The 71,634-nt window shown below is 36.6% G+C and overlaps 2 protein-coding genes across 5 annotated transcripts; both read right to left on the bottom strand.

Moving 5' to 3' along the window:
- Positions 1–24,269: 24,269 nt before the first annotated feature.
- On the bottom strand, positions 24,270–31,423 carry LOC136849735 (lactosylceramide 1,3-N-acetyl-beta-D-glucosaminyltransferase A-like). 4 transcript variants are annotated; one of them, XM_067123112.1, is made up of 5 exons: positions 31,175–31,422; positions 29,935–30,157; positions 27,645–27,787; positions 26,335–26,600; positions 24,270–25,789 (listed from the first exon to the last, which is right to left on the bottom strand). In XM_067123112.1, the coding sequence occupies exons 3-5, from the start codon at positions 27,763–27,765 to the stop codon at positions 25,211–25,213; spliced, it is 966 nt and encodes a 321-aa protein (XP_066979213.1). In that variant the 5' UTR covers positions 27,766–27,787; positions 29,935–30,157; positions 31,175–31,422; the 3' UTR covers positions 24,270–25,210. The 4 variants fall into 4 exon arrangements, with proteins under 4 accessions (XP_066979213.1, XP_066979211.1, XP_066979212.1 ...); XM_067123110.1 differs by having other exon boundaries at positions 26,335–26,637; positions 31,175–31,420; XM_067123111.1 differs by lacking the exon at positions 31,175–31,422 and adding an exon at positions 31,138–31,155 and having other exon boundaries at positions 26,335–26,637.
- Positions 31,424–42,395: 10,972 nt separating this feature from the next.
- On the bottom strand, positions 42,396–60,656 carry LOC136849732 (beta-1,3-galactosyltransferase 1-like). Its single transcript, XM_067123108.1, has 4 exons — positions 60,350–60,656; positions 47,878–47,990; positions 45,067–45,369; positions 42,396–44,576 (listed from the first exon to the last, which is right to left on the bottom strand). Exons 1-4 carry the CDS (start codon positions 60,375–60,377, stop codon positions 44,034–44,036), a joined length of 987 nt encoding a protein of 328 aa, XP_066979209.1. The 5' UTR covers positions 60,378–60,656; the 3' UTR covers positions 42,396–44,033.
- Positions 60,657–71,634: the final 10,978 nt, after the last annotated feature.

Raw genomic sequence — 71,634 nt, 5'->3', positions numbered from 1 at the left:
CATGGTGGATGTTCATTAAATCATTTCTTTTTATTACAGTCATTTTCTCTCGTCCGATATGTCAATTACCCTTCATTTGATCGCACGAGGTCTATTTTTCTTTTTAGTGTGTTCCTCCCCGCGTTCGATTCTCCGACCGGCCAATGAAGAATTAGAGGAATTTATTTCTGGTGATAGAGATTCATTTCTCGCTATAATGTGGTTCGGATTCCACAATAAGCTGTAGGTCCCGTTGCTAGGTAACCAATTGGTTCTTAGCCACATAAAATAAGTCTAATCCTTCGGACCAGCCCTAGGAGAGCTGTTAATCAGCTCAGTGGTCTGGTTAAACTAATGTATAACCCCTAGAGTTTTCCTCCTTCCTTCTCTTATTCTTTTGAAATTAAACTGATACTTGCGCTTATTTGAAAGCCTCCCTCCGAAACTAAGAACACCCATAGCCTACCTCCCGTACCTCCAGTTGCACCTGACAGAACGTGGAAAGTTGCATAGTTGAATATTCCATAGAAGATGCCATCAATACCTCTTGGAAGCATGAAAGTATATCTTATATTAACTATGGGCGAGTTTCGTGGACCTTATTAGGCTGTGATATTATGTTGAATTGGTTACTTCATTATATAAACCAGTAAAGAAGAGATCTGAAAATGTGACCCACCAACTTGGTGATTTGCAGTTGTCCAGTTTTTCTCGGGAACAACTCCTTTATTAAAAAGATCATCCAAAGTGCCCAAATTTGATTTCGCTGGACCCACACGCGAATTCTACGGAGTAAAACAAACGGCAATGAGTTTCAAACGCAAGTGAGAATCCAAAGGACTTCTTCAGGAGATTTTGAGGTCATGCCTTAGAAACTGCGGGGCAGAATCATATTTAGCAGGTCTTCGAACAGCTGAAAAAAATAAATTCTTTAAAGAGCGATTTTGCCCGTAAGAAAAAGTAAGTCAGATAAATGTAGCGGTCAAACATGCGGCTATTGTTCCCTACAAATCACTGCTTTGTTGGAAGTGAAAAGTAATCAGTGAATCTGAACCCTCGCCATAGGTAGATAATGTGATTACTTTGATAAGACCCAATACTGTAGGCTTAAGGTCTTAGTTCTCGTTATCTCGTAAGTATCACGTGCAGTTGGTCTACTTTTTAGTTTTCTGTAAAAGAAAACAATTGAGATGGCTATTTGTCTGTCCGTCCGCACTTTTTCTGTCCGCCTTCAGATCTTAAAACTACTGAGGCTAGAGGGCTGCAAGTTGGTATGTTGATCCATTCACCCTCCAGTCATCAAACATCCCAAATTGCAGACCTGTAGCCTCGGTAGTTGTTGTTTTATTTAAGGTTAAAGTTAGCCATGATCGTGTGTCTGGCACAGCTTTAGGTGCCAACAACACAGGCCACCACCGGGCCGTGACTAAAAGTTTCACGGGCAGCGACTGAGAGTTTCACACATAATTATACGCTGTACAGGAAACTCGATTGTGCCGAAGAAACTTGGGCGCATTTTTTACTTGTTTAAAGATTTGTTTCCTTTTGTGTGTATATTAATCATTGCCCAAACGTTATACCCAGCAGTTTAGATACCTGCTGCCAGTATTACTTGGTAGGTGTATCTGTTACCTTATCATTAATCCTACCAAAATTTCGTTAATTAATCCAAGATGTGCTCTGGCAAGGTAATAACGATAATCTCAGTTTCTTGAGAATATTAATTTCATCACATCACCCAATGCAAATTTACCACACGGACATGCCCACTTGAAAGAGAACTCATACACGATCATACATCATTTGGGAATAGATATTATCTTGAAGATTCTAAAAATTTTCAGGCAAACTGTTTGTATCCATATACATCACCCCTGCACTCCCCTAACCAACCCCCCCCCCCGCTCCTTTTCGCCCGCTTTTGTGTTTTTGTCTTCGCTTTCAGGAGAAATATATTTTGCCGCTCAGAAAACCATCTGGGTCAGCCGTCAAGAAGACATGCCTGCACATAAGTTTTTGTTTTGATCTGTCACCAAGCTTTAATAGGATAGTCCACGTCAGTTTCTCTCCTAAGGGTCGGTTAATGGGATAGCTGAAATACATTTCTGCCAGAAGTTATCCTGATTTTAACTAATTTTTTTTTACGAAATTCCCCAAATCTTTAATGAAATTAAGTCCAATGTAAACACTATGTACATGCATTCCTGTTTCGGATACTTCTCTCTCTCTCTCTCTCTCTCTCTCTCTCTCTCTCTCTCTCTGTTTGTGCACGTGTACGTATCTGTGTTATATTGCTTTTTTAATTATTTCTTGTTTATCATTATGGCTTATACGCTACTTATATATACACATGTGTGTTTGTGTATGTATGTATACGTATTTATTTATTTTTATATTTACATTTATATTTGTATGTGTGCGTCCATTTCAAGAATAGAGTTCAGTATAGAACATCGCTTTTTCGTACATCACGAAATATATGCCACAGGTTAATGAGAGAATTTTCACTTGACATTTCCCCGACTTAGAGAATTCATGGCTTTCACTTGCGTTTATGAAGAGAAGGAGTTTCGGGCCCAAGCTGCGCTCAGACTTGACGTTGCTTGTGGGTGATCATCATATTTCAGATCTAACGGCGGATGAAATATTGCATTTTCATACCCTATGGCTCACTCGCAACACTTCTGAACGCTCACAAGCACAGCATTTGGCACTGCGTAAGGCAGATAGGCATCTCAAAAATATTTACTGGGTCGCCTTTTTTTAAATTAAATTGATACTTGCGCGTTATGTCTGCGGGGAATATTGAGAAGCAGATGTTCTACGGGATAGAATAAAGAGCAGAATGTTAAGAACTTTATTTTAAGAACATTAAATACACATATATTAAAATGACCTGACAGGTGATCAAGGTTGAAATGTGTATTTGCATGTGAGTGAAAGTGGTTCATTCATAATCATGGCACATGACATTACTGCTATTAATTTTGTTGTAACGAGAGAGACAGAGAGAGAGAAAGAGAGACAGAGACAGAGAGAGAGAGAGACAGAAAGAGAGAGGGAGAGGGGTGGGTGTGAGTATGGGTGTGACGAACTTGGTTCATTCATATTCATGTCTAGTTACAAGACTGTAACTAGTTTTTTCTTTTTATGGGGGAGGGGATGGAGGGAACGAGGTAAATGGTAAGAAAGAGAGAGAGAGAGAGAGAGAGAAAGAGGGGGATGGGGCGCTAGTAGATTTCCCAGACAAGGTACGCGTTCCCTCCTCATGACTCAAGCTCAGCTGGTTACAACGCAACGTTCCTTTGCTCACGAGACATTTCTTGGAATGGGAAAATAAAAAAAAAATTCCATTCCTGTAAACGCACACGATGATATACGTGCCTGTCTGCATATCGTTCTCTCTCTCAACTGGTGGGTCTGCCACTGGTATGAAGGAAGAGGGGACGTGAGAAAATGAGGAGTAAAAAAGATCAAGGTCGAATCTCTCTCTCTCTCTCTCTCTCTCTCTCTCCTTTTGTCATTGTATTTCATGAGCCAATGCATGCTGAAGTCTATCCAGGTAACGTTGATAATAGCATACAAACATGCATTCATACATAATGTGCATATGCTTGTGACACTTGCCAAGATCAAATTCACTACATACAGTGGATATCTGTCATATCTCTCTTCTCCCTTCTGCCTCCATACTACGAAATTTTTGCCATCCTCTGTGTTCCCAGAGTTGTTTGACCATCCTTCTAATGCTGAATAGGCATTTGTTAAAGAAGTACAGGCAGAAATTTTAAGTATTTAAATTGAATTTAGATTAGAAAGTACTTTCTCGTCCCCAGCCTCGAGTAATTTTGTAACTATAATCACCTATCTTTCAAGAAGCCTGTCTGTTGATACCTTTGGGGATAGACCCCATGTCTTCCTTCAGTCCTTGGCTTGTGTATGGCATTAGGTAAAAAGAAAAAAAAAAAATTCGCACTCTTCTACTCATCTGACTCCATAGAGTCCAAGGAATCATGGTGCCATTTTCATGTCTCCCTTTCACTGAAAATTTCTTCAGTGAATTCATTGTAATAATGGTGGCATAAGTCCATAAGTACCTCTTACCAATAGAAAAGTCAGTTATATGCATTATGTGCGAAGGACAGTTTATCGGTAAAGTAAACCTTTCCTTTTTCGTAAAAAGACATAAATGGTGACCAATTTTAGTGCTGAAAAGGGAAAAGAAAATATTCCTAAAGAATAACTATTTATCTTTCGAGGTTACGATCGCGTATTTATAAAGTTCTGTGTCAAACATTCTCGTCTTCATGTTTGGCAAGAACTTATAAACTCTACGGGAAGGGAACGCCAAACTTTGCTCCTCGCTATTCATACTTGCATGAGTCACTAATGACAAGACTTTACCACAAAAATATCCTATTAATATCACGGGGGAGTTTATGAAGCTCCCCAAGTCCTTTATTTACATCATCAAAGGGAGGGATATCAAAATGACTCCAAATAACCCATGAATATAGTAGAGTGCCATGATACCGGGTAAATTATCCAGCCAGGTGTGTACGTTGCAAGTTATATGGGACCGTATCTAGACATGGCTGATACAGACTGAGTGTTTCGTCACGTTAGCTTAAAGAGGGATTTAGATTTTCACTGACTATGGTATTTTTGACTTCGCTTACGTAACTGTGTTTAGGATGGCAGACGCTTGCGAGCAGACGGTACAACATATTTCAACTTGAAGTGTTTTCCTCTCAACAGAAGACAGGCTCGCGAGAAGAAACGGCGATCACTGCCACATTCATACTTTAACTGCTGAATGGTGGATAAACTCTCTATGCGGAGAGTTCAACAGTGGCTGCTTTATAGGCTACACTAAAAGACGTTGCTCATCAGCGGTGCACTAAAACCCGTTGCACAAACTGCCCCATTGACCTCTTAAAACTTGCACGCACCGTTTTGCTTCTCGAATTTTGAGGCCTCTCCTTTCCGCCAATTCTTTCATTCCAAGGTCTTCCTCTCTTCCTCTCCTCCAAACCTTTCGAATTGTGAAGTCTTTTTACCACCTTATCGATCCCATTCTGTCCACAAGATTTCAAGACATTTTAAAACACTCGGATCCATTTCACCTGAGCTACCTTCACCTGACAGCTTCCACCTTTTTGCTTTCATCCGCAATCAACGTTCACACTTCACTTTATAATATATATATATATATATATATATATATATATATATATATATATATATATATATATATATATATATATATATATATGGATTCGATGTGAGCAGAATGTGAAGGAATGGTATTTTTAGGCAAGCAGCATAAAAACAAAATAGTAACTATTTGAAAGTAACTACAACACCATTAAAAAATTATGATGATAATAAGTGTTAGCAATTCGCGATGACTATTAGAAGTAGTATGAAGTTCGACACCAATTATAAAAATAGAGTTGTGATGAAATCAATGATACCGAATGAACGAAAGTGAATAACTCTTTGCATTATGTTAGCTTAACTACTTTAAGCAGAGATGGCATTATATCAATCACTCTCACATTTCCTTGAAAGAAAAATAAAATTAAATGGAAATAGATGAACAGAGAGAGAGAGAGAGAGATTAGATTTTGTTAATATTCTCTTTTTTTATCAAGCTGTTCTTCAACAAACGCGGTAGCAAGAGAAAAAGAGAAAGTGATCGAGCACGGAAGGCAGTGGTAAGTTGAGGTTTGCGTTTCATTATTTAATTTTGTGATATTTCTCTGGAATTAGTCATCGATGTTTTTGCTGCTTCACATCAAGCAAAGAAAATATACATCGCAATGAAATGGAACAGAAGGTATAAATTAGTGCAGTATTATCTGGCATCGTTTTCCGAAATCCCCAACCTCATTGTGTGGACTGAATTCATAAATTCGCTGACACTATGCTTTTCATTGATTCACCATTTCGCTGGTAAATGTTTCGTATGCATACATACATACATACATACATACATACATACATACATACATACATACATACATATATGCGTGTGAAACTGTAATAGCGAGAGAATAAAAAATACTCAAGTTACGTGGTGTCAGAATGTGATCAAATTTGGAAATCTTCAGTTGTAGTATTATCACTGGTGGTGGGGCTTGAATTACATTACACAAGATGGGCACGCAAATAATTCGTTTTACAAAAAACTCAGCTTCTCCAGGTAAATTGAAAGAAATGTGTCCTGTGCTTTGAATTTTTTTTTCCAGTGGGGAGTAATCTTGAGCAGCGGAAAATACTGATATTATCTTCGCTGTGTCGAATAACAAAAAATTGGAAGCTAAGTTAAGCTAAAGATAGTCGACAATCATTGTTGAACCAACAGACGAGTGAGCTGTTCGACTCACCTTACGCTACCTTGCACACACATACACACACACACGTACACAAACGCATCCACACACGCGCACATGCGTACACTCTTAACATTTTGTGTATAAAGTTTTTTTTTCATTCTGACACTTGTGTCATGTCATCTATATCTTTGAAAACTTAATTATATACTTTGTAATCCGCATATCGTCATCAAGTTAATGTCCTCTTTTCCGCTTGCATACATCAAACAAATTCCCTATGCAGTTAACCATCTTTTTAACTGAACGTACGTATTTCGGATTACTAACCTTTTTCGTATATAAATACCGTCGAATTAAGAGGGCCTTCTTTGATTAACCCTACTAATTGTAAGTTTTAAACGTTCTGCAAATTAATGTGTTTGTAACATTTGGAAAATTCCCTTCAAGAAAACATACTCTGTGGGAAATGCAAACCTTTCCCAAAATAAGCACATCAACATTATTGTAAATCTATAAAAAATATTTGTAATTTCTTTTTGCCAATTTTTCAGAAGGTAATCTGAAATTTGCGAATTACGTAGACGAAATGTACATGTTAATTTGTGGGATAAAAGTCATGTAGTTGCAATTTGAAACTATTGAAAACCTGCCTTGTGCAATTTGTACAACGAATGAACACTCTGGGCAATTGCATGTTCTAGAATATATAAGAAATTTGCAATGTCCAGATCTCCAAAGCCACCTTGACGACAAGTAAAATAAAAAGAAAAAAGAAAAGAAAATAAACCAACGCTCATAAAAGGGCAGAGGTATTCTGTTGCTATGGGGGATCGATCGCCATGCAGTGTGAAATGTTCTAGAAGGTCGTCTGCAGATGTGTGTCATGCTATGGGAAAAGGAAGAAGTTTGTTACGAAGGCTGGTTCGGTAATACACGTCCCCATAACTATCTCTCTCTCTCTCTCTCTCTCTTGTATTACAGGCATGTGGTTTGGATGATTTACTGCTCTCTCTCTCTCTCTCTCTCTCTCTCTCTCTCTCTCTCTCTCTCTCTCTCTCGTTTACAGGCATGTGGTTAGGATGATTTACTTTCTCTCTTTCTCTCTCTCTCGTTTACAGGTATGTGGTTTAGGTGACTTACTCTCTCTCTCTCTCTCTCTCTCTCTCTCTCTCTCCGAAAAATCACTCGTAACAACTATCAACCTTATATCCCTACAGAGGAGTCAGCATATTCAGAACATTCATAACTACGAACAGACATCAGAAGAAATCCGATCTTCATGGTTTTGTGCTGATGAACAGGAGCTCCTGTGAAAGCAACGTGAGGCGAAGGGAATGTAAAAACAAGTGAAAGAAAACTCTCCAAGAAAGCAACAGGACCAAAAATGAAAGCAATGTTTTGCAAGGAGCGTCTTCCGTCCGAAATGTTTCGACGTGTTGCAAGCCAAGCGCTCCTTGATTGATGTTGCACTCCGCCAGGTACATTTGTCTTCTTGCAAAGCTGTGAAGGTTGAGGGAATGCGTTTCCTCTTCTTCTCGTGATGATTTGCAGTGTGTATATGTATACATACATGCGTACATACATACATACACATACGTATATATATTATTTATATTATATATATTATATATATATATGTATGTATATATATATATATATATATATATATATATATATATATATATATATCTATATATATATATATATGTATATATATGCATATATATAAACACACTATGCACTACCATAATTTTTTTTTGCTCTTGAAGGCCCAGTTGAAGGGGAGGCGACATCTTGAAGGTTAAATAATGATGGCGCCAAAATTCCCTCGCTCAAGCCTCTTTGTGTGTGCGCGTGTGTGTGTGTGTGTGCGCGCGCGTTTGTATGTCTTTGTGTCTGTGTGCCTGTGCATGCATGTGTGCGTGGCTATAATTGTCTGTACGGGAGAGTGATCATTTGGTCGAGTTGGCCCGTCTCCAAACAAGATTACTAGATTCGCTTAATCACCCTGACACTGAATGGTGCCATCCGTTTTATTCCCAGGAAACTACAGTCAATGTCCTTCAACGAGCCTCCTATTGGCATCATCAGTGGTCATGCAGGAGGAGGAGGAGGAGGAGAAAGAGTAGGAGGGTGAGGAGGAACAAGAGAAGGAGGAGGAGGAGGAGAAAGAGTAGGAGGGTGAGGAGGAACAAGAGCAGGAGGAGGAGGAGGAGGAGAAAGAGTAGGAGGATGAGGAGGAACAAGAGGAGGAGGAGGAGGAGTGGTAGAAAGGTAAAAGGAGAAAACTGAGAGGAGGAATACTGAGTGGAAGATGAGTAGGAAGAACAAAATAAAGCAATAACATGGACTTAACTGAGAAAGACGAGAGGTGACAAGGATAACAAGAAAATGCAGGAAATTAAGCAGAAAACAACAGTTACAACGAAGAACGTGAAGCGGGAACGCAACAGCAGGAAGGAGAGGAAGATGGAGAGACGAATAAGAAAGAAAATGAAGGCACTAAAGAGCAACTTTAACATCAAGAGCAAGAACAAGAGAGACTTGGCGATGATCAACATTATGGGAAGAGAAATTAAGTATGATTAGATAACAAAAAATGGAGGAATAACACCAAATCAACAATATGATCAAGATGGATACATTGCAGTTGTTAAGAATAAAAAAAATTAATTGCAAATGAATCCGACAATGTTATTCTCTCTCTCTCTCTCTCTCTCTCTCTCTCTCTCTCTCTCTCTCTCTCTCTCCCTCTAACATATATTGATACTTTCGTTTGCTAACCAAAAATTCTCTCTCTCTCTCTCTCTCTCTCTCTCTCTCTCTCAGCTAACATAATGTTGACACTTTCATTTACTAAACAAACAAATCATTCTCTCACAGCTAACATGGTGTTGACACCTTCATTTACTAAACAAACAAATCATCTCCTCTCTCTCTCTCTCTCTCTCTCTCTCTCTCTCTCTCCTCCCTCTCTCCCTCTAACTCTCTCTGTTGATACATTTTGATATGTTTACTGACCAAACAAATCCCTCTCTCTCTCTCTCTCTCTCTCTCTCTCTCTCTCTCTCTCTCTCAGCTAACATAATGGTGACACCTTCATTTACTAAACAAACAAATCATCTCTCTCTCTCTCATCTAACATAATATTGATACTTTCGTTTACTGACCAAACAAATCCCCTCTCTCTCTCTCTCTCTCTCTCTCTCTCTCTCTCTCTCTCTCTTATCTACCATAATTTTGATACTTTCGTGTAATAAACAAACAAACAAACCATCGCGCTCTTTCTCTCTCTCTCTCTCTCTCTCTCTCTCTCTCTCTCTACCTCATAATTTTGATACTTTTACTTTCGTGTAATAAACAAACAAACAAACCACGCTCTCTCTCTCTCTCTCTCTCTCTGTCTGTGTCGTCTAACATAATGTTGATACTTTCATTTTACTAAACAAAACAAATCATCGCTCGTTCGTTCCTATCTCTCTCTCTCTCTCTCTCTCTCTCTCTCTCTCTCTCTCTCAACCCGATGAATGGTGAGGAGAAAAAATGTGTGAACGACGATGTTTGCCAAGAACCTGGGTAGTCTTTTATAATCACAGCGAACCAAAATACAATCGGAGAGTATCACGAGGGTGGAGCGTGATATTGCACAACCACAAATGCACGGGATGCCGATCGCTTCAAGTCTTTTCTCATATTTTTCCCCCTCCCTTACCTGTTGGTACTGCAGAGTCCTTCTGCTCACGAGTACACGTACACGCCTACGCTCTCTCTCTCCATACACACACACGCACACACACATCATCATCACGAGGTTTAGACTGACGTCAGTGATCCTTGTTTTTCTTCCAATTTTTTTTTTTCTACTTCGTTGCTTAGAACGAAATTATGCTGATCGCTACCCTCCTCTATGATATTATGAGGATAATGAGGTTTTGATGTTATCCCAGGCATGTGAAGGGGAGAGTAAAAGCGCTTGTGATGTTTGGAGAGATTTGGGCTGCGTTCGATTTGTCGTTGACTGTGGAGTGGAAAAGCGTTTTCATGCATTTTTTTTTACGTAAAAGAGCAAGTAGAGAATATAAATAATGAAATGAATTATGGTGGTCATATGTACATGGGATTACAAATATTTAAACCATTTTTCATTCATTCAGATTTTTATATGAGGGTATAACAGTTTTCGCGCATACAAAGAAGTTTACTAGAGATTAGACTGAATTATGTTGTAAACAGTAAAAGGTGCAATGCAAGATTACAATATTGTACTACCACTTTTCTTTAGAAGCGTCGCTTTTGTACTTAGCAAGAAAAACAAAGGCTGTACGAATGTTCATCATAACTTAGTGCAATCAATCAATATTACCGCTTTATATCATGACGCTGCAAGAGAACACGAAACATTAGACTGGGTACATTTTGGGTCCACGCCTTCCCCTACTTGACTGAGAGTCATTGGTATTAGGTTTTAGTCAACCGTAATAAGCATGAGTAGAAAATAGTCGCTTCGCCTTACCTGCGATATAATTGAAATGTTTGGTTAAAATGTTACTAAAGCGGGAAGAATTAGGCTTGAATCAGGTCCGATCCAGACAGCTATCAGAAGACGTAGAGCCCGAGTTATTAATAATGTTATAGGTTTATAGAACCGATTTGCCTCTCTGCATCTTAAAGCTGTTTTATCGCTGCAGTCTCTCTCTCTCTCTCTCTCTCTCTCTCTCTCTCTCTCTCTCTCAGATTGCAGTGTTTCGACGCCTGTCTTTTTCTCTCCCTTTCTCATTTGTTCTCTCTCTCAGGTGGTAGTTTTAATGACCCTCTCTCTCTCTCTCCAGATACTGTTTTAATGAACCCCCTCTCTCTCTCTCAGATGGTACTGTTTTAATGCATTCCCTCTCTCTCTCTCTCTCTCTCTCTCAGATGGTACTGTTTTAATGAACCCCCTCTCTCTCTCTCTCTCTCTCAGATGGTACTGTTTTAGTGGCACCCCCTTCTCTCCTCTCTCTCTCTCTCTCTCTCTCTCTCTCTCTCTCAAACACAGACATACTCGTGCATATTATGTACACGCACGCACCGCTTCTCGTAACCAGTGAGCAATAATGATGTACCGATAATGTAAGAACTAAATTTAGTGGTGAAAGGTGATCTTCACTTGCCATTTCAGGAAGCAAGATCGAGTTTTAGGTTGTTTTGGAATTTGAGGCGAAAAGGGAAGTTGCTCGGCCCTTTTTTTTCTTTTTCTCTCTTTTTTTGTTGCAACGAGTTTGGCAGTTTCCGATGTCTTCCATCTTAAGTTGCTACAGGCAACATCGGGCAAGAAGAAGAAGAAGAAGAAAGAAAGAGAAGAAAAAGAAGAAGAGAAGAGAGAGAGAGAGAGAGAGAGAGAGAGAGAGAGAGAGAGAGAGAGAGGACTAACATTAAAAGTTTGTTTGTATGCTCTGTTTTATTATATATATATATATATATATATATATATATATATATATATATATATATATGTATATCACACACACACACACATATATACATATATATATATATATATATATATATATATATATATATATATATATATATATATATATATATATATATATATATATATATCTCACACATATATATATATAAATGCACTAGTACAATTTTTCTCATAGGCACTTATTAAATACTAATGAACACGTATCGTATAGTATTCTGCAACAACATTTTTCCAATTTTCAGTACCTTATCTTCAGGGCTAAGGTTCTCAGAGAAAAGACGAACATGGGTACTGTGCTCTTCCATTTATTTACCCCTTTGCCGACAGACGTTTCAGCCATTAACTCATAGCTATCATCAGGGCAATCTTACAAGGAAACAACAAAGCTAGCATGATGGCAATGCAGCTTTATACACACACGCACACAATATATATATATATATATATATATATATATATATATATATATATATATATATATATATATATATATATTAAATATATATATATATATATATATATATATAAATGTATTATAAATGTATTATATATATATTTGTCTGTGTAAATCTATGTATAAATATACATAGAAAAATCATAGAAAACCAAAGAAACATTTTACCAATCTTTTTTTCTTTTTTCCCAATACTAGCTAGAATTATGTGACTCCCTAACCGCTTGGCACCAATATTTGTGACCCCTTTTCAAACTAACGCTCTATGCTTTCTCCTGAATCAATTAACATGTCCTCACTTGGATTGCCACTAAATTCTAGTAATAGACAATCCTCGAATGCCACGCCCTGGAAAAACAACAGATACTTAGGGGACAACTCTACCCCTGGGGGTTCCTAGAGACTGCCCTTGGGAGTGTGTCATTGTCAGTTTCAGCAGTGACTTGTTTTTGAACCTCTATCTACGGTGCCCTTGAAGCAAAGGACTGAATTATACATAATCTGTGACTGGTCTTTCTTGGGGGTCTTTCATTTAAGTGCGGGCAAGACCCATTGTTACGTACCTTTGCTGACTGAACGACCAAAATGCATAGTCTCAAAATGAGCAGCCTTAAAAGATTTTTTGGGGGTTTGTTAAAGCTCCTCAAACTTTGACCTGCTAACATGACATCGATTGATCCTTCCTCCTACAAAGGACCAGTTCTCGCTGGAATGCAATCAATTAAGGCAGTTATAATCACTCGCATTGTTACCAGCGTCACTAGTATTATTTCTGTTATTAAACTGTCACCGTTGTTTAATGCTGTCTGTGCCAATAACTGCATTCATCTGGAAATTCCAGTGGACTACAGTTCAGTTAAAGTTCGTATTTCGTTCATTTGTGGTTTGCACGATTCATTCACCTGCTGTTTTCCCGTTATTCAGTGGCCTTCGTGAAATCCGCGATTCCCAGCTCGCATTTCACCATGAAATAAGATTCACCTCTTGCCTAAACCTTGCGAATATCTGTTTATTTCTATAGATTTCATGTTTCCTGTTTCAGTTTGCGTTTGTTTGTGTGTGTGTTTAGTACGTATTTTGATAACATAGTTTTAGACTATTGATAGGGAATTATATATATATATATATATATATATATATATATATACATATATATATATATATATATATATATATACATATATATATATATATATATATATATTTATATATATATATATATTATATATATATATATATATATATATATATATATATATATATATATATATACTATATATATATGTGTATATATATATATATATATCTTCTTTTAACGTGCTTGTTTTCCCATTTGTATGGGGTAAGCACGATGCCTTCTTATATACACAAACACAAACTTTCCGTTACTTTTACGGGTAGCTTCATGTAAGTACGTACGCTCTTGTTGTTGGTCAAACCTCTTGTTACACAATATTCTTCTTACGCATCCTTTAAATGCCTCCGAGGTAAGCTTTTAATTCGTGGATCCAAACACATCTTACAGACTTCGTTCTCAGAACTGTTAGATTCCACGGCATCAGAAAGTTTGATTATTCTTGATCAGTTTACCTAATGTGATGAAGTGTGCATAGCTATTATGTGAGTATATTACGTATATACAAAATATGCACTGGTGTTAATTATAAGGTTCAAAAGTTTTATGTTTATTTGGATATACCTTTCCATACATAAGTTCTGCCGTTGTTCAGTACCACGAGATATTGGGTGGGTAGAGCTCTCGGCTAGCACGCTGTTGGCCCAGCGTTCGACGCTCCGACCGGCCAATGGAGAATTAGAGGAATTTATTTCTCGACATAATGTGGTTCGGATTCCACAATAAGCTGTAGGTCCCGTTGCCAGTTGGTTCTTAGCCACGTAAAATAAATCTAATCCTTCGGGCCAGCCCTAGGAGAACTGTTAATCAGCTCAGTGGTCTGGTTAAACTAAGGTATACTTGACTTCAATAACACAATAATCGAAAAATCAGTCATACTTTTAGTCGTGGCGGCCTGAAAATGGGAACCACCATTAATTACATATGGAGTACAAGTTCATTACGGCTGCTCTGAAATATATATATATATATAAATTAGATATGCCTTTCTTTCACGGGGATGCATTTTCAATTGGGGTTACATTTCCCTTTACGTATTTTGTAATCTTCTCGCAACACACCGAACTTAAAATTGCGACTTTCCTTATAATTCATTCGATGCTTACAGACGCTTCTGTTTAGGATCTTGTGTTCGTATCCACCTGAAGTTTTCTTCGCATACACCTGCCTGCCCGAATTTGTTCTTGACTGACAAATATCTTCTGACACTCGTTCACGCAAGGCAGTTTCGAAGGCGAATTCAGGCAGCGGAGAATTGCAATAAAATTTCGTTTGCGCTCTTCGTCATCAGATGAGCCACTTGAAACTTTTATACTGATATGCATCGAAAAGATTTACTTTCTAAAGTTTCGATATTCCTTTCCTGGTGAAAAAAAAAACGCAAAAGTTTTCTGGACGAAATCAATTTTGACTGTTTTTAGTTTTCTGTAAAAAAAAACTATTAATGCCGGCTTTGTCTGTCCGTCCGCACTTTTTCTGTCCGCCCTCAGATCTTAAAACTGACTGAGGAAATTGGATGTATTATCACCAATCATCAAACATACCAAATTGCAGCCCTCTAGCCTTATTAGTTTTTATTTTATTTAAGGTTAAAGTTAGCCATAATCGTTCTTCTGGCAACTATATAAGACAGGCCACCACCGGGCTGTGGTTAAAGTTTCATGGGCCGCGGCTCATACAGCATTATACCGAGACAACCGAAAGATAGATCTGTTTTCGGTGACCTTGATTATACGCTGCAGAGGCATATTTTACTTGTAATATATGCTCACATTATAAAATTTAAACTAATTTTAGATATACTTCAAACAAAATTTCAAATTTGTTTCGTAAAATCCTCTGATTGGTTGTTCTGTGATTGAGATTTTCAATTTATCATAACATTACCAAGATTTTCTTGATTTGTATCATGTACGGATTAACATAAAATAAATACGCTAATACTGAACTGATGCAACATTTAACTTGCTTGGAATTGTCATTTTTATTTTATTCTTTTGCCTACTTTCTTTTGGATTGAGTGGGCGTTTTACAAATTTCCCAATTCAGAAAAGATAGGCCCTCTCCTCAACTGATAATTATTTATATATATATATATATATATATATATATATATATATATATATATATATATATATATATATATATATATATATATATAATATATAGAATTTGCAGTGTCCACCAAGTTCTTTATATATTCTGCTAACACACAAACAGAGAAACAATGGAGAAATGTAACATCTTTAACTTCGTTGACGCAGGAAAAAATAATAAGCACTGTGCTAACTCCCCTGATTTGGTTTAAATTGGTAGCAACACAACCACAAAGCTAGGACATTTATGAACATATAATTTACAAGGAAACTTTCCCTTTAGCGACAAGTTAGTTAAGTCATACTAGCAACCACGCTTAAGAATTGATGAACAAAATTTGATGAAACTCGGTAGATTTGTTCAGGCATATCACAAGAATAGATGGACAAAATTTGGTGAAACTTAATAGGTATTCAGACATGTCACAAAAATTATACAGAAAAATTGTTGAGACTTAATAGATATATGTGAACATATCTCGAGGATAGATATATAAAACTTAATGGATACGTAAATTAGGTGACCTTTTCTGGGTGATATATTTTTAAGAGAATTCAGAATTACGGATTTATTGCCCTGGATTTCATGATTATGTTAAGTGTGTGTTTTATTATTCTCAAAAAAATCATGAAATTTTTTTATCACTGCTTATGTTCAGATAATTATCAACCTTGGGCTTCAGGGTACATTCTTAAATATTTACTGTAGAGGCATAAAAAAAGGCATTTCTGAAGGAATCGTTTACAGTTCCTTCGAGAGCTCAGATACTAAGATCGAAGAACGGTTGATTCGTTCACCACTGAATTACTGTTTGAGATTATTACTCAGTTACTCTTTATTACCCCGTGGTGGTGGGGTGAGGGGAGGTTGTTTAGTGCCATCAGTGCACCTCACACTAGGGCATTACCCATGTCCCTTCGTCCCTTAGCTGCAAGCGCTTTCATTTCTTTTACTATACCTCCGTTCATATTCCCTTTCTTCCATCGCTTGGCCTTCGGCCTAAATTTTAAATTCCAATTCCAACTCTTCATTACAAAGACTTTTATTCCTTCTCATCACCTTCGTGAGTTTTAAAATCTCCATGTATGATGGACATGAAGAATTATAATAAACTGACGATGATTCACTTTGCATTTTCACTCAGTACAGAAGTTTCTCTTAACGACGAATTTAACGCTCGAGCGAATTCACAAGACGGACCCGAAGCATGTGGAATTTTCCCCCCGAGGATCTTATTGACAAATAGTTTCAGGGCTTTGCTCAATGCTCCTGATCCTGCTGGCTTTCATATCACCGTGAAAATAGTGAAAGAGCGGAATTATGCAACTGCTCTTGCTCCCTGAATTCTCGTGAATTCGAAACAACGATTCTGGCGTCCAATTAGACAGTGCGTTTATTTTTGAAGGGCGACCACTTGCCAAAGTGAGCATTGCGTAAGTTGGTTTGGTAATCGTTAAATAAAAGGCTGCGAAAAAAGAACAATAGTTGTCTACAGTGTAAAGGAGAAAGAGGAGAGGAGAGCAGATGATATTCGTTATAAAAAAACAAAGTAGCCTATACAAGAAATATGTTAGTACCATACAACATAATAAAGTATGGTATTAAGTTCACGATTAATGCGACAGAAACAAAAGAAAGAAAAAGAAAGTGTGCAGTGGCACTAACAGTCAGGATCGGGTTACCCACTCTTAATAGAATAGTAAGAAATTCAACTTTCGTAAATAAATCAGCCTTCGCAGGAGGGGTAAATATATCATGCAGTTAGCAATCTTTCGACGAATTATTATAAAAGCTCAGGTTTTTTTATTATTATTAATCGTGTATTAAGCACGGAACTTACACATGCATTCATCTAGGTGACTATGTATATGCATTTCGATAAGGAAATGCATGCAACACCTGAAGAGTATGCACATCTTATAGAGGCTGGTTTGTCCAGACCCATAATGAGATCCTTCCAAGCTAATGTTACTGTTTAAGTCGAATTACAAGATACTTAAAGATCGGAGAGGTTTAATTTTAATATTCTCACGAACTATTGTGTATACATTTATGTTAGCGTTATACCCAGTGCAGAACTCATATTACCAGCATATTTTATCCATAAACAATTATGCAACCTAATAAACTGGTCTCCTAGGCAAGCGCTATCTATGACAAGTTATTGACTCGCCTTTTTACTGCTGTCACGTCACCTTATCAAATTTGAGTGCAGTTGCTGGTTCACAAGGGGGATACCAACATGCAGTTATCAGTTTTATCATCCAGCTTGGTCTTTGCTTATTTCCTTTACCCTCGTCGAAATAGCAGTTGCCTTAGTAAAAGTAGCAGCAGCAACGAAAAGAGATTTAAAGCTAGGATAAAAATCTCTCTCGTCTTGATTAGATATGTTGCTTTTAACTCCAATAAAGTTTTGTTGAAAGAAAAAAATGAAAACGTAAGTGATTGTGACTACTTGGAGAGAGAGAGAGAGAGAGTTACTTCACTGGTAAAGTAATTTCATGGGAAAAATTAGCATAGTAACACATTCACAGAGAAATTAAGTTGACTTCAAAGGAGAAATGAGGTTCCTCCGAAAAATATGTATGTGAAAGATATTATAAAGCATAGATGATCTACTAAAGAATGTGTATAATGAACTAGCAATTGAAGCCAGTAAGCAATTTACAAAAACACCAACAAAAAAGATATGCAGCATCAAAAAAAAAAAGAGAGAGTGAAAGAATACGATCGGCCGAAAGTGGCGCTTACTTCATTTTTGGAAGTGGACCAACGTTCTTAAGCAAGCACAGGTTCATTAGCGCTCAAGCAATCTGGCCGGGTAGAGTTTTCTTTTATAACTGAATGAAGGGCTCCCGTGGTCGTTTATTACGACAGCATATTGTGTCCTTGACATCTTGCCGAATTTACAGCAGACTTATATCGTTTTTATAGCTATTCTGAGGGGGTTCGTAAAGCCAGACACATGCGATAATGAATTTCACCTTTGTATGTTTCAGTACGCAGCAGCGAAACATACTCGTCTCTCCCTCGCGCGCTGTTCCTTATCGCTTGCATTTTTCATAAGTACTTGCTTGGCTAGCTTACATTTTTCGTAACTGTACTCGTATTGAATTTCAGTGTTTTACACGATGGCACGTTCATACTGTATGTATATCTTGCGTCATCTCAGTCATGAACCTGCATTGGTCTCGTCATCTTACTAAAATATTAAAACTACTTTGGACACGTGGCTCTTAGATTATTGCCCAATTCTTCGGCCGTGGATATTCCAATAAAAAGAGCTGTATTTTTAAGTCGGTTTGTTTATCTTGCTTTGCTGCCTAAATGTGTGTGAGAGCAGACTTAGGCAAAACGTTATTTCTCGATTCTTACGAAAAAGTTATCCCGAGTAGACCTCGTGACACGCAGTTTTGTGAGACTTCCAAATCTGCGCAAGAAACATATTTTTTTATGAGACGGGGGTGGAGGGAATGGCCGCCTGTGGATTGTTTATCTTTATTAAAAGTAGCAGTAGTTTACATTTTTTCCAGACACAAGTCTGAGAGAAACTTGCCTGTTTTTTTAGAAATATTTAATATAAAACTTCATGTTATTATAGTTGTCATAATATACGGAGGTTGAAATGGACTATTTAATACATTATCGTAGGTTATCTTAATGCGGAGACTAAAAATGGCTGTAATCTGGAATTCATAACTTTTTATCCTCCAAAGAGGAAAATCTAATCTTTTAAAATGAAAGCTTCAGTATTAAAAAAGCCCCCATACTTTGTGCAATACTTGAAAAGTAATCTCTCTCTCTCTCTCTCTCTCTCTCTCTCTCTCTCTCTCTCTCTCTCTCTCTCTCTCTCTCTCTCTCTCTCTCAAAATCTGTGTCTGAAATGTCACCTTTTTCCTAGTAGTGTATCTCTCTCTCTCTCTCTCTCTCTCTCTCTCTCTCTCTCTCTCTCTCTCTCTCTCTCTCTCTCTCAAAATTTGTGTCTGAAAGGTCATCTTTTTCTAGTAGTGTATGACTCTCTCTCTCTCTCTCTCTCTCTCTCTCTCTCTCTCTCTCTCTCTCTCTCTCTCTCTCTCTCTCTCTCTCTCTCTTATGCCTCTGCAAGTAGGCTCTCTTTATTTGTGTATTTGTGGATATTGTTCCTTCCATAGACAAACTGCCAACTTAGCTCCTTTTTCTTGTAGCCTTAAGAGTCAGTCATTACAGACGACCTTCAGGCTAGAAAACCCCATTTATTGAAATGGTAAAATCCTATGTTCAAGTCATTTTGTTATATGGCCAGGTTGTCTAGAGAGAGAGAGAGAGAGAGAGAGAGAGAGAGAGAGATATTGAAAGTTTACTTTTATATAGAACACAATTCAGTGTTGTGCTGGTTTGCCAATAGCTACACAACTTCGCAGTAGAGTTCGTTTTCATATTTGAACAATTTTTTTCAGATATTCTAATTAAAACACGATTCCTAACGTCATTTGTCTTTCACAGGGCGGCGACACCAGCACAGGTCCTTCCAGTATCCTTCCAGTGTCTATGCGTTCCCCGACGTAGTTGGTGACCTAATGGATATGCAAATGTCTAGAGAGTAACAGGGCTCGTCAACTACAGAAAACGCGACCTCAGCCCAGGTTAGAAGTTAGCCCTTTTTTTTTTTTAGATTTATAAAGAGATTTCTTTGTATTTGATCACCACCGCCCAACAGCAATGCAATGTTCGACTGTTATTCCTATGATCAAAAAGGGGAACATTATTTTTTCATTTTCTTACATTTAATGCAGCTTACTTATAACACTGCTGGAATTTCTGTTTTTCAGAAAACATGTGATTCCGTCGGAGTTCATAAATTTTTACGCAATATTAATCCATAGTTTCTTGTAAAGAAATAATTTTAGTCGAAGAATAAAATATAAAGGAAGAATAAAGATAAAATTCGGGTGCCTTCATAGTTTTGGCTGGGAAGGTCCGCTGTGCAATTGGACGAAAACTCAGAGATTTTTATTTGTTTTATGTTTTCTTTACTTAGAACAAGACTAACATTATCATTACAAACTACTGTTACAGGATTGTGGATTTCTTTATTTACAAAGTTTCTTTTTTTTTTTACATGTAATCGTCATCCTTGACTCGGCAATTTTTTTTATCGAAGACCCCCTTACTAAGTGAAAGATTTCTCTCTAATGAAAAATGGCAATACATTAAACCACTTGACCATAAATTCATGAAAGAGAGTTTAAGGGTTTAACATTGAGTAAACATTGCATACGAAAACATAAATACATAATATATATATATATATATATATATATATATATATATATATATATATATATATATATATATATATATATATATATAATAAATGTGTGTACATATGTACGTGTGTATGTTTTATTAACGCAACTAAACTACTACCAGCACTATCTGCCGCGTTTCCCAGAAAGTCTTGGCTGTGGAGGGTGCTAACATTTAGATTTTCCAAACGGATTTTTGGATTAGGTTAGCCTACTACTAGGTCCCTAAGTAACTGCAGAGGTCAACAGACAGATTTCAGAGAACTTCAAACCTGAGTCATCTTGAAAGTTCTGATCGGTCGCCAGGCTGCTATAGTTAGCTACGGTAATACTTACCTTCTGCTTGAGAAAATGCATCGTTCTTCTTTTCCCTTTCCGCTGTTTTTAATCACGTCTGAGAACGTACATTTTTAATTAAAGAATTTTGAAGTATGTGCTTCTAAATGTCTGGATTATAAGACACAATAACAGAATAGAAAGAACAAGTACTCACAGTATGTGAGAATCAACATTTAGGAGAGCATTCAATTGATAAATGCAGCATTTACAAACGAGGAAAAACTGAATAAATCCCACCACCAATTTATTGACTGTCTTTTTGCTTGGCTTCACCCAGGGTCACCAAGTGTTTTTCCTTTTTTTTTTTTTTTTGCTTTTACAAAGTTATACTTAACCGTAGCGCTTTTACTAGAGTTTAAGTAAGTGACAAGTTCAGTTCAGTCTTGCCACTTATTTCCTGACGTCGTTGTTGGATACAGCAGTCGCGTCACTTAGCTGGGATGAGCCAAGCTGAGCAGTAAACTGTACATGAGGAGAAGTTAGTAGAGTTGCATGACTTGAGGTCTTGTTTGAAAAATTCTTTAGGTACGATATGCTTTACCATTTGTATGTTTGAACGTTGGTATGGTCCGATATAGAAGAAAAAGTAGTCACGATGAAGCTTTCTTCCTGTGTACGCTTATAAAATATATATAAATATATATATATATATATATATATATATATATATATATATATATATATATATATATAATATATATGCATATACATATAGATATACATATACAGTATATATTTATACACACACATACTGTATATATATATATATATATATATATATATATATATATATATATATATATATATATATATATATATATATATTGTGACGAAGTGTCCAGTGTCTGTTCTTCAAATCAAACCTGGTAACTAAGTGCTTGTCCGGAGTCTAGTGCACCATTTATATATGGTGACCCTGGAGTGTCCAGTGTCTGTTCTTTAAATCAAACCTGGTATCTAAGTGCTTGATATTTGATTACCAAACTTACCATTTATTCAACAATTATAGTTACCTCACAAAAGCCAGACACCTGAACCTCATCACACATACAAGACGACTGATTTCTCTAAAGGCAACAGTGATCCCTTATAAAACTTATCAATCATGAAAGAAAGCAGATTAAGTTCGTTAAACAGGTGTGAGGTAAAATCTATGTCACTCCATTAACATTATAAAAGTTCAAGTATTTCTATTTATTTCATTTCCCTGGTTCGAGCTCACTTCAATTACTTGAAGGAAAACATCTCACTTACCACTCTATCTCTAATTCAAATCAAAATTACTGGTGGGTCAATGAATGAAACTCTGATATAATATTTTAAATACAAAAATTTATTTCTAAATTCAAAGATTATACATGACATTAACAGTCTCAGGGAAATTTATTATTACTTGAAAACAAAACAAAATTGGATTAAATCTGAATTAATCATCACTCAAAATTAAATCAAAATTAATTTATTAATTAATCAAAAATTATTCAAGTAAAATTTAAATTGTTAAATAACAAAACTTGATTGAGAGGAAATATACTGTAATTAAATTAATTCCCAAGTGTTAAACAAAATAAAGCAAATAAATCAATCATGTAAAATGTGGATGCAAAAGACACAGAAATATACTCTGCAAAAAGATTAAATATCAAAAATGTAAAGCAAAAATTAAGGCAATAGCAAACACATCACATTTATGTATATAAGAAAAATTCTTCAAAAGATAAAGCATAAAACATATAACACGAAAAAATATTGAAAAGATGAAAAGGTATCTTTACATATAACCACTCTAAATATTATTTTAGTGCACTAAATCCCAATAATTATGTTACAATACCTTTGGTACCAAATTGTTTTTGTGCTTTTAATCAGGCGCTGTTACACACACTTAACAAAATACACTGTTCAGATAACTCAGATACATTTACTAAAGAATTAAACAGTTAAAGAATATGAGCGACCATCGTCTACCAAAATATCTATTACATTAAAACGGGACATTCGTAATCCCGAGAGAGAGAGAGAGAGAGAGAGAGAGAGAGAGAGAGAGAGAGAGCATCTCCTTCAGCAACGCTTTTTGGTCTCTGGAATGAGGGGCCTTGTAAGGGCACCTTAGACGTAAAGGGAACAGCCTATGGGTGCACGGACAGGTCCTAGACGAGGCTTTATTTTAAAAACTCTTAAAATGATAATTAGAGACAAAGTGGAATTACAGTTAATAATAATACTTATTATTACATAGTTTCAGAACAAGAGAATCTCTAGTTATTATAATAAGAATGGAAAACATCGCTTCATATAACATTCCTGAACGACATTAGGCAACTTTTGAAATGGAATCTTCCACCCCACAGTGTTTTGATCGCGGCCCATAACGCCTTGTACGCTAATGGAGTCATCCGAGAAGGTGATAGGAATGCATTACTCCAGCAGTTTTGAATACTGACTAACAAATTGCACCCTGCACAATGAACAACGACCCTCTCTCTCTTAGCGCCACTCACGTCCTCTCTCAAACCATATAGCGTTTAATCACTAACTGTACGCTAACTCTGAACACAAAATTATACAGTTATACAACAACTCACACATACACACAGGGGAGATTACTGCATTATGAAAACCACAGCATAAGACTATATATATATATATATATATATATATATATATATATATATATATATATATATATATATATATATATATATATATATATATATATATATATGTATATATATATATATGTATGTATGTATAGAGAGAGAGAGAGAGAGAATGCTTTAATATTGGAAAATTATGGTACTAGTTCACCAATCCCGGATATATCACAAAATTCTTCACATATTCTCTAATGAATAAATGGTCTCCTCAGATCCTTTCACTCTTTCTTTACAGAAATATTTAATGACAGAACTAAATTTACTTAGGTCACATTTCTGTACAACAAGAGTATTCTAATGTCAATGAAGGTCAAAAGAAATGCTCCTATTAATGTAAGAATCTATATTAAATGCTTTCGTGGCCACAGTTGTTCTGAAATACGTCTTAATTAAAATGCCTCTGAAAATAAATGGACCAGGTGCCATGGCAGTGTATTCAGAAATAAAATGAGATTTACAAAAGGACACACTGATGTACCACATCAAAAGTAATAAAAAAAAAAAAAAACTGCAGTAGCCGAACAAGACTTAAAAAATTTATTTTCGTTTATGACTACATTCTGCAATTCCAGATATTCCCTCCAGTACATTAAAAACACACCACACAATTAGAATATAAAGATGTATATGTCATGACTACAATCTTCAAGTAAAATTAGTTTTAAAAAATAGGACAGCTTCCTAGTTACAAAACGCATTATCTTGATTTATATAATACGAGTAGATTCTCAAATTAGATATTTATGACAATTTACATATCTAGAATGTATCACAAAAGGTGTCTGCACTAAAATTAACTGCATTACAGGTAGCATAATTACAATATATGTTCACGTTTGCTAATTACTTACATTACCCGTCAGTGAAAACTAACAGTCCTAAAATTACGATTAGGTATTACATAATAAATGTTTAATGCATGCTATGTAATAAATCCCATTAGATATTGGAAATAAAATTTATTCAGCATCTGAAAGGATCTGGTAGCTAAAAGTTTAGTTTTAACAACACCGTTCTTTAAAGACCAGAATATAATCAAGATTATGTTTATACTACAAATAAAATGTGTTAACGCTTAAAACCTCGCCGCCTTATTTTGCAGCACTAATTAAAGAATTAATATTAAGAATTTTTAAAGGACAAGAGCTCAGTAGATTGTCATATTGAAGTTTTAAAGAATTTATATCTTTCTTTAAAATTTGTCTGTTTATTCATTAAGAATAGTGTAAAATTTACACCTGTAATCACAATTAAAACCAGCGGATTTCAATTTAAATGAAATGTTCAAATAATAATAAGCTTAAAAGTGAGGGAATGTCAGCATTATTGATCTCTTAAATGCAATAGATTCTTGTACTGTAAACGCAATACACTAGTATAAATGCGTTTTTGACTCACATTCCATGTAATAACCACAGACAGCAGTTACCAAGTAAAAACCTCGTGGATACTACCTCATCTGAACTGGCATAACTGTGACTAAATCACTGGAACAGTTGTTGTGTTCCAGAATCCTTTGCCACAGATCCATTCTCCCATCTTCCGGCAAGTGATACCAGGAAATGTTCCTCCCGACCTGTTCCTCTTGAAACTCTGCCTCACCAAACTGCTCGTTGAAATCTCGATGGCCGATGCCTGCTTCTTTCGCCAGAATTCCAGTCAAGTAAGCGTCGTCCACCCAGAGATAGTTTGCACTTCTCGAAGCAAGTAGGAGGTCGTGCAGTTTCCTCGTGGGCAAGAGCCACAAGGTCCCCTTGCAGTATTTGGGGTACTGAGCCTGCGAGAACTGCTGGAGAGGTACGGCCCACTTCCCGGTCCTCCTGACAGGACCGTTCAGACATCTGCAAGTGAACTTGTCCTCTGCATTGGAGATGATTGTGTCAATCATGTTCTTCAAGACGAAGACGTCAACAACGATATCGTCATCGGCGTGGAGAGTCCAGGGCACCGAAGGACAGTTCTTGTTGATCCAGTAGAGAGATGATAGTCCCTTGTAGCTCAGAAGGTGATAGTCGTCGGGATAGTCACCCTGTGGAAGAAGTACATTAAATAAAAAAAAAAGTGTGCTTGCGCATGGAAACACTCGGTAGGTAGTATGCAAGTTAAGTAACCTGAAATAACATTGTATTTCTTATAATGTTTGTTATAGGTTGTATGTTATATTGTTTATAACTTGAAATAAATTTTGAATAATTTCACGGTACCTGCAGCCTCTTCAATAAAATCAGTTAAATTGAAATCATGTCTTGATGTGAATAGGAATTTCATAGTGCTAAAAGGGATTATAGTTTACGTTCTCAACAAAAGATTACAGTAGGGTTGTGCGCTCATCTTTCATACAGTGCTTTTAAGGGCCCTTTTCTGCTACACAAACTAAATTTCTAAATAATGTAGCTCTATAAAACTGACTTTCATCAGCACTGTTTACTGCGATTGGTTAAGTCTCGTTTCATTCTTAAGTAAAGCTATCCTGACTAGAACTATAATGGAAAAGATATATATGAGTAGAATTCGGCATACATAATAAATTGGTCACTCTGCAAGCAGAAGTCAAGACTTCCTCACTGCCCTCACCTGCACAATATCGTGGTAGAGTTCGCTCTCTTTCCGAACGATCTCTTCTTCCTCCTTTGTTTTGGATCGTCCGACGGCAAACACGGCGCCCAACTTTACCCCTTTGCCACAGGTGTCGATTCGAGCCCAGGTTCTGCGGGTGTTCATGCGTTTCTCCGAGTGGCTGATAACCGAGTGCACGTACGTGATCACTTCGATATCCGGGTGGTGTCTGCAGAAGGCCTCTTCTTCTTTGGTGAAATTCGTCGGGACAGAAGCGTGAAGCTCTGAAGGGAAAGCTACCGGAAGTGAGGGAAGGACATTCTGTAGGACAGAAGAGAAACAATTGAAGAAGAAATTGTGGAAGGTAAGGACCACTCCCTGTTTTCACGACTAAAGGAAAGTTGTACAGTTAGTTAACTTGGGTCTGAGATAGGAGTCATAATCAGGTTAACTTTGGTCTGAAATAGGAGCAACAATCAGGTTAACTTGGGTCTGAAATAGGAGCAACAATCAGGTTAACTTTGGTCTGAAATAGGAGCAACAGTCAGGTTAACTTGGGTCTGAAATAAGAGTCATAATCAGGTCAACTGTTAATTCTCTTAAGATGGCATTTTCTGTAGAACTGAAACTAATCCCTTAAAATTGTATTTTGCGAGGTTGCACAATGCAGAGGCTAAACTATCAAAGGTTGTTACCATATCTTATCCCAATCCATTCCAGTCGTTGAGTAGAGACAGAACTAAGTAATATTATCTAGCTATTACCCTTCTCGCTAGAATAGGCAAAGCTAAAGACTTGAGGTTAAGCTACAATCAAGAGATGACAGTATATGCCCGTACTACATATTGTGCTGGTCAACGATTTTCAGTAAATTAAAGTTCAAACTCAAACGCTGAAATAATTGTTTGAATATCAGGCACCCGAAGGTGAAGCTAATTAGCAAGATGTAACACCTTCTGATGATAGTGTGTTTTGAATTTTTGTGTTACTTTTATTCGAATCTAATTAACCTTTAGGACTCTGATTTAGTTCAAGTTTCGAAGTCATTTTCTAATCAGCTATCATCTTTTGAAAGCAATTAACTTTACTCAAATGAAAAGACCCTGAAGTAGAGTATACGAAATGCCATCCTTTAATTTTTTCCAGTGAAGATAACTAAGCCAGGAGCGGTTCTGTTTAAGTGCTGTAATTGTTATTAGTTTCGCTGCTCCCAAAAGTTGCCATCTTTGTTCCACTTCCGACTAAATAGGTGAAATGGGGTTAAATATTTTTCAGCACAGAAAAGCAGAGACGTTCAATTACCCCCTTAAACAGTTTACTTTTCTTACCATGAAATGGTCTGCCATTTGCTGTGTGGGACTCGAATGTGTTGGGAAACCCCAGTTTATTAGCGACAGCTTCGTCAGCACCACCATGATGAACATAATATATACCAAGGGATGTGGGCATGCGCTAAAGCGAGTCTGAAGACCTGTGAATAGGAATTTAAACAATGTGAATAGATACATGAAACGATGGATAAAACCATTTGTATATGTATAGAATTGATTTAGTCTTGCCTTATTTCTTTCAATTTCTATGTGAAAATTCTAAGTCAGTGACACATGCAAAACAGTTTAGGCTTTTTCAACAGGACCATTACGGAAGGGGGCGTGGCGGGGGCCCGTGAAAAGGGAGAAATGAACAGTTTATGAAATGAATCTCTTCCTAAGAATTGAAGTCGGTGTACTTGGATCTGCGTTACTTCAGTGGTTTTTTCTTGCTGTTCCTAACAGCTGCTAACATCCAGTAATTAAAAGAGTTTATTAATGCAATCTCAAAGAGACAGTCATCCAGGTCGCGCGCCTTGCATGTGGAAAAAGAGTATTTTCTTTTTATAATATTAAGACTCCTAGTATTTTTACACTGGGTATCCATGTAAATAATGCTTTATTGAAGCTTTACACACATTTTGAGCTTCATCGCCACTAAAATGATTCACAGTCAAGCTAAGCCGCCTTTTGGGCGTGTGTAGGTTGAAGCTAATATAAGAAGGTAACAGTTATGAAAGAAAAACCTCTACAGACTAAAATAGTGGAGGGAGAAGGAGAATTTTCTTTTACTAATATTAAAACGACGTAAGGAGAAAAACGTTCGGAGGACTCTGCATCATACTTCTTTTCTTCCTAACTTGCTCGATAATTGCCAAAGGCGTTCTGAAAATTTCTGCACTCTTTTAATTAACCTTGTTTTGTAAGACATGGGACTTGTGCACAATTCCTTGAGAGATTCGCTATGTCTTTATTAGATAGTAGGCCCAAACAGCGTTTGTTTTCGCTGCCGAAGGTAAGGATTAAGAGAGGAACAAACGGTTTCATTTCCAGCCAATTACATTTAGCAGCAGGGGATGAAACGCTTGAAGCGCCAAGCAGGATTGGAAATAGTTATATAAGAATATTTTTATGGTAATGCGTATAGTGAATAGTGTTAAGTGCTCTGACATCGTTATCCCTCTACGAAACTCTTTATATGAGATTAAAAATATCCTCAAGTCAGGTCTCCTAGATATTTATATCTTCTAGTTTATTACCAAATCCTCTGGGTAACCTAATATTCTGTCAAGTCTTTACAGGGCCACAACGCTGAAAGATTATTGTAGTTTACTTACTGCTAATGACATGCTTACCTGCCAAGGTCACGTCATGTCTATATATATATTTTTTTTTTTTTTTGAGGGTGGAGGGGATTATACCTCAAATGTTTACTGTCGGGCAGTGCAAACAAAACGTCATTCAATTTTTATAAATATAAATGCACTTATTTTTTATTAAAAAAAATCTCAGACGCCAATTTCCTGATGTGAAAATATCCTGTAAGTATTGCTTTCGAGGAATGGAGGATTAAACTAATTTTGTTAGACCCACAACAGCAAGAGTAAACGCAAACACCTAAAATATTCCATCAACTGAATGGTAGCTCTGTGGAAGTGTGTTTCCCTTAACCTTAATTTCTCCTTTTGACCTTTTTGCTTGAACATGTGGCGGAAATTATGTTGTCATGGGAAATCAATTCCAAGATTGCAATTCGTGTGTTTCAATCTCTATGATATCGTGTACATCTTGTTCATCCTTCAGGTGATCTTTTATACTTTTATTATAATTGGTATTTTTAGTGAATGCTATTTTTAGCGCCAGCTAGTTTTTATACGTTAATTATTGAGTCTATCTTTAAATTCTATAATTTTGTGGAAGTTCCCAGACTTTTTAGATCTAGGGGCATCGATAAATGGTCGTCTGTTCGTCTTGATTATCGTTAAAATCTTTAATTTTAAAAGAGTAATGCTGCGGTTTCCATTTGTTGTATGGAATTACATATTTTAAAAGTCTTTTGTTAGTTTTTCAATAGTTTAAACTTTACCATGAAATGCTAAATATTTACGACGCCACGTCTTACATTATTGAATAATTTTGATCACAATGATATCACTAAAACAATAAAAAATAATCTGCCAGTGCTGTGTTAGCCACATGATGTTAGAGTTCAGTATTTGAACAAGAAGAGGGGTTGGGGGTTTGGGAGGTATTGGGTTTCCCCGCGTAATATGAAGTAAACTATGAGAAAAACCATTCACGGACATACCTGTATTATGAGTGCACCCACGAGCCATTATGATCACGTTGCTTAAGAAATGTTGTATCGATAACACCTGAGGAGAAGCAGTTCTCCCTGTCTAGCGCTTTCTCTCCTTAAATTTTAGAGATTTTTTTTGTCCAGTGTCCAACTCCTTTCGATCCAAAAGCAATAAAGAAACTGGAAGCTGGAAATTTCATCTATATTGTAAGTTACAGGTCAGGCCAGTCCTCTGGGAAAAGAAAATAGTTTTTAATTCCATCCTTCCATGCTCGCCTTCAAATTCTATTTCCAAATTCAGACCTAAACTTGCGGTTTACCTAGCTTTATCTTTTCTGTGCGGTGGTAAACCTTCGTTTGACTACGTTAAATATTTGACTACATTAAATACTGTATGCCGTAACCAATTCCTGACCCAGTTCTTCCAATACAATATTTAATAAAAGAAAAAATATTAAGTGCCGTTTAGGCATGCAAAAGAACGTGCTAATAAATAGAGACTCGAAATCACTTTTTTTTTTATCTTAACATCTTGCTGTCTGACTTTGCACCAGAGCAAATATTTTGCTATTTTGGTACCAAAGACTCGCACGGCAGTGTCTCGGGAGAACTAACATGTCATCCCTTTTCCCTTCTGGATAGAGAAATTCTGGGGTCAAATTTTGGCTTCGAAATACTGACATCTGTTGGGAAAACTTATTCGTGTGAGGAATGGTCGTTCCAAGGAGGTTATTCTTAAATTCCACCTTCATGTAAGTCGATCGTCGGTTTAAAAATAAATGTTTTAGTTGGAACGTATGGATTTTACTGATCGCTTTTATTTTTTTATTTATTTATTTATTTATTATTTTTCTATCTGTGACACCCACATAAATATAAGTTTTGTTTCAATATCTACTGGTTGGAGCTTCCTATATTAAATTTTGTAGGAACCACGTACATATTGCTGAAGTCCCTTAACATGACCGTAAAACATTTTCTTTAATGTTCTGTCTGGACCGTGGATAGGGCATACTGGTTTATAACTTCTATGGCAGAATTATTACCGTAGGAGCTGCACAACTCCACAATACAGTAACATATTCACTAAGTAATACTACATTATCGATATATGTACAGTGCATTAAGGTTTACCTAAAATATATGAAGCAATCAAAATGGGATTAGCCAATTTACTTATTGAAGAAAAGGAAATTTTGAAGTAAGAATTACCTTTTGACGGGTTACTTGACAGATACAAAAACTTTACCTTATAACGAAGCTCCTGTATCTTTGTTACAACTCGCCCATTTGTCACTTGGAAGCCTGTTCAAGTTCAAAGCAGTAGTGTAGCCTTTGATCAAAAATCTAAAATTTTCGGTATTCCTTCGTAATTACTTTTTTCATCACGGAAAAAGAAGTTTAGTTGAATTATTGTGCTTCATCCTTCTTTGATCCTTTGCTTCTGCGTGAACACTATCTGAAGTACCCAAAAGTCCGTGCAAAACAATTATCCTTAGGTGACCAGACGTGTAATGCTACAACTTGTTTTCCCGGAACTGCCTTGTAATGGCGTTAGGAAATTTCTCGAAAGACAAGAACAATTTTTTTACTAATGGTGGCAATATGGACATTCCAATAGCTGAAAACCTTAAGCCGAAACGGTAATTAATCAGCGAAGTTGTTGTTATGTAGCGTTATGATTACTCAAAAGTGCTGTAATTAGTAATGAATGATTTAGCTGTCGTGTAGTCTATTAAAGCAGATCTCGCTTGTGTCTGTAGTTCAGAGTCACTGCGAAATCTTTGTTGCTTGTGATCATGCTTCTCCGATGTTTATTTTTATGCTTTTATTGTGTAAAGATTTTATTTAAATTTATTTATTATATATGGATTTTATACAGTGTAGATGTTATAGGCTTTGATACTATAAGGGTAAATCTCCCTATAAGATCTCTATCCATTTGTTTAGCGGACTTCAAATGTATTACAATTGATCCATGAATATCTGTTCCATCTTAGCCAGTTTCGACGTTTCTTCAAAGCATATAAGCCCATTGTTTATCATTAACTTGCTTATATCGTACTTTTAATGCTGACACAACTGTGAAATAGTAATCTGTTTTCTCCAGACTGAGTTCAGATAGCTTTTTATCTTGCAATCTGTGATGTCACATTATAATAAATACCTTTTGTGGACATATTCAAAAATTCCCTGAAGCATACGAGTTAAATTCGTTGGGGTAGTCTTTTACAACTTTTATTTCCTTCCAGTGTCACCTCCTGTCAATCTTTCAGCGCTCCTTGGCCTAACTATTTTAGGTATTCCAAAATATTTTCGAAAATGCGTTCTTTAGTTAGTACATGATACTTTCAAATGCGAATGAAAACACTTTAATTGCCGTTCTATATGCTGAACTGCCGATATGTGGTGCCTGTCGGATCCCAATTTTATTTTCTCACCCTTCATTTTTGCGCTCCTTTTTGGCTATTGTTTTATAAGAATACTAAGGTGTCTGTTCATTTGTCTCTTCAGTAGCTAACAAGACTTAAAAACATCTTGCAAATCCACCACATAAAATATAAAAGGTAGGGAAGTAACAAAATAACTCCCAGTACTGAAACTTCCAGCTTATGTATTTGTACACATCGAAGCAAATAGTTGCTCTTTATTAAGGAAAATTTTTCATATTTAAATTTTTATGTTTAGTTCCTGGATCCTGGATGATGCTGATCTGAAAAGGGCAAGCACCAAAAATTCATAAAATCAAGAGTAAAGATAATACAAATTGAAATGGCAAGTCAGAGTGATATTTGAGTTAGGCCTTGAACACAATTCTCTATTTCTTGTTGTAAGGTACGTTTTCTTTAGAATATACATGGGGGACCCTATGTTTGTTTCAATTTGTAGACAGTTGAAGCTTTTCCCATTTTACAGAGATATATTTACATGTTGAATAAAAAAAATGGTAGACCTATATAGGGTATTTCTAAGTAATAGATACACGGCCGGTATTTAGCGAGAAATGGCAGTTTCTTATAGTATTTTGGTTGCTTATTTACAATTTAACGTTATTTTTGGGGGGTCGGTCGTAATTAACCTGTAATTAACCCCTGAAGTCCATCCATTTGGCCGACAACAAACAAATGCACCGCCAGTGTCAGAAGCCCTAAAAGTGTAGAAAAAACCCAGTTTCATACCAAGTGTAGGTTTTATAGCTCATAACCCTCCGCTTGTAAGCGGATTGCTTAGTTACCTATCAATTCTTGGGCCATTCCTTCGAAGGACATGCTCTGCATGGTCGCACCTCCTACTATCAGTTCATGCTATCATTTATTCTGTAGGTATCAATAATCCTGTTTTCGCTGGTTTAGCAATCACTAAAAAAGGAATAATTATACTCTCTTCTTGAATATGTAGTGGTTCTGTTGGTGAATGAATAGAAATACTGTCTTCCTTTCGCTTGATTTTATCTCTACTTGTTGAAAGTTTAACGATTGTGTACAAATAGAGATTAAGAAATGGATGGAAATGAAACTTTTGAAGTTGGAGCAAGACTGAATGTTTGACTGTAAGAAAAATAGTGCAATGAGGAGGCTGGGGCGTTTGGAGCCTCGGCCTCTTGAGTTTTAATGTGTCAAATTTATGAAAAGATTGGCGAGTGATACTATTATTTTAGGCATTAATCCGTCTTTATGAGTGATGAAATAATCTGTCTTTATGAGTGATGAAATCATCTTGGTGGTGAAAGTGGTGGGATGTCACTTGAGAAAGGTTGCATTTATCAAAAAGTATTTAGACCAGCATATCTTTAATATCCTAATTCATAATTATGCCATTGGCGGGTTAGGTTATGTTCATTTGATCAACTTTTGCTTATAGAATTGCCGGCTGAAGAAAATCAGAACATTACGAATAAAGCTGCGAAATTAGTGAAGGGTCTACCGGTATATGAAAGAATCGACACGGGTATTGGTGGATTTTCATTGGTTAAATATTAAGGAGAGAACTTTTATATAAATTATAAAGTGGAGATATTGAAGATTTTTCAGCCGAGAACAATTAAAACACTTAGGTATTGTGCCGAGCTTCTTAGGATGGGGGAACCTATGATTTAAAAGTACAACTATGAGATGGACTTTAGAGCCTTTAGAAAATCTGCCTCGAAATTTTTCAGGAAAATTACCACATGAAGTTTCTCATAATATATCAACTCACTTCACCACTTCATGGATTTCGACTCATTAAACCTAGGCGCTGATTCTCGAGACGTCCTCCAGCCTCGTTATACACATTTTTTCCCCGCAACCAAATATTCAGTCTTATCCTCATCCGATTTCAACTCTTTCAATCCATTCATTTCTTCATAACTCATATACGGTCGCTCAATTTCTCCTCTAGTATTGCTGGTTGTCGAATAAAATTGTGTCGTCAGTGAAAAGCTTAAAGTCTCCTCTGCGTTTCTTAAGTTGTGACAACTCAGTTGTGTTAATGGAAAACAGTATGAGAGCTATCCCACTCCCTCGTGAAGTGCCTGTTTTCAGTGACTGTTCTCGAGCATGAAATTATGTGTTAGCGAATAAAGACAGGTCTAAGATATAGCAGAATGGCACACCACACTCCTCTTCATCCATTAATAGAACCAGATCATCAACAAAGGAATAAGGGAATGTTTCTGTCGAGTTTAACTGCCAGTACGTACGTAGAATGCCCATCTTGCAAAACGGGTCTAATTTAGATTCTCCAAAAATTTATCGGAAACCAGCCTCAATGGTCTTGCATAATATGAAAAATAGTATACTTTGATGAGAGTGTGCAAGATATGAGACTCTGACAAGCGTGCCCTTTACTATGAGCTTTACAGTCACCTGTCCTTCATCTTCAGCGCATGTCTTATATTTAAAGCTTAAAGTTTCCCTATTCAGGATTATATCAAACACAAAAGACAGATTTCCCTTCCTTATAATACCCGCCATCGATGCTGGATCATTATCGCTATATTAGCTTCACCTTATACGCCGTTGATTTAGTCTGATCACCATAGATATGACGAAAACATTACGTTTTATTTACTCTAACTTCAGAAACGAACGATATCTTGTAAATACTGTTTCAGATGAAACTGTTCACAGCATTCTGAATTTTATTATCAAACAATTCAAGAGATAACCTTTGACGGTTTCTTTTTCGTTTTATTACCCGTTAAATTGTTGAAAATTCTGTACACTTGCATCTGAACCTATGTCATTAACCTTCTATCAGTAATACATAAGTTTTCTCTGCCTTATAAGCATCTTTAGCCTGTTTATTGCCCACTTGATATTCACTTCTCGCAGGTTTAGACCAGAATGTACGCCATAGCCTTTCCTTTCATTGTGCTTCTCTTGTAGCTATTGCTGTATTCAAGTCGATCTTGATTGCAGGATCTCTGACTCTGTTCTTCTTTTCAACAAGTGGACAAATGCCAGTATAGTCTATCTTAGCAACTTTCTTGTATATAATGGCATATACAGTAGATTATAAACGGGATCAGAGACAACTGAATTATCAGCCAACATATCTGAGCTTGGATTCCATCCTAGAATCAGTTACTGCTCTGTGATAGTACAGTATATCGTTAAGCAAACAATTCACAGGTAGACAATGTTCCCACAAGTGATTAAAGTGATCTTGTACCAGGGTGGGCTCAAGCTCTTACAAGTATCCCATAATCTCATAAACTCTAAAAAAAAAAAAAAAGTAGAATAAATGTAGCTGTTATTGAGCATATGGAAATTGTCCCAGGTTGTGTATAGTGGATTGCAGGGTGGGCAAACCAGCTGGTAATAACCAGGTCCTCCATACTTTCAACTTTCGTTTCTTGTCTCGTCTTAAAATTTGCTTGGTGTGGCTTTTCCTCGGTTATGCTAAATTTCCTTATCTGATGCGTTTTTTTTTCTCCCCCCACCAAAGATTGCTAGAATAAAGAGCGTGAAGGTTTGAATGGTATGTTTAATATATACAATTTTTGGCTCGTGCATATACAGTGTACCATTATACATGTACTACAAGTGTATGTGGTTGATTATCTTTAAGAATCCGGTGGTTCCGTCTCCTTCCCTAGTCAGTTAGTACTGGTTTCTTGCTCTGGATTTCCCAATGAGGTTTGCCAATACTGTAGCTCTTGTGCTTCTCCAATTAGTCATCTTTCCTCTGCCCAAATCTTATACTGTATTCTTCTTTTTTGCTCTGCTAATTTTCTTCTTTTTAGAACATTTAAGGACGTACATGAGAAGTCGAATTATATAGGATATTCTCTCCAACCCATTTTTTTATACATATTTTAGAACATTTTACTTTAGCCTTCAAATTTTTAAGTTTACGAGAGAGAGAGAGAGAGAGAGAGAGAGAGAGAGAGAGAGAGAGAGAGAGAGAGAGAGAGAGAGAGAGAGAGAGCATTTATACAAGATACTAAAGATGAAATTTTAAAACATGATAAGTGTAAAGTCTTTCACTGTTTTTGACCAACCGTATCTTAAAAATCTCTGTTGAATATCAAAATAGTATGTGTGAAAGAGTAAGTCCAATATGTTTTGTGGTATCGTCAAACACAATCTCCAGTTAAAGTTCAAGGAAGGTTCAGAAATGGTTTTTTACGAGATCGGCCATTTGTTAAGTTATCAAAGTTTGGTGTGAAAAGGCCTCAAATAAACCGATAAGCCCAGAGCGATATTTAGCCTCTGAAATTTCTAGCTCGCGATGGGAGAACGAGGAGTTTCATACAGTCTAAAATTTCTTGTGTGAGTCCTTACAAAATTCATCTTGTATTTGATAATAACTAACCACTACCAATATTATTTACTCCATTTTTGTTTGTTCTTGATGTTTATGTTTGTGGCCGACTTCATGGAAATTTGGCCATAACAAAAAATTCATAGGAAAGCACAAATGATACCTCTGGTAATGAGAGGTGAGAAACAGTGGTTTACGTAAGTAGCCTCAGGCCAAAAGATATTTTTCAGTCCCTGTACTTTAGATCTAAAATTGGCCAGTGTTCTGATTGGTATCTTACACGTTTATTTTACCGGCCAATATTTGTGTTCCGATGGGTATCTTACTGGCTGCTTTATTTTATTTTACTTTTACTTTATTTTATTTTACTTTTACTTTATTTTGCTTTATTTTACTGGCCCATATTTGGTCTATGGTGTCCCTTTGTGTGTGTGTGTGTGTTTTGTTTGTTTGATTGTTTGGTTTAGTTTATAATTTTCCTGAAGGACCTGGGGCTCGGTGTCAAAACCAAAGAGTTATTTTTAAAAAATTCTTTAATTTTACCTTGATTTTTGGAGTATGGATAACTTCCAGTGATTTTTAGCATCTAAGCTTTACTGGACTAGATTCATCTATGCTCATGTGGTGATATGACTCAAGAAGGTCTCAAGAATATTTAGTTTTGTAAGGTTTATTGCAATGTAGACCAGACACTATTTGTGTTCCATTCTGTCGTTAACAGGCAGCCAGTGGAATGTGATGAGAACTTGAGTGGTGAACGCATGCTACCGTATACAATTGCTCTTCAAGATCTGTTGAATTTACATATCTTATTGCGTTAAGATGGTATTCATTACAGAGTACTCAGCAATTCCTTTGGTTTTGACCCTTTACGAAATTGCTCTTGTCCGAATTTCTGAAATGTTCAGTACTCGGAAACTTATCACAGACGTAACAACGTGCACTATTTACAGATATTTCTGTTTTATCCCCGTGTTCCCGCTTATTTGTGCTGAGCATTATTAATTCTAGCTTCTTATTCTCAGTCTGCCAGCATTTGAGCAGAAATCTCGAAATCAGCTTCATATCTGATCACATAAGTCATGAACTCTCGTCCAAGTATGATTCATCATTCGGTCATCTTCATCACCTGGTATATTTTCTATAATTAACGTAGGGCCTTTTTCACTAACAATAGCTTGATCGCATTTTTTTTTTTTTTGTAAATAATCTTGCTCATGATAGGTAATATTTCTCTCCCAGAACATTCAAAAAGTATATGAGCGTTTTTTATTTGTTTTTTACGCTTCATGAGATTTTATTTTTTATTTTTTTTTAATTGCGTCATAATACTTTGTTTAGATTTGTGGTTAACTGCTTTAGCAGGGGTTCGACAGATTAGAGGAAATTTTCCTGATGATCCACCAACAAAAAATTGGGTACTTGCATCAGCCACGCAGAATGAGAGAGAGAGAGAGAGAGAGAGAGAGAGAGAGAGAGAGAGAGAGAGAGAGAGAGAGAGAGAGAGAGAGAGAGAGAATTTTCCAGCCACAGTTAATTGTTTCCTCGTGGATGACATTGTGTTTATACTTCATTACATTAAGACATTGCGTCTTTTATCGTACTAATTTCAGTCGTCGAGAGATGTGAGAAAATAATATTTTTCCATTGCTTGTAGAATTCATATAACCCTTGAACTTGCGTTTAATTTTTTTTAAGGTTAAACAAAATTAAAGCTCTTTTTTTATACCTTAGCTGTCAAAATTGCCGTTGGACTCCACCGCTTCTTGCGCTGTACAAACACAGATTCTTATGTGGTTCTTTGTTTCCTTCTGCCCCGTTATCTTTGTTTCCGTGCCTTCTGGTTTTTATTTTAGCTACAGTTTGTTTCCTTGTTGTATCCATTGATTTTGGGCGTGCTTAACATTCGACAGAGTTTTGTCTTATCAACCCGCATTTCAGTTACAGTGCTCACTTAATTTCACCCATGTTATTTTCATCATTATTATTAAAATGCCTTCCTTTGCTTTGTCTTAGACTTGCTCGTTCATTGAGACAAGGGTCAAGGGCCTTCCGGGTCAAAAAGCTTCTTGTTAGGATGAAAGATTTCTACTTTTTCTGCCCAAACTAATCTCCTATTCAGGTCGAGATTTGGACATTGGACATAATCTGGAAAAGGTCTCTTTCTCTGACTCATTCTGCGTGGCTGATGCAAATACCGAATTTCTTGATGACGAATCAGTTTGTGCGTGACGTGAGAGTTGATGAGGCGTGTTGACCTACCGGCAAATCTTGTTGACTTCAAATTAGGCTGCTGTGGTGTTTTGATGCATACATTATCCGTGAGTCAACAAGATCCCATTGCAATCAAGTGGACTTAATAATTCACGTGTCTTCTGGAAAGTTTCTTGGAGCTCGTAGCTTTGGTATTTTATACAACTCTCTAAGAAACAATAAGGGGTTGATTATGGTTATGTACCCTTTTTTTAGGTTTCAATATTAGGTAATTTTAGTACTTTTTTAAATAAATAATCTTAAAACAATAAGCATTTGAAATCTATTAAGAACCTACATGTTAACCTAGATAATACATAATGTCAGCTTTCGCTTTTAGGCAGTTGTATGCAGACTTATCCGCACTTCGTGCTTTATTCTAGCGAACGGTTTGTACAAGGTCATATAAACGGTTTGTGCAAGGTCATAGAAACGGGCTGTTCGTCCGAACAAGAGCATGCCCAGATATAAATCCAGTTTAATCTGACAACAGCAGTAAGCTCATGAATTTATTGACCCTTTGTTTTGTGAGAAGGACGTTGTTCGCCATTATGATAAATACCACGAACCATTCTGTCACGCAAACACGGGACTCGCCAAGAGAACTTGATCGATTTGGTATCGATAAACTAATAAACCTAATGTTTGTCGTTTACACTGATCAAAAATGAGTTTGAAAATTCACTTTCCCTTTTGAGTCATTTAGTGTTATATATTCGATCTCCATACCGTTTTCGATATCTGTCCTGTGGTGTTTCTGTCTCCAAAATTGTCGTTTTTAACCTTTTTCCATCAGTGGCAGAATAAGTTTTCATTTCTGATGGTAAACTTACTTTTTATGAAATCTCAACATTTACGATATTTTGGCACAGAAAAGAATATTCTTTGTAAGTTTTCGTTTATTTCTTGCGCAAGGGTTTCAGCTTCAAGAAGATGAAACCACTCGCCATCTTATCAAGTTCCCACACTGACCTCGCGAGTATCATTGACAGCCGACTTTTAGTCTAAGCGTTCGCCGCTCCCTCGTTTAAAATATGTTTCTGCAATTGACTGGGTAGGTCCTACTGTTTTAGGCAGCTGATCATTTGGCTGGTGGCTGGTCTGTGCCTAGCTTCTCCACCAATCCGTTTGTGTGTGTGTGTGTGTGGCTGTCTCTGTGCATTGACTTGAGTGCGTTAGCCTCTTTAGCATGGCTCGTGTGTGATAACCTCCATACTGTGGCCTGTGTACAGAAGCCTTCATACTGTGGCCTGTGTACGGAAGCCTCTGTACTGTGGCCTGCATATAGAAGCCTCTGTACTGTGGCCTGTATATTTAAGCCTCTGCACTGTGGCCTGTGTATGGAAGACTCTGTACTGTGGCCTGTGTTTGGAAGCTTCTGTACTGTGGCCTGCATATGGAAGCCTCTGTACTGTGGCCTGCATATGGAAGCCTCTGTACTGTGGCCTGCATATGGAAGCCCCTGTACTGTGGCCTGTACGAGTATATGAAAGCCTCTGTACTGTGGCCTGTGTATGGAAACCTCTGTACTGTAGCATGTGTGTGGAAGCTTTTGTACTGTGACCTGTGTATGGAAGCCTCTGTACTGTGGCCTGTGTATAGAAGCCTCTGCACTGTGACCTGTACATGGAAGTCTCTGTACTGTGGCCTGTTTATGGAAGCCTCTGTACTGTAGCCTCTGCGTGATATCCTGTCAGCCATGGCCTGTGTGGTAGCCTTTGCACTGTGGCCTGGGTGTAATAACCTTTGAACTAGTGCATCTTTGTGACAGCCATTTTGCCATGGCCTTTGTTCTACAGCATCTTTCCCATTGCCTGTGTAACAGTGTTTTTACCATAACCTATGTGTGATAGCCTCTATACAATGACCTGTTCATGATAGCCTCTGTACCATGGCCTGTGTGTAAAAGCCCATGTACTATGACCTTTGTGAGATATCTGGACCATGACAAATAGCATCTGCACTGCAGCCTCTTTTTAATAGTATCTGTAATAGGGCCTGTGTGATAGCCTCTGTACCGAGGCCTTGTGTTGACCTCTGTACCATGGACTACTGAAATAGCCTATGTACTATGACCTTAGTGTTATAGCCACTTGCACCATGGCCTTCATGTGATGGCCTCTGTACCATGATCTTAGCGTGAAAGCTGCGACACCCAGTGCTCTGTGTGATAGCTTCTGTATCATGGCCTTCATCTGATAGTATGCAAACCATGGTCACTGTGTGATAGCCTCAGTGCCATAGCTTTTATATGATAAGTTAAGTATACCTTAGTTTAACTAGGCCACTGAGCTGATTAACAACTCCCCTAGGGCTGGCCCGAAGGCTTAGATTTATTTTACGTGGCTAAGAACCAATTGGTTACCTAGCAACGGGATCTACAGTTATTGTGGAATCCGAACCACATTATAACGAGAAATGAATTTCTATCACCAGAAATAAATTTCTCTAATTCTTCATTGGCCAGTCGGAGAATCGAACTCGGGCCCAGCACAGTGCTATCCGAGGACGATACCAACCCTGCCAATGGGGAACTCAAAAACCCCTGTGCTTTGTTGCCTCTGTACCATGGCCCTATGTGATATCCTATTTACCGTAGCCTTCCAAAATCAAGGGTCCGATTTTCCTCGTTTTAATGTACACCAAAGCGAATTTTCTTCTCGTAATAAGTTTATTATTAGGTTCACGTATCCAGTGCTACTTTCTTCTACTGGCCATAAAAGCTCGTAGCCTTTCGTCGTGTTCCGTAGTTAAATTGTGCAGATGTAACTCAACAATCAGCATCGTGAGACCTGAGAGAATTGATTTCTCTCACGTGGCTTATCGTGTCTTTACAAGCTCTGGCAGTTGGCTTTACAAATGTTTTCCCTCCGTAACAGGTCAGGATGGTATCGTAGCAATTCGCCCCTGGCCAAGGACAGGCTTACGATTTATATCTGTTTTAATCTCAACTAGGTGTAAATGTACACTAACTGACATGCATACGTTTGTTCGTGTATGAACAGGTTTTAGTTATGCATGTGAGAGAGAGAGAGAGAGAGAGAGAGAGAGAGAGAGAGAGAGAGAGAGATACTTATTTAATGTTTTGCTTCAGCCGTATTGCTCGAATGCTTTCATTTCTTATATTATGGAAGTGAATTCTCACCACATTTTTTTTTTTTTTGCATTACTCCCAAATTTCTCTTGCATCTGTAATTTATGACTTAAATAATGGTATAAATCACAATACAATTCTCTGCACACAGATGTAGCATCTCACGTACACAGATTTCCGATTTCATACACATATAAGGTATTTCGTTTGTGTTACATAGCCTTTTCGATGGCGATCGTGACATTTCCCCGTGATATCTTAAATTTCACGTAAATTCTGACGTTAACCCTTTTCACACACACACACTAAAAACATTTCATCATAATTCATGCTAACGTTTGCAGGTTAATACAAGTTAAGAAAACAGGCATTAAAAAAATACTTTATTTATAGTTTTGAGATTTCTCCTAGTACAGTAACACAGTATAAAGTCAGTGCTTATTATTCACTGCTTTCCCTTCTCTGTTATGAAAACACATCCAAAATGTTCACCTTGCACGTTTTAAAGTATGAAATACTAAGAGCTATTTTGGGTGGTTGCCATACATTTCAGGTTTTTGAAAAAATGTCAAAAGGACGTGAGATTACTAACGTGGAAATAATCATCATTAAGCTTTTAATTCTTCGTATCCTAAATACATTTACGTGCCGATGATTATTATTAAAGATAATCATTATCAAGAAGTCGAAATCTGCAAAATCACACGTTCCCGTAATACATTTGAATGAAACACAAGCAAAGTATTGCACACAACAACCTGACATAATAGTGAAGAACTGTCGTAAAAAAAAACAAATATACTCTTCATTGAGTCAGATTCAAGTTTTGTTACCCGTCTAAGCACCTTTTTTGAAACGAAGAAAGGTGATCATTAAGTAATGAACTATCACATCACACTTTAAGAAAAATATACTACGGAGAGAAATCGTTCACTGAGCTTTCACTTGATATCGGCTACATCGAAAAGACTGTCATTATCTGCCATAGAAATGAGGCAGAATAAATACAGCCTATAAGAATACACCTGTGTAAAGACTAAATTATTATCCAAAGTTCAGCCGATATTTATTACCTAAAAAACTAACTAAGTAATGTCATGGATCAAAACAGTTCAATTGAATTTATCTAGAATTTTTTAAATAATCTGGACTTTCGGCTTCACAGAAAGACAACTTATACTTTATTATCTAGTTTTGTTGCGTCGATGAGTAAAAATTTCATCTTGTTCAGCTCTTTACAGCAGCCATTTCTTCGATGTTCACTGGCTCAAGTTGCCTGAAATATTTGTTACTATAAACGTTAACCCATTAACTCATAATTTATTGGGCGCCGTGTAATCATATCTAATAGTGTATTACCCTGAAAGGTTATCACAGCGTAATTTGAGCTATTTTTTCTCATCGTAAAATTATGAGATCATACTTGTCCATAAAACGCAAGACTTTCTGCATATATGCGGGGTGTCATAACTAGTATACAACATTGTGTGTGTGTATTCTTTGGAATAGTAAGCAAATCAAAACAGTAAATAGTCCCTGATTGGTGTTAAGAACTTGAGCGTAGTTCCGAAAAATTAAGTTTAAAACTTTATCTCAAAAACTAGCTCATTGGTATTCAGTTAATAACTATAGGATACAGTGCACACCATAAACATGATGTGTAAAACCTACAGACTATTCTTGTACTACAGATGAAGGCAAAAGCACTTCAGTACCTTCAGGAATAGGTCATCAAACTGTGCATGACACCAGTGCCGCTCTCGGTCGTCTAAAATTTATATACTAATATTACGAAATGCCTAGGTGTCTTTAGGCGGACCATGTTATGGTACTGTCATAAAGCAAAGTGGAAGTAACATCCAATGACAGCCTCCGTTTTCAGAAATAGAGCAATCCGATATCTTCATACCCTAGAAATACGATGGATTCAAATATTTCAAGCGAGACTGTTTACGCAACCAGAGGTGGCATTTGCCATTAGCCCATAAGAAACTAACTTACTCCTCAGTAACTACGTGCAATTGTTGTGTTCTAGGATCTTGCGCCAGAGATCTGTTCTCTTCTCCTCTGGTAAGTGGTACCAGGAAATATTCCTACCCACCTGGTCCTCGTGAAACTCGGCCTCGACAAACTGTTCGTTGAAGTCTCGATGGCCGATGCCTGCCTCCTTTGCCAGGACTCCCGTCACGTAAGCGTCGTCCACCCAGAGGAAAGTGGCATTTCTGGAAGCAAGCAAGAGGTCCTGCAGTTTCCTGGTAGGCAAGAGCCAAAAGGTCCCCTTGCAGTATGTGTCATACTGATCCTGGGAGTATTGCAGCCGCGGCACGGCCCACTTTCCAGACCTTCTAACCGGTCCTTCCAGACATTTGCAGATGAATCCGTCCTCTGCGCTGGAGTGGGTGGTATCGGTTATGTTCTTCAAGAGGAATACATCAACAATAATATCATCATCAGCGTGAAGAGTCCATGGCACTGAGGGACAATTTTTATTGATCCAGTGGAGCGAGGATAGTCCCTTGTAACTAAGGAGATGATAGTCGTCAGTGTAGTCACCCTGTGGGGAAAACGTGAACGTAATTACAATATAGGTCAGAGGACGATATGTTCTCTCTAATAATAATGAGCATAGATATATCCAATTTAATGCCACTTTGATATGGACCAGGCAGTCAATATTTTATGACTGAATTAATAAAAAGTTTGTTAGTTTGTAGTGCATGTATACATGAATGTGCATAAATGTTATTAAATACATAGCATTTAAAGATTTCTTGAGCAGTTACAACGGTTCTCTCGATCTTCTTGTTAGGAACGATAATGCATATTTAAACGACTAAATAAAATTACTTTATCTGGTGTTTGCAACCTACAGGGAGCTGGCTGTAGCTTTAAATCTTAGCATTTTGAGCATAACCTAACAGCACAGTCTACTTTTCTAATTTTAAGGAGTCAAATAACAAAATCAGTGAATTATCCGTAAATGAAACCCCATTCGTTCATGCAGTTAATTTCTACTGACCACGAGAGTGTTGTAAAGACCTCACCTGCACAATGTCGTGGTAGAGTGCGCTCTCTCTCCGAATGATCTCTTCTTCCTCCTTTGTTTTGGATCGCCCGACGGCGAACACGACGCCTATCTTCACTCCTCTGCCACAGGTGTCGAGGCGGGCCCAGGTTCTGCGGGTGTTCATGCGTTTCTCCACGTGGCTGATGACCGAATGCACGTACGTGATCACTTCGATACCCGGGCGACGTCTGCAGAAGGCCTCTTCCTCTATAGTGAAATTGGTGGGGACAGTAGCCTGCAGGTGGTAATAGTGCTCTAACCCATCTTTGGAAAGAAAGCCCTGTGGAATGCAAATGGAAGTGGGTCTAAGGTAAGGTACTTTGAATGCCTTCTCAAACATTTTTTGGTTAAGATTATAAATGTTTTTGTGGCCATTACAAGAGAAATATAAGAAAAAACTGAAGGCGTATACATTCAACAAACAGCTTCTCCTGTAGCACTGGATTACAGTTTGTTCAAGTAAACCAGCAGCTGTAGTTGACAGATAAATAGGACTCGGCGGGAACAAATAAGGGCAAAAAATGAGAAAATAAACAAGGTTGATTATAATAAGAAATAACTAGGAAGATAGACTAGGCCGGGCAGGTTAGGTTGATAGCCTAGTACGCAGTTCAAGTCAAACGGTCCTCTACGGAGCTAAGCAGAACTGTCAAAAAACGTCTCATTTTTTTACCCAATATTACAGGTAATCGGGAGATTACTAAATAGCTACACAAAGCAGGATGGGGAATGAGCATTCATTTTTTGTTGTTGTAGATTTATGGCAGAATTTACATTTTAATATTTCCTAACAATTAGGGCTGCAAGAAAAATGTTCAGGTAGGCTACCCAAGCCTCAAATATCTTACGGACGGAGTAATTATTAAATGTACAGCCATTTTCACCTTCATCCCAACATCAATTAAATATTTTTGGTGTGTGTTTAGTAAACTGAGCAATATCTCTGCTTTCCATTACCAGAAAAGGCCGGGTTAGCTAACCCTCCATACTCAGAACAACTGACAGTAGATTACCCTCAGTATATCACGTTTATGAAAGTTTGCAGACTATGCATAAGGTACGTTAAATAAACAAGTGAAAAATGCGCCCTAGTTTCCTCGGCGCAATCGAGTTTAAAGTACAGCGTATAATCAAGGCCACCAAAATTAGATCTATCTTTCGGTGGTCTCGGTATAATGCTGCATGAGCCGCTGCCCATGAAACTTTAACCACGGGCCGGTGGTGGCCTGTCTTATATAGTTGCTAGACGCATGATTATGGCTACCTTTAACCTTAAGAAAAATAAAAACTACAGAGGCCAGAGGGCTGCATTTTGGTATGTTTGATGATTGGAGGGTGGATGATCAACATACCAATTTGCAGCCCTCTGGCCTCAGTAGTTTTTAAGATCTGAGGGCGGACAGACAAAGCCCGCACAATAGTTTTCTTTTACAGAAAACTATACTGGAGAGGATCACTAGACTTTTATTGCTGAATTACCACCTTGCCCTAGACAGTTGTTCCATAAAAGATTTAATTCGTAGTTGCTGTTCACCCTCTTTGCCAATACAGTCGTTTATTAGCCTTGGATGGCTTTCCGCCGAAGACCAAATACGATTTGTCAACATTGATAGGTTTGCACTTCGAAAGAATGCAATGAAATAACTGCACGGCAGTTGTAACTAGAGCGAAATGTTCAGTCGTTATATTTATATGACAGCTATGCAAATACTTCATGGATAAATAAACATGGTATTGTCTGATCATTTTTTTTTTTGGGAAATTTACTTCTAAAGCGAAATATGTTCAGTTATTATATTGATTACATTATGGTCAAGTTTATATTCATGGATGAAAAAACTGCTCTACTTTTAGTTAGTCATTTTTAGGTTTAGGGAAATATATATATATATATATATATATATATATATATTATATGTATATATATATACATGTGTGTATACATACATATTGTATATATTTGTATATGCATGTATATATATATATATATATATATATATATAATATATATATATATATATATATATATATATATATATATATATATATATATATATATATATATATATATATATATATATATATATATATATATATATATATATATATATATATATATATATATATATATATATATATATATATATATATATATATATATATATATATATATATATATATATATATATATATTATATATATATATATATATATATATATATATATATATATATATATATATATATATATATATATATATATATATATATATATATATATATATATATATATATATATATATATATATATATATATATTATATATATAAATATATTATATATATATTATATATATAAATATATTATATATATATATATATATATATATATATATATATATATATATATATATATATATATATATATATATATTATATATATTATATATATATATATATATATATATATATATATATTATATAAATATATTATATATATATATATATATATATATATATATATATATATTATATATATATATATATATATATATATATATATATATATATTATATATATATATATATATATATATATATATATATATATATAAATATATTATATATATATATATATATATATATATATATATATATATATATATATATATTATATATATATATATATATATATATATATATATATATATATATATATATATATATATATATATATATATATATATATATAAGCAGGTAAATGAAAATACACAATCTTCAACTGACTTACCGTTAATTGACCGTTATTTAAACTTGATGGCCCAAGGGATCCCCACTGCATAACAGATAATTTCATTACCGTTATCACGACGATCATCGTATATATCCATGGTCGGACACCACCTGTAAAGAAACAATGATATGAACAAGGGAACTGGGTTAGCAACAAACTCTCTCTCTCTCTCTCTCTCTCTCTCTCTCTCTCTCTCTCTCTCTCTCTCTCTCTCTCTCCTCAGCTAGTAAGGAATTATTTATTCTTTTATTTGTTGACGATTTGGCGGTTGGGGGTCGAGGGTGTTACGGAAAAAAAAGTAACTCGTTAGAATGTTTGTTTCCTGATATAAAAGTAACAAGAACAGTCAGGGACTAAAGATAATTCCGAGAAAACATTTCAGCTCACGAAAGGTCTTGGAAATTTCTAGACTTTTTAAATTATTGTAATTAAATACATTTACTACCTTTGTAACTTTGATTAAATACATTTACTACCTTTGTAACTTTAATTAAATACATTTACTACTTTTGTAACTTTATTTAAATACATTTACTACTTTTGTAACTTTAACTTCATTTACTACTTTAGTACTTTTGTAACTTTAATTAAATTCATTTACTACTTTAGTACTTTTGTAACTTTAATTAAATACATTTACTACTTTTGTAACTTTAGATACATTTACTACTTTTGTAGCTTTAATTAAATACATTTACTAATTTTGTAACTTTAATGAAATACGTTTACTACTTTTGTAACTTTAATTAGGCTAAATACATTTACTACTTTTGTAACTTAAATACATTTACTATTTTGTAACTTTAATTAAATACATTTACTACTTTTGTAACTTTAAATACATTTACTACTTTTGTAACTTTAATTAAATACATTTATTGCTTTTGTAACTTTAATTGAATACATTTACTACTTTTGTAACTTTAATTAAACACATTTACTACTTTTGTAACTTTAGTTGAATACATTTACTACTTTTGTAACTTTAATTAAATACATTTACTACTTTTGTAGATTTAATGAAAACATTTACTACTTTTGTAACTTTAATTACTCGCCGCCGATTTTAACTTTAATAAATGATTCATCATGACAACCAACATAACTAAAAGGCCAAAAAAAAAAAAAAAAAATCGACCCTTTGGGGTGATTTAAATTTACACGCCGCATTGGGGGAAAACAGTGAATATCAGTTTACCATATGTAGCAATGACGTGAGAATGGTTTTAGCGTCCACGATATTCACTAAGGAGCTGACTTGTCTTACCATACGTTATAATCATTGCCGTGGCGACACAGACTGAGCTGTCCGTTTTTGCATTACAATGGTATAGCATCCTTGGTTATTACTATTCAAGAGTAACACTTCGCTTCTTTTATATTTCCGTAGTACAATGCTTTAAAATCTTTTAAGTCGTATGTCACATCGATTGCTAACGGATGGGAAGATAGCTGGACTGTTCCTCGCGAACACACATTTTCTAATACGATAACGGTGAAAGATATCTGCCTAATTGGTTGTTTGGGCCGTTAATAACAAGGTCTAGAGAGTATACTCTCTAGACCTTGGTTAACAAGACCGATCAGCTGCTAGCGATCAGACTTCCTTATTTTATCATGACCAAATATTTTAGGTACACCTTAATTTCTGTTTCAAGCAGCGGATGCGCCAATTATGCCTCGTGCATTTTAATCGATCTGTGAGCGTCAGTATTCTCATTTACATTCTTGTTGTGTTGGTATGTAATGCAGTCAGCTTTCATTGACGTGGCGGAGGAGAATTAGGAAATCCTTCATGATATTCTAGAAAGAGAAAATTCGAGAGAGAGAGAGAGAGAGAGAGAGAGAGAGAGAGAGAGAGAGAGAGAGAGAGAGAGAGAGAGAGAGAGATTGTGCTTGTGTCTAAGGCAGGTGGGAAAGGTGGGTCGCTATTGGAAAGTTATCCAAGTACCGTAAATCGAGGACTTGGCTATAGATACTAGCACTATATATACTGTATATATATATATATATATATATATATATATATATATATATATATATATATATATATAAATTATCATCTTTTTTCTCAATTTTATTTTCATTATAGATTTTATATTTTTCCCATTTTTATACATCTCATTTATGTTGTTATTATCTAAATCTTCAGTATTATTATTTTGTCATTTTTCATGGGGAGCCTCACGTGCCCAGGTGCCCCCCCACCCCCCGGATCCGCTAGTGGATACCAGTAGGACCGGGCACCCGAAACTTCCCTTGTCGTCACTCGGTCTAGGCGAGATGTACGTCATCAAGAGCCTTAATCTCGATTAATTCAAGTCAGGACTTTTGATTTCTCTCGGCCCGCCATTGTCAGGGTCATTATGATCCAGTGAATACAGACAGCCCTTACTTTGAGTGTTAAGAACAGAACAGTGTGGTTTCCAGCTGAAATTAGTGACTGGTACAGTTACATGAGGATGATCCTAGTGCGAGTGGACCGTAGTTAACTGAAAACTAGGAGTATCGGACATTGGGTCCTGATTTGACCGTACTTCGAGAATCTCTTTTTTTTTCGTGTGTGTTTTTTTCCTTGAATTCAGTCGAGAGAAACCAAACTACACAATTTCACAGGATTTTAATGCAAATGCCCTTCTCTAATATTATCAAAGCCGCCCCTTTCATTTGCGTTAAGAAACAAAGACAACGGTGCTTGACCAAGTTGGCTTATTAATTTCCAAGTTAGATACGCTGATAATAATTAGTTATTCGGCCCAATGCTGGTTTTTTCCAGTAACGTTGCATAGATTGCTCATTATCACATTTTTTGTATGTGGGGGGGAGGGAGAGTTTTACACTTTTATGCTCTCTTTATATAACTTCGAACCTGTGACAATTAAAAGTATTTAGTTCCCGTTCCTTGGGATTGTCCCGGTTCGGCTCACGTTTGCACTTAACGATACACTTATTCTTTGGTAACGTTTGCCATTTAATTATTATTTGATTACGAATGCTTAATTTGATATTGCTCAGATCCTGACTGTAATAATCCAGTACTGCACATACTTCCGGATTGCAGTAGGTATAACTAATTTGAAAGTATGCTTTCAACATCTTTGGTACTGGGAGGAAGGCTTTCTTTAAATTGGAATGGCCACGAATCGGTTTGGATTTCAAGTAAATTACTTGAAAATATAATTGTTTTCCATGGTACTAATGAGAAAATGGACCAGCGGTCTAAGGTTAGGGCCCACACGCAGTCCTCTTTCTCAATAAGATAAGTCACATGGATCCTACGAAGTATGCTTATGCTCTTGTGTTGTAGCCAGGATTTCTGGATCCTGGTTGTAGCTGTGTGACAGGCGAGAGGGCTCTCGAACCGAGGCAATCTCGTTTCCACTGGTTTGAACCTAAAACATGTCCCTATACTCGGTATCTCTCTTATTATTACTTCATCCTCTTTCATATTTGATCAGCTTTCTTTAGTCTTTCCGTCCAACCACTCCAACTTCCTCTTCATTGTCTTTATTATCAAGAAGGGATACCATCGCTGGGAATGGAGCTCATTTTCGAAGCCAATATTTGAGAGGTGTCAAAATGCTAGTCATATTGGTATCCAAGGGGTGGGACTGTATTCAGAAGTGGCCCATGGATTCCAGGCGTGGGCTGCTTTCTGGGGATAGGACTCTTGACATTTTGTTCGGCTTGCGTGAAAAGATGATTAGAACATGGGTGATTGAATTTATGTAATGCTCGCAGTCCCATGAAGTGGGCTTGACCTACACTTGAGCCACTCTAGTCATGGAAGAGGAATGAAACCCATGGAAGGATAATGTTGTGCCTGAAATTTCCAGACTTAACCATGGATGTAGATGTGATCTCCTCTGTCCTTGAATCCCATGAAAATTCCCAGCTCATCAATTCATATTAATTCAGAATCAGAGCCCTACATGTGAATTCACATAAAGGTATGTCAGTGTATATCGGACTTCATTTGAATTTTAGCTATGAAAGAGGAATGATCTTTAACAGGGAGCTGTATGATTTTACTGAAGAATGAATATAAGATATGTGCTCTAAGGAAGTATGGAAGGTATATAAGGTCCCTTGAACAACACCGATCATCTTTACATTTGAATATCATAACGTATTATCGCATGTAAGTATTGCAAATAAAAGAATTACCAATTTGACTCTTCAAACGGAAACTTCTGTAGTGCCACAATTGCTTCAGATTTGGACTTGATTCTCTGGTATAAAAGAATCAAATTGCTTGGCTCCAGAACTTTCACATCTATATCAAGTTGCTCTAATTGTTGCCTGGATCACAAACTGTATGACAGGAAGCGTCCACAGTATCAGAGTCGGGTGCAGAGAATATAAATGTAGGGTATCGCGGCAACAACTGAGCAAAACAAAAAATTAAGCCAAAGCCTTAAAATCTAACAATGCTGGCCAGATAGAAAGAAATATAATATCTGTAAATGTTAAAAAAAATATACAACCATCTAAAACATTTTTTGGGGGCCCCGTGATGCTGAATCGATGTTCCCTGTCATAAGTGCACTGCTCCCCCTCCGTTGCCAATTCTAACCACACCTCAAATGTGCAGTTCCAGTTGTCATCTTAAGCAATGTCCTTGCCTGATTTAGGGGAAGAATTACTGTATTTACTGGAAAGCTATTAGACGCACCAGCCATGAAGAAGGCGCATAACCCTAATAGCTCCCCATCCTATAACTGAAAAAGAAAGCCTCTCTTCCCCTTTCACTAACAAGAAATGTGAGAATACTTAAGTCAAGTAGGCGTGATGAAACGAGGTACATGAAACATCAACTAACTTAAATAATTCAACTCAAAAGCCAGTTCTGAGGTACATCATCCCCCTCGGCCACTAAATCAAAAGGCTATTAAAAACAATCTAAAACCAGACCTATCAGTACTCAAAGAATCATCCTGGAATCCTAACAAATCAAGAAATTTTGATGAAGTCTTCACGTAAGAGCCTTCCAGCAAGTGAGCCAGTATTTCCACCTGTTTCTTGCAGTGGACTTTTAAAGGTCGGATGGCTAAATATGAAGGCTAAAACTACTTATCTATGAATTTTCCATCATAATCTGCTGTGATTTACCCAATATTTATCTGAGTTTACATACTTCTGCAGGCTGTGGCTGTACAAATAAATATACTTGCTTCCAAATAATGATGTTTTACATGGTAATCTAGTTGGAGTATTTCATCATCCCCCCAGCCATGCCTTCTACTTGAAGATATGTACGGCAGACTTCTGTTAGGGGACAGTGCTCTGCTAAATGCTAGGGGGAATCTTATATCATCACTTTTAGAAAACGATGTTTGATTCCTTAATAGAGGAGAGCCCCCATACTTTCTTATCCAAATAGGTATTTTGTCATAAGTTAACCTTTCAATTGAAATTTCTAATTTTACCTATTGCCCTTTTGATATTGACTGGAGAACACTGGATAATTGGCATACAAGTGACCATGTGCCAGTTATTATTAGCACCAACAATATCCACCCCTTGCGAAGAGTGCTGATGAGGCGGAACCTTGAAAAAGCAGATTGGGAAAAAAAATCAAGACTTAAGTGAGATCAAATACAGTGCAGGCAAGTTCCTAGTTATGGGCGATTCCAGTGACTTGCTCAGAAGAACCTCTCATACAGCAGGAGTCAGTTCTATCCCACAACTAAAGGTCTGTTTCAAAGGCAACCAGTAGCTTGGTGGTCATAAGAACTTTCAAACTTGCAGAGAAATAAATGAAGGGCCCTGACTCGCGAGCATAGACACTGTTCAGAAGGGAGTATAATTCAAACAAGAAATGCAGAGCATAGTTTCATTTAGCAATGCAAAAAGTACTTTACAAGCAATTTTTTTAAACTCTACTGATCCAAAAGTTTTAAAAATAATTCAGTGGCTTCACATGATCACTGGCAAAGTAATACAAATAAATTTCTTCTAGGTACCAGTAAATTACCAAAAGCAACAGCGTCCGTATTTTTTCTTATGTTGTTATTTCTATGTATTTTTATTTATTTTACTTCCTATATTTAGTTGATTTACTTTCAAGGCAATATCAGCTTTTCTGCAGTGATTTCTTGCCAAGATTCAGAGTTTTGTTAGGGGTATATGGAAAGAACGTTAGAATGCAACAGGTGAAAACAAAATGAGACAAATCACTGGTTGGACATCTTGGATGTAATTTGCCTAGGAGATGGAGACATCCTTGTATCACTTAAACGTTTTCTACTAGCTTTTAACAATGTTGTAGAAGCAGTTTTTTCTCCTGTGAAGAGCTTTTCTTGTTTTTTTGATGACTTGGCAGTCTATTGTACTAGCTATGATGTTAGATCAGCCTTTAAACACTTGCAGAAGTCTATTAGTGCTATCAGTAAGTAGGCTGATGAGCATGGCTTGAATTTGTCAAAATCTAAGGGTTGCCATACGATTTATTAGATGAAAGCATACTAAAGCAGTAACCACTTTTAAAATGGAAGTGGCATTTTTGGGCATGACATTTGACTCTAAACTCATATAGTCTAGTCATCATTGTTGTCCTGTAGTTAAAGGTCAAGGAATCTTTAATAAATATTCTAGAATTTGTATCTGTACTTCACTGGGATCAGATGGGTCTTTAGTGAGGTTGTACAGTGGTAGAAGTTCCAGCTTGAGTAAAGCTGTCAAATATGTTGTACATATGGGCCTTAGAATATATTGCAGTGGATTTAGAACCTCTCATGTTGAAAGCTTTGATGTAGAGCTTCGTGAATTACCACTTGATTTGCAAAGGGAATGGTTAGGTCTGCAGTATTTGTGTAGAATTAAATATGCCCCAAGTAACTCTTCCTTTGGTGTTTCAAAAGAAACTGGTGACTCAGAGATTTAGTGGGTCAAGATAATCCAATCCTTTTCAAATTGGATTAAATGAACAAGTTAATTACGTCATTCTTAAGATGCAAAGATCCATGAAGTTAACCATCCTCATATCTCACGCGGGATCAAGCCTAGAATATCCGTGTACCTAAAATCCTTTTCAAAACAACACTCCCATAGACGATCCTTTTCAAAAAAAACACTTCCATGAAGTTCATTAAAAAAAGAAAACACTCCCATAGAGGAAGTCAAGTCCAAATTCCATGAACAGGATGCTGTTTATAAAAATCACATTGAGCTATTTACGGATGGAAAAAGTTCGAAAATTATTTTGGATTTGCTATATAAAGACTGAACTATATGTAGCAAAATTGCCAGAATGTCCTTCAGTATTTACTGTAGAGTTGACAGCATCATTGAGGCTTTGGAACTCATTCTGAATAGTAAAGTTAAATGTTTTGTCAGATACCTTGACTTAGTGCATTATATTTTTTGAGTTTAATATAGTTTCCACTGTAGTCCAAAAAGCTCAAGGGTGACTTTCAAGTTTCTTGTTGTCACAAAACTGTCCATTTTTGCTGGGTTTCCGTTCATTTGGGAATTAGTGGTAATGAGGCACTGGACAGGGAAGCAAGAGGAGCCATTTTATGATTATGGATTAAAGTGTCCTTCACCCTGATAGGAAGAGACAAACTAGTAAATGCATTTTAAGGAAGATGATTGCACCTCCCTGCCAAAAACGAATAATATACGTAAAAGCATTAAGGGTAGTATTAGCTTCTGACCTACAAATTTTGATAGCAATTGAAAGGTTAAAGTTTTTGAATTCGATTGAGGATCAGGCTCTTCAGCCTCACACGCAAATGTATTTTTTATGATAGCAGTACGCTAGTGTGCATCGTATTTTATATGGTAGCAGTGCGCTAGTTTGCAATGTGTTTGTTATTCCGGCTTTCGTGCGGGTAGGACGTGTCTGTGAAGTACTCTGTGAAAAGTGCCTGACTTGCGTGATGTTCAAAGTGAATACGAAGAAGAGGAAGGAAAAAAAAGAAAAGTACTGTAGAAATTAAATCAAGTAAAGGGAAGATCGAACTATCATACGAACATTATCTCATAATTATCGAAGCAGCACGTAAAGATGGAACACTAAATAAAATACTGGAGAAGGATGAGTCAACCCAAATCGAGAGAGAGTCAGCAACCTGCGGACATTGCTGTGGGGAAGTTCATGATGAAGGAACTTGCTGTGAAATGTGTGACGTATGATTCCACTAAGAATGTTCAGGTATCAAGGTCAGATACACACCCACACTTCATAGTGATAACATATTGTACATCTGTAATAATTGCAAGAGGCCTGAACAAAGAACACACAAAAAACTCATTGAAGACGAACTTGAAGAAATAAAAGAAAACACAGAGATATTAACCAAGTTGATTCAGGATTCGGCTTAGAAAACTAATGAACTAATGACGCAATGATCAACATAGATGAAACCCAAAACAAAATTGACAATGCTGATAAAGATGTAAAGACCATGACAAACATGGACAAAACTTATGAATCACTAAAGACAAAAAAGTGCTTCTGATTAAATCTACAAACGAGCAGAGCACGTAGCCAATGAAAAGAGACAAATTATGAGTAAAATAACGGCGCCAGTTGAGCAGGTTAAAACAACAAGAGATGGCCACTTATTTGTAAGATTTCCAGACAAGAAAAACTTAGAAAAGGCAAAAATGGAGATTCAGAAAATCAGCAATATATCAGTAAATGAGAAGGGTGAACTTAAACCAAAAATAAAAGTAGTCTATGTCCCGAAGGATGAAGATGACATTGTCGATAACATTGTAAAGAAAAATCCATGGATAGGTAGCCTTATTTCTGAAAATGATGACCTGAAAGTTATAAAGGAAATGATAGCCAAAGATGACAAATATAAACGCTATATCATCAAATGCACACCACAAATGCGAAAGGCTATCTATGATAGAGGTGACAAATTGTATACTACACTGTATAGCCGTTGCAAAGTATACGACTGTTACATGTCCTATCAATGCTATAAATGTCAGGAATTTGGTCACAGCGCAACAAATTGTAGAAATGACCAAGCTCGCCCTAGATGTAGTGAAAATCACAAATCAAATGAATGTGCTAGCAACATCTTCAAGTGTAAAAGTTGTGTAAAGAAAGGTTATAGTGTTACTAAGCATAAAACATATGATGGCAATAAGTGCACAGTATATAATAAAGAATATGTGTCAAAGGTGAAAAATACGAATCATGGCTTTGACTAATAATACTTCTATGCAGTTTAATACAAGAAGAAAGCAAATTTAAAAAAGAACTAAAAGACTCCTATTCTGCAGGAGCTAAGATACTGAGGAGAAAACACTGAAAAACAATTATAAAATGTAAGAGCACCTTATTTTGAAAATGTACAAGGGCTCGCCAGAGAGGGAATTATCCTTGTGGAGGGCTGTACATAAAACCAAACAAAGTGAAGCATTTTATATGGTAGCAGTGTGCCACGGTGCACCGTATTTTACATGGTCGTAGAAGTGCGCCAGTGTGCACCGCATTTTACATGGTAGCAGTGCGCCAGTGTGCACCGTATTTTACATGGCAGAAGTGCGCCAGTGTGCATCGTATTTTACATGGTAGTAGAAGTGCGCCAGTGTGCACTGCATTTTACATGTTAGCAGTGCGCCAGTGTGTACCATATTTTACATGGTAGAAGTGCGCCAGTGTGCACCGTATTTTACATGGTAGAAGTGCGCCAGTGTGCATCGTATTTTACATGGTAGCAGTGCGCCAGTGTGCACCATATTTTACATGGTAGAAGTGCGCCAGTGTGCACCGTATTTTACATGGTAGAAGTGCACCAGTGTGCACCTCATTTTACATGGTAGCAGTGCGCCAGTGTGCACCATATTTTACATAGTAGAAGTGCCCCAGTGTGCATCGTATTTTACATGGTAGTAGAAGTGCGCCAGTGTGCACTGCATTTTGCATGGTAGCAGTGCGCCAGTGTGCACCATATTTTACATAGTAGAAGTGCGCCAGTGTGCACCGTATTTTACATGGTAGAAGTGCACCAGTGTGCACCTCATTTTACATGGTAGCAGTGCGCCAGTGTGCACCATATTTTACATAGTAGAAGTGCGCCAGTGTGCACCGTATTTTACATTGAAGTGCACACTTGTGCCCTCATTTACATGTTAGCAGTGCGCCAGTGTGCACCATATTTTTACATAGTGAAGTGCGCCAGTGCACGTATTTTATGGTAGAAGTGCGCCAGTGTGCACCGTATTTTTACATGGTAGAAGTGCGCCGGTGTGCACCGTATTTACATGGTAGAAGTGCGCCAGTGTGCACCGTATTTTTATGGTAGAAGTGCGCCAGTGTGCACCGTATTTTACATGGTAGAAGTGCGCCAGTGTGCACCGTATTTTACATGGTAGAAGTGCGCCAGTGTGCACCGTATTTTACATGGTAGAAGTGCGCCAGTGTGCACCGTATTTTATCAGTGAAATGAAGTCAAGTGTGCCTCATTTTATGGTAGCAGTGCGCCCAGTGCACCATATTTTTACATAGTAGAAGTGCGCCAGTGTGCACCGTATTTTACATGGTAGAAGTGCCAGTGTGCACCGTATTTTACATGGTGAGTGCGCCAGTGTGCACCGTATTTTACATGGTAGAAGTGCGCCAGTGTGCACCGTATTTTACATGGTAGAAGTGCGCCAGTGTGCACCGTATTTTACATGGTAAAGTGCATGATGTGCACCGTATTTTACATAGTAGAAGTGCACCAGTGTGCACCTCATTTTACATGGTAGCAGTGCGCCAGTGTGCACCATATTTTACATAGTAGAAGTGCGCCAGTGTGCACCGTATTTTACATGGTAGAAGTGCGCCAGTGTGCACCCGTGTTTTACATGGTGGTAGAAGTGCGTGTGCACGTATTTTACATGGTAGAAGTGCGTGTTGTACCGTATTTTTACATGGTAGAAGTGCGCCAGTGTGCACCGTATTTTACATGGTAAAGTGCGCCAGTGTGCACCGTATTTACATGGTAGAGTGCACCAGTGTGCACCTCATTTTACATGGTAGCAGTGCGCCAGTGTACACCATATTTTACATAGTAGAAGTGCGCCAGTGTGCACCGTATTTTACATGGTAGAAGTGCGCTAGTGTACACTATATTGTACATGGTAGAAGTGCGCCAGTGTGCACCGTATTTTACATGGTAGCAGTGCGCCATTGTGCACCGTATTTTACATGGTAGCAGTGCGCCAGTGTGCACCGTATTTTACATGGTAGCAGTGCGCCAGTGTGGACCGTATTTTATATGGCAGCAGTGCGCCAGTGTGCACCTTATTTTACATGGTAGCAGTGCGCCGGTGTGTACCGTATTTTACATGGTGGCAGTGCGACAGCGTGTGCACTTTGCTGCGGGTTACTGTCAGCTGAGCATATTCTGGTGCGCTGCCCGCGATTTATGAGCAGCAGGACAAGTATGGCCTTCACTGGAAATCTCTGGCCGGGGTTAAGGGTTCAGAGGTTTTAAATGAGCAGCCTGGGGCTTTTGTAAAGGAAAATTCTTAACGACTTTTGACTGAAGTATTTTTTGAGTAATTTCTCAAAATGTATGTATGTGAATAATAAGCATAATTTTTATGCATTCCTATATGCTTGTCTGTGTGAGTTTTTAGTAACGTGTTATCTGATAAGAATCCAGTCGTATATCATTGCCATGTCGGTGCTGAATGGCCTCCCAGCACAAACGCCGGCCCAAAAGCCCAAATTTTATATATTATTCATTCCCATGTATCTCTGTAACGTCCTAAAACCTCAACGTCTGTTGTCAAAAAATGTTTCGGTTTTCAAGTTTTGCGGAACAAGATCTGTGATTGAAATTTAAAACTAAATTTATTATTTTTTTACTCAAATTCTTGATTTCCGTAATTAGATCATAACTTTGAAATATCAACGCAGCATTTAGAACAGCTGCTACCGAAATCAAACCACGCAAGAAAAATAAATCGCTATTCTCTTGGCCTATTTCAGTTGCTAGGCTTAACACAAAGCTTGGTGGAATTATATGCAGTTTCTTTGACGTCATCGAAAAATATCGGGTACCAATCTTGAATGTATCGATTCACTGTTCATTTGTCAATAAATTGTGGCCCTTAATGAACCACAAAATTATAAACAATGTATTTATTCTTCTTTAACGCAAGCATATTTGTTCCGGGTTTTAACATGATAACTAATCTCTTCAAAGTTTTTGGTAATTTCTCAAGACTTAATTCATATTATCAGGCTTGATTTTCCAGTTCAAGCAAGTTCTTCTATGGTTACGTTAAATCTCACAAAAAACTAACACAGACACACACATATGAGAGAGAGAGAGAGAGAGAGAGAGAGAGAGAGAGAGAGAGAGATGGCTGTAAGGGAGTTGTGCATCCTGATGACCATGTAAATTGTCAAATCAGAAAATTCCAGTACAATATCTTGGTTAAACTAAAATAAACTGTAAGAGACGTTTAAAATATTAAAGTTACATTAAGGAAACTGTAATAGACATACCTGTCGTTTGATACGATCCACAGCACATCCCGCTTTGAACAATGTGACAGACAAGTGATTCCCACGTTCGCACCAGGCTCTAGAAAGCGCACTCGGAGCGTCCGACTCCTCCCGCTCCCAAAGCAAGAATAGCGCACTGAAATTAGGAATATTTCGGGCCGAGGTTGAAGGAGCCCTTCAGCAAGCAAGGATAAGGTATTATTAATCCTCTCGTGTTTAGGTATTATTAATCCTCTCGTGTTTAGGTATTATTAATCCTCTCCGAACCGTCCACTTTCCACCTCCCAGCTCAGTCTATCCTTTATCTGCGATGCCGTTTACCTGTGGCGACTAACAACACCTTTATCTGGGATGATACTACATTTCCATAAACGAAAGTGACCAATGCAGTTATATCTAGATTCATTTCCTGGAAAATTCTGTTACGGTCACAGTTATTTTAACTGAGAATAATTACATTAGTAGTTTTCTTAGACGTTGGCTTCACACTTGTACTTATATGTCTTTGTGATTCTGTACATGTTTGCGTCAATAGACGCATGTAAAAAGAAAGAAAAAGAAATATAGATCACGTAATGTATTTTGACGGTCTTGTCTGTATTCCATCTCCGCTATTGGTCAGGCAAGTCTGGTTCTTGATCCGGATTGATTGATGAGATTTGTCATTAGATCTCTCGTTTTCGTAAATATGGTAATCAGTTCTGACGTGTCATATGAATATGGCATTATTCATTTTTATGTAAGTGCAAGGTGTGATGTTTTGAATGCACATTACATCAAAAGTGAGACTTGAATAACAGAATTGTTCATAGCGAATTCCTTGGTGCTGAAATGTTTAGTTTTAGTTCAGGTTGACTGCTTCCATTTGATAGGATTGTCTTTTCCCAGAATTGGTATATGTGAAGTCCGATGTTTATATAAGTTTGGAATACGAACGTGAATGGGAAAGTTATAAAAATTTTATGCTTTTTATTCTTGTCTTTTTTGATGGACGATCTTGACCTAATATATTACGAACACAATAAAATGGTAAACAGGATGGAGACAGACAAAATCAATATCACGAACACAATTAAATGGTAAACAGGATGCAGACAGACAAAATCAGAATGTATCACGAACACAATAAAATGGTAAACAGGATGCAGACAGACAAAATCAGAATGTATCACGAACACAATAAAATGGTAAACAGGATGCAGACAGACAAAATCAGAATATATCTCAGAATACATTAAAAAATGGTACACAGGATGCAGACAGACAAAATCAGAATGTATCACTGGACACAATAAATGGTAAACAGGATGCAGACAGACAAAATCAGAATGTATCACGAACACAATAAAATGGTAAACAGGATGCAGACAGACAAAAATCATTATGCACACTTTCAATAAAATAGTAAACAGGATGCAGACAGACAAAATCAGAATATATCTCGAATACATTAAAATGGTACACAGGATGCAGACAGACAAAATCAGAATGTATCACGGACACAATAAAATGGTAAACAGGATGCAGACAGACAAAATCAGAATGTATCACGGACACAATAAAATGGTAAACAGGATGCAGACAGACAAAATCAGAATGTATCCTGAACACAATAAAATGGTAAACAGGATGCAGACAGACAAAATCAGTATGTATCACGAACACAATAAAATAGTAAACAGGATGCAGACAGACAAAATCAGAATGTATCACGAACACAATAAAATGGTAAACAGGATGCAGACAGACAAAATCAGAATGTATCACGGACACAATAAAATGGTAAACAGGATGCAGACAGACAAAATCAGTATGTATCACGAACACAATAAAATGGTAAACAGGATGCAGACAGACAAAATCAGAATGTATCACGAACACAATAAAATGGTAAACAGGATGCAGACAGACAAAATCAGAATGTATCACGGACACAATAAAATGGTAAACAGGATGCAGACAGACAAAATCAATATCACGAACACAATAAAATGGTAAACAGGATGCAGACAGACAAAATCAGAATATATCTCGAATACATTAAAATGGTACACAGGATGCAGACAGACAAAATCAGAATGTATCACGGACACAATAAAATGGTAAACAGGATGCAGACAGACAAAATCAGAATGTATCACGGACACAATAAAATGGTAAACAGGATGCAGACAGACAAAATCAGAATGTATCACGAACACAATAAAAATGGTAAACAGGATGCAGACAGACAAAAAAATCAGAATGTATCACGGACACAATAAAATGGTAAACAGGATGCAGACAGACAAAATCAGAATGTATCATTGACACAATAAAATGGTAAACAGGATGCAGACAGACAAAATCAGAATGTATCACGGACACAATAAAATGGTACACAGGATGCAGACAGACAAAATCAGAATGTATCACGGACACAATAAAATGGTAAACAGGATGCAGACAGACAAAATCAGAATGTATCACGGACACAATAAAATGGTAAACAGGATGCAGACAGACAAAATCAGTATGTATCACGAACACAATAAAATGGTAAACAGGATGCAGACAGACAAAATCAGAATGTATCTCGAATACAATAAAATGGTAAACAGGATGCAAACAGACAAAATCAGAATGTATCTCGAATACAATAAAATGGTAAACAGGATGCAGACAGACAAAATCAGAATGTATCACGAACACAATAAAATGGTAAACAGGATGCAGACAGACAAAATCAGAATGTATCTCGAATATACAAAATGGTAAACAGGATGCAAACAGACAAAATCAGAATGTATCTCGAATACAATAAATGGTAAACAGGATGCAAAACAGACAAAATCAGAATGTATCTCGAATACAATAAAATGGTAAACAGGATGCAAACAGACAAAATCAGAATGTATCTTGAATACAATAAAATGGTAAACAGGATGCAGACAGACAAAATCAGAATGTATCTCGAATACAATAAAAATGGTAAACAGGATGCAAACAGACAAAAATCAGAATGTATCTCGAATACAATAAAATGGTAAACAGGATGCAGACAGACAAAATCAGAATGTATCACGAACACAATAAAAATGGTAAACAACAGGATGCAGACAGACAAAAATCAGTATGTCACGAACACAATAAAATGGTAAACAGGATGCAGACAGACAAAATCTGGAATGTTATCTCAATACAATAAAATGGTAAACAGGATGCAGACAGACAAAATCAGAATGTATCCCCACGAACACAATAAAATGGTACACAGGATGCAGACAGACAAAATCAGAATGTATCTCGAATACAATAAAATGGTAAACAGGATGCAGACAGACAAAATCAGAATGTATCACGAACACAATAAAATGGTACACAGGATGCAGACAGACAAAATCAGAATGTATCACGGACACAATAAAATGGTAAACAGGATGCAGACAGACAAAATCAGAATATATCTCGAATACATTAAAAATGGTACACAGGATGTAGACAGACAAAATCAGAATGTATCACAGACACAATAAAATGGTAAACAGGATGCAGACAGACAAAATCAGAATATATCTCGAATACATTAAAATGGTACACAGGATGCAGACAGACAAAATCAGAATGTATCTCGAATACAATAAAATGGTAAACAGGATGCAAACAGACAAAATCAGAATGTATCTCGAATACAATAAAATGGTAAACAGGATGCAGACAGACAAAATCAGAATGTATCTTGAATACAATAAAATGGTAAACAGGATGCAGACAGACAAAATCAGAATGTATCTCGAATACAATAAAATGGTAAACAGGATGCAAACAGACAAAATCAGAATGTATCTCGAATACAATAAAATGGTAAACAGGATGCAGACAGACAAAATCAGAATGTATCACGAACACAATAAAATGGTAAACAGGATGCAGACAGACAAAAATCAGTATGTATCACGAACACAATAAAATGAAAACAGGATGCAGACAGACAAAATCAAGAATGTATCTCGAATACAATAAAATGGTAAACAGGATGCAGACAGACAAAATCAGAATGTATCACGGACACAATAAAAATGGTACACAGGATGCAGACAGAGAAAATCAGAATGTATCACGGACACAATAAAATGGTAAACAGGATGCAGACAGACAAATCAGAATGTATCACGGACACAATAAAATGGTAAACAGGATGGTGACAGACAAAATCAGAATGTATCACGGACACAATAAAATGGTAAACAGGATGCAGACAGACAAAATCAGAAATGTATCACGGACACAATAAAATGGTAAACAGGATGCAGACAGACAAAATCAAAAATGTATCACGGACACAATAAAATGGTACACAGGATGCAGACAGACAAAAATCAGAATGTATCACAGACACAATAAAAAATGGTACACAGGATGCAGACAGAGAAAATCAAGAATGTATCACCCAGACACAGTAAAATGGTACACAGGATGCAGACAGACAAAAATCAGAATGTATCACGGACACAATAAAATGGTAAACAGGATGCAGACAGACAAAATCAGAATGTATCACGGACACAATAAAATGGTAAACAGATGCAGACAGACAAAATCAAAATGTATCACGGACACAATAAAAAATGGTACACAGGATGCAGACAGACAAAATCAGAATGTATATCACAGACACAATAAAATGGTACACAGGATGCAGACAGACAAAATCAGAATGTATCAATGGACACAATAAAATGGTAAACAGGATGCAGACAGACAAAATCAGAATGTATCACGGACATAAAATGGTACACAGGATGCAGACAGACAAAATCAGAATGTATCACTGGGACACAATAAAATGGTACACAGGATGCAGACAGACAAAAAATCAGAATGTATCACGGACACAATTAAATGGTAAAACAGGATGCAGACAGACAAAATCAGAATGTATCACGAACACAATAAATGGTACACAGGATGCAGACAGATAAAATCAGAATGTATCACGGACACAATAAATGGTACACAGGGTGCAGACAGACAAAATCAGAATGTATCACGGACACAATAAAATGGTAAACAGGATGCATACAGACAAAATCAAAATGTATCACGAACACAATAAAATGGTACACAGGATGCAGACAGACAAAATCAGAATGTATCACGGACACAAAAAAGGTAAAACAGGATGCAGACAGACAAAAATCAGAATGTATCACGGACACAATAAATGGCACAGGATGCAGACAGACAAAATCAGAGATATATCACAGACACAATAAAATGGTACACAGGATGCAGACAGACAAAATCAGAATGCATCACGGACACAATAAAATGGTACACAGGATGCAGACAGACAAAATCAGAATGTATCACGGACACAATAAAATGGTAAACAGGATGCAGACAGACAAAATCAGAATGTATCACGGACACAATAAAATGGTAAACAGGATGCAGACAGACAAAATCAGAATGTATCACGGACACAATAAAATGGTACACAGGATGCAGACAGACAAAATCAGAATGTATCACGGACACAATAAAATGGTAAACAGGATGCAGACAGACACAATCAGAATGTATCACGGACACAATAAAATGGTACACAGGATGCAGACAGACAAAATCAGAATGTATCACGGACACAATAAAATGGTAAACAGGATGCAGACAGACAAAATCAGAATGTATCACGGACACAATAAAATGGTACACAGGATGCAGACAGACAAAATCAGAATGTATCACGGACACAATAAAATGGTAAACAGGATGCAGACAGACAAAATCAGAATGTATCACGGACACAATAAAATGGTACATAGGATGCAGACAGACAAAATCAGAATGTATCCCAAGACACAATAAAATGGTAAACAGGATGCAGACAGACAAAATCAGAATGTATCCCACGGACACAATAACATGGTAAACAGGATGCAGACAGACAAAATCAGTATGTATCACGGACACAATAAAATGGTACACAGGATGCAGACAGACAAAATCAGAATGTATCAATGGACACAATAAAATGGTAAACAGATGCAGACAGACAAAATCAGAATGTATCACAGACACAATAAAATGGTACATGATGCAGACAGACAAAATCAGAATGTATCATGGACACAATAAAATGGTAAACAGGATGCAGACAGACAAAATCAGAATGTATCACAGACACAATAAAATGGTAAACAGGATGCAAACAGACAAAATCAGAATGTATCACGGACACAATAAAATGGTACACAGGATGCAGGCAGACAAAATCAGAATATCACGGACACAATAAAATGGTAAACAGATTCAAACAGACAAAATCAGAATATCACGGACACAATAAAATGGTACACAGGATGCAGACAAGACAAAAATCAGAATGTATCACGGACACAATAAAATGGTAAACAGGATGCAGACAGACAAAATCAGAATGTATCACGGACACAATAAAATGGTACACAGGATGCAGACAGACAAAATCAGAATGTATCACGGACACAATAAAATGGTAAACAGGATGCAGACAGACAAAACAGAATGTATCACGGACACAATAAAATGGTACACAGGATGCAGACAGACAAAATCAGAATGTATCACGGACACAATAAAATGGTAAACAGGATGCAGACAGACAAAATCAGAATGTATCATGGACACAATAAATGGTACACATGATGCAGACAGACAAAAAATCAGGAAATGTATCACGGACACAATAAAATGGTAAACAGGATGCAGACAGACAAAATCAGAATGTATCACGGACACAATAAAATGGTAAACAGGATGCAGACAGACAAAATCCAGATGTATCACGGACACAATAAAATGGTAAACAGGATGCAGACAGACAAAATCAGAATGTATCACGGACACAATAAAATGGTAAACAGGATGCAGACAGACAAAATCAGAATGTATCACGAACACAATAAAATGGTAAACAGGATGCAGACAGACAAAATCAGAATGTATCATGGACACAATAAAATGGTACACATGATGCAGACAGACAAAATCAGAATGTATCACGGACACAATAAAATGGTAAACAGGATGCAGACAGACAAAATCAGAATGTATCACGGACACAATAAAATGGTAAACAGGATGCAGACAGACAAAATCAGAATGTATCATGGACACAATAAAATGGTAAACAGGATGCAGACAGACAAATCAGAATGTATCACACACAAAATGGTAAACAGGATGCAGACAGACAAAATCAGAATGTATCACGGACACAATAAAATGGTAAACAGGATGCAGACAGACAAAATCAGAATGGATCACGGACACAATAAAATGGTAAACAGGATGCAGACAGACAAAATCAGATAAAGTTAACCGAATATAAAGTTTTGGTGTTAATGCGAGCCGATCTTATTAACACTTATGTGGGTATTGATTAACCCCAAAGTCTGAAGGTGGAGGTAATACCAAGTATTCTGAAATACTATTGTGCAATTACAATTAGAAAAAACAAGGCGGGCCTTCATTACATCCACACTTGCCTCAGGTTGGTGGGTCAGATTAAGCTAGCTTATGCCAACACGGGCCCTTGTAAGTGTGGTCAGGTGTGAAAGGGAGTTGGTTTGATGTGGACCTCCTGGCTCTGACCACCGACGTAGACGACTCGACTTAATTGCAGGTCCTTATGGGGACAGTGCTGTTTGCATTTTCTTCCTTTTTCGAGTCGCTCGTAATATAGCCTACACCAAGGGACCTTGGCCTACACAATAATCCAGTGACATTCTGAAGATTTTATACGGCGTACTCCATAATAGTTGTCGTATCCACCCTGTTATAGTATTCGGAAGATAAATTCTTCAATTTTTATCTTTAAAAATTTTATATTTTTAGGCCTCCTGATGTCAAGGGGAGCTGTCAGTGTACTTCACGCAGTGTGCTGTAGGCTTTGAGCATTACTAAACGGTGTTTAAAGCTTCCCTAAGGTCGCCTGGCTGCACCCACATTTTAATCTTTTACACCATCTCCATTCCCGTTTCCCTTCTTCCATCAAGCTATCCAACCTCAAAAGTATTATATACTTCTTGGTGCACTAAGTGCATATGCTGGGTTTTTCGCCAGTTTCACCTGAGAGTCTTATACTTCATTTATTTCCTGGATCTCTCTTATTTTGCTATCGAACCAGTCCAACTCCTGTTTTCGTTGTCTTAAGCGCTTGAAGGGGCCGCGAAGTTTTTGTAGACTAAATTTTTTACTTCAACTCCGCTCCAGGTCTAGCCACCTTTTATCCCTTAACTCGTCTGGATAGGAACTAGTAGACTACTCTTAGCTCTTAAAAGTGAAAAACCCTTTTTGTTTTTATTGTATTCTACGGTAGGGATTATAAGTTTTTTTTGTTAATTTGACTATTAACTCGAAGCCGAAATTTTCGTAGTTTTTAAAGTACTTGTGAAGTTTGTGTTTGTGTGTTTTGGGAAGTATGCATATGTATTTTGTCAGTTCTTCGAATATTCCTTTGATAGGTAACGCGTTTACAAAAAAGAAAAAAGAACAAATAAACCAAAGCTAAATAACAGCAAAAGAAATCATAACATGTAGTCAAACATATTCTGGTCAAAACCGAGAGGGCAGATTTTCATCATGTTAGTTTTGAAACTGAATATCGACATTAAATTTGTGGATCTATGAGACATAACCTATTAATATAGATACAGCCGTCAAGGTATGGAAAATTCTCTCATTCATCCTAAGGTCATCTTCCTAAGCAAGGGCAAATCAAGCACATGCAACTCGACAGCCGATTAGGTAACACGCCGAGTAACTGTCTATCCATATCCAACAGACTCAGGAGAGTTATTCGTATGACTCATTGCAAGCCTTCATCGCAGAATGCTGGGTGAATCTGAATAGCATTCACATGAGCTTGAAGGCGATGAGGTATGTCCTGTATTTTTTATTTTTATTTTATTTTATTTTTTTATTTTTATCTTATTTTTTTTTGTAGCTACGAGGTCCTTTGGGAATTATGCACTCAGCCATGTTCATACCAACAATTAAGACACTTTTTACCGTTTTGTTTTCAGCAATTCATACTATTTTTTTCATGCTCCCTATAGGGACGTCTAGCGTATCTTGCCTGTGGTGTTGACGGACCAAGGCAATGAAAACTCTAGCTCTCCTTACAGCAAAGTTTTCTATGCCGAGAAAGGTCTGGGACAAAATTTTCTTACTAAAAACGATATTTTGCTCTTGCGATTATTTATGAGACGATACAAATGATAGAAAAGGTATTTTTCTCTTATATTTGGCGATTTTTCAAATTGCTGAAAAATAATTCGATATCCAGGAATGTGTTTTCTGAGCAGTCCAGGCTTGTGCCAGTAACCAGATTACTTCAAGGAAGCCCTCGCGTAGATATTAATGCATCGGCTCAAGTATCTCTCGTGTTGCATACTGATTTGGACGAATATTTTCTGTTTGGAGTAAGAGATGTATTAGAAAGAAACAAGCGATTTCGACCTATAACCTAAGAAGTTATAAGGAAAATCGAAGTCTGGTATTTAACTTAATTTTCCGGAATTTCGCCAGTTCTCAGAGCTGCGTGGAATCTGCAGTTCAGTCAAGGTAACAACACTTCATTATCAGTCGTAATCATCAGATTTTAATGATAAATTTACTTGCTTTGTTTCAGCACATTTAAACGACAAATGAGTCTCGATTTTGTATTTTCCTAATGTAGTAACAAGACTAGCCATGAGGTGCGTTTTGCACACATTTTCACATGAATATATATCTATCTATCTATCTATATATATATATATATATATATATATATATATATAGAGAGAGAGAGAGAGAAGAGAGAGAGAGAGTATATATATATATATATATATATATATATATATATATATATATATATATATATATATTAGTATATATATATATATATATATATATATATATATTATATATATATGGTATATATAATATATATATATATGTATATATATTATATAGAGCACAGTATACTCTATATATATATATATATATATATATATATATATATATATATATATATATAATGATATATATATAGAGAGACAGACAAAGAGAGAGAGAGAGAGAGAGAGAGAGAGAGAGAGAGAGAGAGAGCTTGTGATGCTGTATTCAAAAAGGTTCTTTGCAGTTGAAATGTAAATTTAGTTGTTTTTCAATTTAATTTCATGATACCATGGCTTGTTAAACAACGACGACAAAGGAGTGACTTATAAATTTTTATTTTTATTATTCCCCTTAATTTGGCCATTTGTACTAATCATGGCATAATTTAAGGCCCTTTCTTGTAACCGCGCACTTTTAACTCCAGTTAAATTGTCTAGATCAGTGGTTCTCAACCTTTTTCAGTGCCCGTACCCCTTGATATATCAGAAAATCTTCTCGTACCCCCATCCAGTATAAATACAATGCAAACATATGAAAAGGACTAATGATGCAAACCTTGCTGAGAAATTATTAGATGTATTCAATTACTGAACAAAGGCACATTTTTTTTTTTCAAATGAAAAGTGTCAATTAGTAGGAGACAATGAATGCACATTATATCAGTAATTATGAGTAATACTACATAGTGCGCACCAACACATTTTCAGTGGCTCTTTTGTTGTTGTTTCTCATTAAGGATGATGTTCAAACGATGTTCTTTCTTTGAAAGTGCCGGATGTCATCACTTGCATCCAAATGGTCTCCGGCTTTTGTCTTGATGTGTAGGAGCGTTGAAAAACCTGCCTCGCATAAGTATGTAGGTGCCAGTGGCACAAAGACCTCCAAAGCTCTCCCTTCTAACTGTGGGAATGTTTTGAGTTGTGCACACGAAAACATATCCACTTGCATTTTTTTTCAAACTCCATTCGGATTCTGTCATTGGTCTGCAACTCCACAAGATCACCTTTCACCGTATCATTATCAATCATGGAATCAAGGTTGAAAAGAAATGGGTCCCTTATCCATCTTTGTGCCACAGAAACTTCAAAGTGAAAATACCCTTGGAAGGACTGAATCAGGTCTTGCAAATGTTCTTTTACCTCATTCACGATGGTAAGAGAAAAATTAGGAAAATACGTGTTTTACTTTCTCATGGTAATTATACAGTACATTGCACTGGCTGTCATGCCTCGTACGCCCAGGTCGTACCCCTTGGAGGTACAGGTACCCTAGGTTAAGAATCAATGGTCTAGATCCTTCTTTATGACTTTATTTCATATATATTGGTATAAATGATAAACTTACGGTCTAACACACCAAATTAGTCTTGGAAACAA

This window comes from Macrobrachium rosenbergii, chromosome 21, assembly GCF_040412425.1.
Source record: "Macrobrachium rosenbergii isolate ZJJX-2024 chromosome 21, ASM4041242v1, whole genome shotgun sequence".
Taxonomy (NCBI): Eukaryota; Metazoa; Arthropoda; class Malacostraca; order Decapoda; family Palaemonidae; genus Macrobrachium; species Macrobrachium rosenbergii.
This window is presented reverse-complemented; position numbering and strand designations above follow the sequence as displayed.

Coding starts and splice junctions, on each gene's coding strand:
- LOC136849732 (XM_067123108.1), bottom strand. CDS start 60,377: ATGTGCTGTGGATCGTATCAAACGACAG. Junction 45,370..47,877: donor TAAATAACGGTCAATTAACG/GTAAGTCAGTTG, acceptor TGCATTCCACAG/GGCTTTCTTTCCAAAGATGG. Junction 44,577..45,066: donor TCTACCACGACATTGTGCAG/GTGAGGTCTTTA, acceptor TTTTCCCCACAG/GGTGACTACACTGACGACTA.
- LOC136849735 (XM_067123110.1), bottom strand. CDS start 29,962: ATGGCTCGTGGGTGCACTCATAATACAG. Junction 27,788..29,934: donor TGGGTGCACTCATAATACAG/GTATGTCCGTGA, acceptor TCCTATTCACAG/GTCTTCAGACTCGCTTTAGC. Junction 25,790..26,334: donor TCTACCACGATATTGTGCAG/GTGAGGGCAGTG, acceptor CTTCTTCCACAG/GGTGACTATCCCGACGACTA.